Below are 72,089 nucleotides of genomic sequence, written 5' to 3' on the forward strand. Positions count from 1 at the left end.
ACAAAAATATTATCTAATAAAGGGGATAAAGGGGCCCCCATAGGTAAACCATTTATTTGTTCGAAATACTCCCTCTAAATTGAAAAAAATAAGAGAACTTATTGCACAATCTTATTAAATACATAATTACTGAAAGTTCCAAATCTGTTTTGCCACTAATCAAATCCAAATTTCTTAACAACCTTCTTTCTAGAAGAGTTTCAGCTGCTTCTACATCAATATTTGTGTACATTGATACAATGTCGAAGCTTGCAAGCAAAGAATTCGAAGAAATTTCTACTTTTTTCAGTTTTTTTTAACCAAATTCGAAGAATTCTTAATATACGAAATTTTTTGTAGACAAAAGTGGTTTACAGATTGACACTAACCATTTGCTCAAAACACTTATTGGTGACCTTGTACTTGACACAATTGGTCGTAATGGTAGGTTAGGCTTATGAATTTTGGGAAGTCCCATCTAATCAGAATTTTGAGATAGTCATCTTGTTCAGTGTAGTTGAAAGGTCTGGAAATTATGTCTTTGAAAATGACAACCCCCTCCTACAGGCCCCATTACAAGGGTTGTAATTTATGCCCCTAGGGCATATAAGGTTTTTATGGAAAGGGTGGTTCTATAAACTCTGGAAGGGGCTCATTGGATTAAAAATCAGATGTTCTAGTTCCCTTTTTAAGAATCAAAGTGATCGGAAACACCCGCTCCCCCCCCCCCCCCCTACGTTGTATTTTTGAAAAATGTGTTTTGAGATGGCCATCTGTTAAAAAATAGTCCAAAGATCCTATAACAAGGTCTTTGAGCTGGATAGAATCCCCAGAGTCGGGGGGTTAGGGTTGTAAGTTGTGCCCCAGGGGCATGTAAGGTTTTTATGGAAGGATTGTTCGTTTTAACTATAGAAGAGGCTCATTTGGTTTGAAATATTAAGTTCTAGTTCGTTTTTAAGAGTGAAACATTATGGAGAGTAATTAGCCCCCCTCCCTGACATCTTCTTTTCCCAAAATGCATTCGATTGAAATTGTGAGATAGCCATTTTGCTACCAATACTCCAAAAATCATGTAGCAACGTCTTTAGGGTGAAAATAATCCCTCAAAGGCCAGTAGCAAGGATTGTAAGTTATGCCCGGGGCATATAAGGTTCATATGGAATGGGTAGTCGTATTTACTTTGGACCGGATGGAGCTCGTTTTATTGGAAGTTGGAAGTTTTTGTGCCATTTTAAAGAGACAAAAGTGAATGATGGGCAATCAGCCTTTCCAACCCAAGCGTATCGTTCCCCAAAGTATGTCCAATCAAAATTCAAACATAGCTATTGTGTTCAGCCTTGTTGAAAGGTCCAGAAACGATGTCTTTGGAGCTATCAACCTCCACACAGTCCTTGGGACAAGGGTTGTAAGTCACGCAAACCATTCATTATTTACACATAGTACATGCTATTGAGAAAGGTATGCATGTTTGGACTTTACTTTCCAAGATAACCAACGGTATTCAAGTGACACTTTGAATGAATGTTGAGGGGAGTGTTGAACTAAATAAAGACACAATATGTGTCCGAATTTTAAAAAGGTTGCAACACTGGAATAACTGTATATTAATTTGGAAAATTCAGGAAGCAATAAGGGAGAGGATCGAAATGCTACCAATACTACAACTACCACCACTACTGCTACCACACTAGTCTATTTACAGTATTAAGGTGAAATTTAACTAAATCAAAAGACAGTATGTGCTTGCATATTCTCAAACTAGCTTATATCAAGAATTGATTTGGGTATTAAGTTGGAACTTTCAGAGAATACTTAGAGGGGAAGATCGTCTCACCAAAAGGCAATATGTGCACACTACTGCTATTACTACTGCTACATTTATCACTACTAATACTACTTTAAATTGCAACTGCTTGTAGGGCTAGGAACATTGAGATGAAAATTTCAAGAACTACATGAAGAGGTTATCAAAAAGACATATCAGCAATGTCATAGCAATGGATAGTTGTATTAAGTTGAAAGTTCCAGGACTTGATATGAGGGATATTCAACTGACCAAAAGGGAATAGGTTAATATTACTGCTGCTAGTAGTACTACCGCTATTCAGTACTATTACTAGTAATACCAATACCACAACTGTGACTACTATTAGAATTATGCCTAAGGGTATGAAGGTGAAATTTTCAAGAAATTTTGAGGGGGAAGAGGCTGAATCAGAACATGCCCTCTGTATGCAGATTCTCAAAAGGGTGCAATAGCAATATCTTAGGAACAGTTTTGATGTGTGAAGTTGAAACTAACAGAGCTTGCTGTGAGGGATGTTGAACTAACCAAAAGAAATTATTTGCTTTCTAATGGTACTGCTTCTACTCATACTGCTGCTATCGTTACTATTATTACTACTTCTTTTGCTACTACTGTCACTGAAGCATAGGCTACGACAATTAATTTTACTGCTGCTACTACTACTACTGCTATTAAAACTAAGGTTATTAAGATGAAAAATCTGGGATACATAGACACTGTATGGAACTAATTTGAAACACACTATGTCCACACAGGATGTCAAGCAGACGCATTAGAAATGCCTTAGAAACGGTTGATGGTATGAAGTAAGCTGAAACTTTCAGCATGCGTTGAAGGGAATGTTCAAGAAACCAAAGTTACTATGGGCATACTGCTACTAATACTGTTACAAGTATTGCTACTGCGCAAGCTAAGGGTATTAAGGTGAAGCTTTAGGGGGTGCATCTAGGTATATTTAGAGGGATTTTGAACTAAATCAAAACAAACAATGAGCATCTGGACTTTCAAAAAGGTAGCACAGCATTATCTGAAGTGCAACTTATATTATTAATTTAAACCTTTAAGGGTATGTTGTGGGGGACTTTAAACTGACCAGAGGGCGCTATATGTATACTTTTAAAACAATCACTACAGTTACTGTGACTAATGAGGCTAGGGGTATTAGATGAAATTTATAGCGAATGTTTAGGAGTTTCAATTAAACGAAAAAACTGTATGCATGTAAGTTTTCAAGGGAGCATATAAGCAATATCACAGCCATCACCACTCTATAATAGCTAGAAATATCATTGAAACTTTTAAAGGAGCTGACTCGACTCAAAATTAAAAGTTCTGGCGCCCTTTTTTATGAGTAAAAAGAGACTGGAGGGCCAGCAGCCCCTTTCTCAAACCCATTCATTTTCCAAACTTATCTCTTCAAAATTTTTAGACAGCCGTTTTGCTCAGCATAGTAGAACGATCCAGCAACTATGTCCTTAGAAATATTAGGCTTGTCAAGTCCTCCCAATTATAAAATTGACCATTATACTTTAAAACTAAATGTTGCTTTAAAATAAATCAAAAGGCATTTTGTTTATGGTTGCCAATAAGGCACCTCAACAATATATCTAGAATGACTGGGGGTATTAAGTTGAAACTTTTGGCAACACTACTATTTCTACTTCTGCTCTACCTCTGCTCAACTGTCTATCCAGGCTGTCAAAGAGCATAGGTAGAATCTTTTGAGATTTAAATTATAAGAAAACAAGCTTTTTCAACTGAAAGTAAGGAGTAACATTAAAACCTAATACAAACAGAAACTATTAAGTGTATGAGGGGGTTCATCCCCTAGTCAATACATTGCTCTTTACTCTAAAGTTTGAATTTTCTCCCTATTCCTTAAGAATGACCCCTGAATCACAAAGGCCGTTTAATTAGAATAGATAACTCTCTTGTAAGTACTAAAAAAACTTCAGCTTAAAGGGCGAGGTATTGACTAGGGAGGCGAACCCCCCCCCTATATACGTAATAATTCTGTTCGTTTTAAGTTTGAACTTTGCTCCTTACTTTCAGTTGAAAAAAATTTGTTTTTCTAAAATTTCTGATCGTTTTTTAAATAATGCTGGGAAATCCGCCCCCCACCCTTCATAGAAAGGTCCCTTCCCCCATAAATCATCCTCCTTGGAAAGATCCTCCCATGTGATCCCCTCCCCCCAAACCTCCACCGGAAAACAATCCCTCCTGAAAACGTACGTGTACTTCCCAATAACCAATACTATATGTAAACAGTGGGCATAGTGCAAAACTTGTAGCCCCTCTCCCAGAAAATGTGGGGGATTAAGTCATTCTCAAAGACACAGTTTTTTAGATTTTCAACTATTCTGAGTAAAATGGCTATCTCAAAATTTGAATCAGGAGACTTTGGAAAAAAATGATTGTTGGAGGCGCTCTAGCTGCCCTTAAATTTTTTGTTCACTTAAAAAGAGCACTGGAACTTTGAATTTCCCTTTATATGAGGCCTTCTGTGATATTCTAGGACCACTGGATCAATACGATCATTCCCAGAAAAAAAAATAAACAGGAATCTGTTATCTTTCTTCTGGCAAAAAAATTCCACATTTTTGCATATAAGAGCTTGAAACTTCTATAATAAGGTTTTCTGATACGCTGAATTTGATGGTGTTATTTTCATTAAGAATTTATTACTTTTAGGGGATATTTTCTCCTTTTTTTGAAAATAGGGCAACTTTTAGGCTCTTAACTTTTGATGGATACAACTAAACTTGATGAAATCTATATATTTGAAATTAGCATAAAAATACAATTCTTTCGATGTATCTATTGGTATCAAAATTCCGTTTTTTAGAGTTTCAGTTACTATTGAGCTCGGTCGCTCCTTACTTACAGTTCGTTACCACGATCTGTATGATGTTATTAAGTTTTATTTTTTAGCTCAACCTCAGAAGATATAAAATTAAATCAAAAGATGCTTTTTGTGTCAGGATTAAAAATTGTTAAAAAAGTTTCTCCAACATACAAATAGCAACCCAGACTATGGATTCTTATAGAAATTAAATTTAAAAAAATAAGTTTTTTAAACTGAAAGTAAGGAGTGATATTAAAACTTAAAACGAACAGAAATTATTCCGTATATGAAAGGGGCTGTCCCCTCCTCAACACCTCGCTCTTTACGCGAAAGCTTTTTTTTTTTTTAAAAAATAAATTTTTGAGAGATATTCAAAATTTAGAGTACATAGCGAGGCGTTGAGGAGGGGACAGCCCCTTTCATTAACGGAATAATTTCTGTTCTTTTTAAGTTTGAATGTCGCGCCTTACTTTCAGTTTAAAAAACTTGTTTTTTTATTTATTTTCTGATCGTTTTTTAGTTAATGCAGCTTTTATTTTCGCTCACCGTTATTGAATAAGTAAAAAAAATTCCCATAAAAATTTTACTTTTCTTTTGCTATATGGCTGTCTCTAAATTTGGTTCTGACGTAATTTACAAATTAACTTACATAACGAACTTCTATATTCGTATATTTTTCTTCTGGCAAAAAATACAAAGTTGCAGATTTTTGCAGATATGAGCTTGAAACCTATGTAATAGGGTTTTCTGATACACTGAATCTGACGGTGTGATTTTCATTAATATTCTTTCACTTGTAGGGGATGTTCCCCCCTCTTTAAAAAATCAGGTAAATTTTCTCAGGCTCGTAGCCTTTGATGAGTAATACTAAACTTAATAAAATTTATATTTAGAATCAGCATTATAAGCCCATTCTTTTGATACATTTATTGACATCAAAATCCCGTGTTTAAAAGTTTCGATTACTATTGAGCCGTATCGCTTGTTTTTTTTTATTGTTTTTTTTACTACGTATATCTTATTACGTATATGAGGGGGTTCTCCCCTTAGTCAATACCACGCTCTTCACGTTAAAAGTTAAAACAAATTTTAATTCACAAACCCCTGAATCACAAAGGCCATTTAATTAGAATAGATAGCTCTTTTGAAAGCACTAAAAAAACTGTAGCGTAAAGAGCGAGGTATTGACTTGGGGGAGAACCCCCTCATATACGTAATAACTTCAGTTCGTTTTAAGTTCTAATGCTGCTTCTTATTTTCAGTTGAAAAAACTTGCTTTTTTTAAATTTAATTTCTGATCGTTTTTTAAATAATGCTTGGAAATCCGGCGCCCCCTTCATAGAAATGTCCCTTATCCCAAAGAAACATCCTCCACGAAAAGATTCTCTCGAGTAACATCCTCCTCCATCCCCCCCCCCAGAAACAAATCCTTCCTGAAAATGTCTGTATACTTGCCAATAACCAATACAATATGTAAGCAATGGGCAAAGTTCATAACTTGCAGCCCTTCCCCTGGGAACTGTGGGGGATTAAGTCATCCTAAAAGACATATTTATTAGATTTTCAACTATGCTTAACGAAATGGCTATCTCAAAATTTTAATTGGGTGAATTTGAGAAAAAATGAGCGTGGGAGGGGGCCTAGTTGCCCTCCATTTTTTTGGTTACTTAACAGGGCACTAGAACTTTTAATTTCCGTTCCAATGAGCCCTCCTACGATATTCTAGGACCACTGGGTCAATACAATTACCCCTGGGGAAAATAAAAAAAAAAAAAAAAAAAAAAACAAAAAAAAAAAAAAAAAAAAAACGCATCCGTGATCTTTCTTCTGGCAAAAAATGCAAAATTCCAAATTTTTGTAGATAGGAGCTTGAAACCTCTACAGTAGGGTTCTCTGATACGCTGAATATGATGGTGTGATTTTCATTAAGGTTCTATTACTTTTAGTGGGTCTTTCCCCTTTTTTTCGAAAATCAGCCAAATTTTCTCAGGCGCGTAACTTTTTATGAGTAAGATTAAACTTGATGAAACTTATATATTTGAAATCAGAATTAAAATCTGATTCTTTTTATGTATCTATTGGTATCAAAATCGGTTATCATTGAGCCGGGTCGCTTATTACTTACAGTTCGTTGCCACGAACTGTTTGAAAAAAAAACTGAAAATATATAAAATATTATTTTTTCCATGAAAAACACCATCTCAATTAAAAACGAACATAAATTAATCAAAAAAACTTTTTCCACAAAAAAAATTTTTCAAAGACACGTAAAGAGCTCCATTAAGCCAAAAATGAGCAGAAATAAAGTCAAATAATCTTCCAAGTGTAAAACTACCCAAATTCACCGTCAATAAATAAATGAAATTAAAAAACAACAGAAATCAAACATTTCGTGGTAACGAACTGTAAGTAAGGAGCAGGCCGACTCAATAGTAACCGAAACTCTAAGATATTGAATTTTATACCAATAAGTATATCAAAAGAATTGGCATTTTATGCTGATTTCAAATATATAGATTTTATTAAGTTTAATTTTACCCATCATAAGTTACGAGCTCACGCTCGGAACTTTTGTACAAAAACCTGAATGAACACGGTAGCACAAAAACCTGAAATGAACACGGAGCCAAAATGAGATACACATGAAAAGGAATGCCCTCCCTCCTTTTTTTAGAACCTCAGGATTAAACGGTTGCAAAAATAATGCTACGAATTCTGTCTTTCCTGAATGCCTTTGACTTGCAGGCTAGGTCATATTTAAATCAGTATTCGAGTCAAACTTAAAATGAACAGAAATCCCTAAAAATGGGAGTTAAGTTACTACCAATCCGCTTCCCTCCTTAAACAGTGTAAAGGCTATTCCATAATTTGTGTTTTATTAGAAATTGCATTTCTTATACGATATGGCTTAATTTGTCACAGCATCAAACGAAAAATGAAAAGAAATAAAATCTCCGTAATAATCAAGATGATTGGAAAAACTAATAGAAATAAACTGTGGGCAAATGTACAATGATAATAATACCTGGAAATATCAGTAACTCAAAAATCTAATTTGGTAGTATTTTCTATATTTCAATATTTTATTGTATTGAATTAAAGACGCTTCTTGACTAGTAAGGTCCTTGCGTTGGACATATATGAAAATACTCAAAAGAATCTTCCTTTGAGATGTTCCAATAATTGCAAAAATTGTAATAATTCTATGTGAATGAAAACTCAATAAGAGACTAAACATATATTAGAGGAAGAGCTCAGCTTTCTTTCAGAGAGCATGGATGGTGTGGAAGGGAAAAATGTCATTTCTAAACTGACAATTTCAACTTAATAGCCTTGGCCGTTCTTGGGATCTTTCACTTACGTCCTTTGGACAAACTGAATGCAAAAGGTATAATTTGACCTAATTCAGCATCTTCCTCCACATTCATTGAAAGCTTCATTTTAGAACTCTTTGACAACCTGGATACATACAGTGCCTTTTGACTCAGTTCATCTTCCCCCTCCATATCCCCTGATAAATCCAAACCCTCGATCATTACGAAACTTATGTTTAAGCCATTACAAATTTAAGCTATTTACAGTCATTTCCTCAGTTTCCGTGGGGTTTTTGACACTGAAGATATATTTATTAGAGCTTTCGATTATTTTGAAAAAATGGCTATCTCAGAATTTTCAATTAGTGCCTTTTGAGTGCAGGGGGTTGGAAAATAAATGAATTTACTGTAGTTACTCTTGGATCGTTTTAGACTCGTAACAAATGCACTTTAGCTTTAAAGTTCCAATACGATTGAGTCCCCTCCAGAGGTTTCATGACAAACCAATTTATATGAAGGTATCATGATTACAAATAGTCTGCCAGGCCCCGGCACTCAGCACACGACAGGCTTATGTATATGGATTCTCATTGTCGCATGTCTTTTTAACGCAGACAATTTGAGCCTGTCTTTTATGTCATGATGTCAAAGCAGAAAACTTAGCACTAGAATTAAACGATGCGCTTCAGAATGCTGTTAAGATTATATATTTTATTAGGGAGCATGCCCTTAGCAGCTGTTTATTTTCCAATCTTCTGTAAGGATATGGTTTCCAACTACACAACTTTAATATTACATGAAAAAGTAAAATGGTTGTGAAGTTGTTGAAGTTTCAGAATATAGTTGTTAATAAAGGACGGAATTGAAATATTTTTCGACCAAACGAAAATGTTTCAAAATGACTTACGGCTATTCAAGTTGTGTTATTTGTCAGATATCTTTTCAAAATTAAACAATCTCAACTTGTCTATAAAAAAAAACACTAATATTTACTTCAAATGATAAAATTGAAAGGTTTATAGAAGAAAACATCAACATTTGGTACAGTATGGTAAAAAAACAGTAGTTCCAAATGTTTTCTATTGTTGACAATTTTATAACAGAGAAAATCATTCTAAAATGTTTATTGCAAAAATTATTGTAGATCACTTAGAAGCACTAGAAACACAAATCTTTGCATATTTTATATTAAATATTAATTTTTGAAAGGTAGCATGGATTCAAAAGCTATTTTGGATTGGCTCAAGTGAGATTGATCACCTGTCACATAAAGCTCAAGAGGAATCTGCTGAGCTTTCGGGTGCTTCAAACTTAAAACTAGTGTTTCCAAAACCACCCTTAACTGAATTCTGAATCAGAACATGTACTGCCCACACTCGTAATTTATTTAAGTTTATGAAAAACAAAAAAAATAGACCAATTTTGAAATTTCTCCAGAAAATTTTAGTTTTTCACTACGATTGTAGTAACTTGGACTAAACTTAAACAATTAAAAATAAATATTATTTTTCTCTTGGAATAATGTTGTCTTAGAAATGTCCAATAACGTTTAGAAGCTTTTTGAACACCCCAAAAAACTGGGCTGTTTACATTAGACTTTTATTTCTACATCCGTCTTTCACGAATGATTTCCTTATAGATGAAACCAGTCATACTACTTATTATGGTTACTGCTGTAGCCACAAGAGCTGATATGTTTCTAGACTCATCCATCAATAGTCCTTCTGACCGATCGTGGAACATTCTTGCACTTGTTCAAACTATTACAACCGATGTACTTGCAACATCACTTTGTTATTCAGTTGTTCCAACAGATGTTTTTGCTGTTATACAGGCTTTTACCCCAATCACCACCACAATTACGGTGTCAATTTCAACAATTGAAAATCCGGGAAATTGTAGGAAGAAGAGGTGGGCATTTGAAAATGCTATTGATGGCCGAATTTCTGGATTTAATGATATACTTGCTACTGCTGCTGATGCCAACCCAAGGTAATACTTTTATAGAGAGAGAGAAAGAGAAATAATTTGTTAACAAAAATAACACTTACATCATCTTTCAACAATCATCGGGGAAACCCATTGGGTTGTACATGATGGTTGTTTTCATCCTCATAATCTAATAATATAGACTCACATTTTACTTATAAATCATAAATCGCAAAAAAAAAAAAATCAGCAACAACTTCCCAGAAGGTATCGTTTCAACCCACTCTTGAACTAGCTAACATTATCTGCCAGCTTTATACCCTCCGGGAAAGAATTCCATAGCAATGGCCCTGCAAAAGGCGGAAATGAAGATCCTCGTTGAGTATTCTGATCCTCAGACACTATGCTTGAAGAAAATCTAGTTTTATAACAATGATAAAACGAGTTAGACTTAAAAATTTTGCAAAAGCACTCCGGCGAATAACGATTCAAACATTGATAAAACAAAACAGCTAGTTGATAATATTTTAACTTATAAACATTTAGAATTTTCATTTTAGTGAACCAACTCAAAGTACTATTTTCAAATCTCACATAATCTTCTAAGACACGAACAACTCTATTTTCTAATATTTTGAATCTTTTAAAACTTTATCTCAAAAGAGCTAGTCCACAGCAAAGAACCATAAGACAGATACAGATTGATAAGAGAATGATAAAGGATCATTAGAATTGGATAGAAGATTAACAAAATTATCACAGTTATATATGTATATATATATATATATATATATATATATATATATATATATATATATATATATATATATATATATATATATATATATATATATATATATATATATATATATATATATATATATATATATATATATATATATATATATATATATATATATATATATATATATTCTATTTAAGCGAGCAATAATTGTGTATGCCATCATTTATAGATTTTTTCTCGAAAATGTCTCTATCTTATTTTTTTTATTGGAAAATCAGCATATTGAGATTTTCTGGCCTAAAAAAACGACCTAAATAGGTCAAATGTTGGAGAAAATTCATTAAGAGCCTTAATATTGGAGAAAATCTTGTCAGTGATATCGTATTAATGAGCACATTTCAAGAAAATAAATAACAGCATTTCCGCCTCCCCCCACCCCAGAAGTGGACGTATCGTTTTTATATCTATGACGCATGCAACATAACAAAAGGAACACAGCTAAGTATAAAATACTAAGTGTAATAAGTCAATTTACGAAAGGTGTTTTAAGCAGTTTCATGATTCCTACAGAATAAATGTAAAATCTAGACCAGTGGTTCTCAAATTTATTTAGATACTGTACCCCTTTTTACCCACAAAATATTTTAGGTACCCCTTCTCACTTTCCGGTACTAAGTACACTATAGCTAAAATATAAATAAAATTGCCGGTCCTAGAGTTAAAGGGTTGTTTTATTTTTATTTTTTTGCTGGCCGGCCGCATACCCCCTAAGGTTTTTGCGCACCCCCAAGGGTTATGCACGCTTCAATTTGAGAACAAGTGATCAAGCCCGTCAAATGTGACAAGAACAATCCAAGCAGCTAAGGTAAAGAGTCTTGCAAAAATGTTTAAAGTAATGATAAACAAAAATGAAGAACAACGAGATATATAGTTAGAATAGTTGTGTCACCAACAATTACAATGAGTCCAAAGTGAAGAATGAAGAAACACCAGGGTCAAAGATAAGTGGCAGCAAGGATTAATACGAGTCAAAAACCAAAATGAAGAACAAAGACATATGTGGTTACAGGGACTGCAACACCGGGGAGTAGAACAAATGAAAAACGAAAGTGAAGAACAAAGACATGTTTCGTTAAAAGATATGTCACAACGAGAACAACAAAATGTGCGTTAGAAGATAAGAGGCAGCGAGAATTACAAGCGATAACAAGAATGCGAGTGTCAGAATATTTCAAAGATGAATGAGAAAAGATCAAGTAGACGGTCAGAAAAATGTAAATTCAAGCTTGATAATGAACAACACCGATAATTAACAATCAGTTTTACCTTTTATAGGACGTCAATTGAGTTCCACAAAAAACTGAGGTAAAGAGTTCCACAAACAAATTCGAAACTTGAATTCTGGTTTTGTTTGATCTTCATTCAAGGCAAGTGATGATCGAACCATCCATCATCGTAATATTTTCAGCTTCAATGTAACAGGACAAATTTATGGCAAAATCAATTTAGCGGCGCATGTAATACCGAAATACCAATGGCTCCTATGCCGGTACCCAGCATCGCTACGCGGCAGACTTGTATTTTGATTCTCATTGTAACTTGTCTTCTCGCCAGAGCCTCTTCTTGATGTCAATGCGTCACCATAGGTTTGATACAACCACCTTGAGAAAACATAAATTTTTCTTTAAATTTGTGACCTATTTAGAACGTTTGGGGCAAGAAATTTCAATATGCCAGTTATAACGTAAAATAGCTATTTAGGCGGTTTCGAGGCCAGGCCCCTGCGCAGCTGCACGGCAAGCTTGGTATATTCTGACTGTCATTGTCGCTTCTCTTCTAACCGCGGACAATGTGAGCCTATTCTTGATTTCGTGGGCCTGGCTTTGGCATAGTTACGTAGGAGGCTTGCACATATTTATTTTCACTGTCACTTGTCTTCTATCTGCAGACAATGTGAGCCTTGTTTTTATGTAATGGCGTTACCATAAATACAATATAACCACCCTGTACTTACTTACTTGTACTTGGATCAGGACACAAGCTATGTAGTTCTCCTTGGCGACAGGATCTGGGAAACTGTTGGGTTCCACAGGTTACAGTCTTGGGTTAAAGGGGCGATAATTTCAAACCATGGACCATGGTTCGTCGAATCAGAATCGACGAATCAGCTCGAAGCCAGATTTGACAGTGTTGATCCAGGTTTTGGCTCGTCATCTTTGTCGTTTTTTCCAATTGGGTGCTGGTTTGCAGCGTTGGCTTTGATTTGTGAAAATTTCGGTCGGTCTTCGGCAAACATGGCTGAACCAGGACAGGTGGTAGCATGGAATGATAGATGTGATGCCGTAATTCTAGTCACATCGTTGGCGAATGATCGTATATGGGATTCGGTTGCTGAGCCGGAATTCCAACATGCTCCTCAGGCATCTGTGTTCAAAAGTATTGAGGGCATTTGCCCTGGTGACTTTTAATGGCTAGGTCTCACAGCTGTAAAGTAAGACCTATTGGACTAGGTCATCGTAAATACGGATTTTTGTTTTCCGGTGGATTTCCTTCCTTTTCAATAGCGGCTTCTACAGCTGTGCAAGGACAGAAGAAGCTGATGCAATGTGGTACTGGATTTCTTCACTATATCCGCCGTTGAGTTCAATGTATGATCCGAGGTATTTGAAATTATTGACAACTTTAATCTGCCTTTGGCTAAGGGTTTTAGGGGTAGAGTTTATATCCAGGGCATTATAAAATCTTTAGTCTTGTCAATATTGATCTTGAGCTGTACTGGGGCAGCAGCTTCGGTGACTTTCAGAAGCATTTTCCGGGCTTCACCAACGAATTTGCCAAGAAGAGCAAAATCAAATAGCTCGGGAGAGAGTACACACCCTTGCCACACACCGAAGTCGATAATGCATAGCGGAGAAATTTTTCCATTGACCTTGATGCAGGCTCGTGTGTGTTGATAGTAAGCCCGAATGAGTCATATGATCTTAGGTGGGATCTCTTCCATGGCCATCCAAATTCCTTCCCGGATGACTGAATCGAAGGCATTAAGGAAGTCGACGAAGACAGGGTCGGTGAATTCTTGATGTTGGCTCTATGTTCAAGAATCTGTCTCAAGGTGAAGACTTGGTCAACACAGCCCATGCCAGCTCAGAAACCAGATTGGTGGGGGTGGGTTCTTTCGTTGATGACTTTGTGGAATCAGTTAAGCAGAATCATTGCAAAGATATTTGCCACAATGCTCATTAGTGAGATTCCTCTATAATTTTTGCATTCAGTGCAGTCGCCTTTCTTGAAGACTGACAGTATTACTGAGTCTTGCCATTCCTGAGGAAACCCTTGCTTGGACTAGACTGAGCAGACGAGCTTCTGTAATTTCTTAGCGAGAGTAGGAGCAGCTTTGTAGAATCCTGCCGGGATAGAATGTGTGACTGGCGCCTTAGGATTTATCAGCTACTTGATTGCCACTTTAATCTCTTGTGTTAAGGGGGTGAACATTGACGTTGGTGTATGGGGCTTGTTGACTCAGTGGTACTGGGTTAAGGTTAGGGTTACTTGGTTGGAGTATAGGTGCAATATTATTGGGAGGCGTTTGAGTGGAATAGATGTTGTGACTGGGGTTTAGCAGCTTCTGGAAGTGGTACTGCCATCTTGCAATTATGTCATCTTTCCTTGACAGAAGTTTTTCATCTTTGCCTCTCGCTCCAGTTGAGATCTTTTTACTTTTCCCATTTGCTTCTTTTAGTAGTTGGTAAAGCTTTCTGGTATCTGAATTAATAGCAGGCTTCTGAATATCTGCTGCCATGTGGTCCCAGCAGCGTTGTCTGTCACGGCGGGCGGATTTACGGCATTCTTTTCTCAGTGTTTTGAATGCTTAGGACTTGGTATTTCTGATCTGTTGTTTCTGTTTTAATAGCTTGATAGTGTCTTATGAGATCCACTTTCTCCACTACCGATTTAGCTTGTCAAAGACTTTTAGAGGTGTCTGTTACGGTGTCTCGGATCTTCCTCCAATTGTCTTCAATGTTTATGGTGGTTGATTCATTATCGTCGTCCACGGAGAGGATGTCGAAACGGTTAGATAATTCCAAGCGGAACTCTTCGGATACTTCCTTGGATGAGTATATCATGGTTTGGGACTGTTCTCAATGACTGGGTCAGAGCATCGTAAACTCGCCAACTGTACCTTCATCCTCGGCTTTGGTTGGTGCATAGGCTGAGATGACATTGATGTTGAACAGGTGACCATTGAGACGGGCCTTGGCCAAACGTGAGTTTGGCTGCCATTCAACTAGGGATTTTGCTGCCATATTACTGATTAGGAGACCAACCACTACATTACCAGAGTCATCGCTAGGTCCGGCGTTGAAAAGGTGGAATTCAGATTTTCCACAATGGGTGGAGACGAGCTCATCTTCCAAATTTCCATTTAGCCGGGTTTTGGATACACAGAATATCTATTCAATATCTTTCGCATTCACCTGCAATGATGGTCTGGGTCACAGGGCATTTCAATGAATATACTTTCCAGCACCCCAAACTGAGGGATTTTCAGTGTTTCAACAGGTGGTCGGCTAGTTCACTGTTCGTCGGTGTTGCCGGAGCCTTTGACATATCGCTTCCCGAGAATGCCTTAACCAAAGTTTTTTTTTAATTCTTTCTGCCATTTCCATCGATTCGTGGGAATATATTTAACCGACGGGTCCCAAATTTGACGGCGCTTTTTCTGCATGTTAGCCGGCGTCTGCCAAGCTTAGGTTGGCAGGGCCGTTCCCACCCTTCTGCCATGGTAAGGCCACGCTGCTGGATTTGTCCCTGAAGATCTTGGGACGGAAAAAATGCCTGTGGTGCACCCCAGATACTCACAACCCTCTCTAGGGACGTAGCAGCATTCCTTATCTACCTAACCTAGTCTAGAGAGGAGCTTAGAATGGGAGAATGATATAACTAATCAAACTTTTGGTTTTCTTTTTTAAGGTTTTTGAATTGCAGTAATCCCTCGTCAAAATATATGCAAATATTTTTGCAATTACCATTTTTTTGCTCATTAAGCAATTTAATATAAACTTCTCCATACATGAAAATATAGAAATAAATTTGCAATTACCAGTTTTTTGCTCTTTAAGCAAATTAATGTAAACTTTTCCATGCATGAAAATCTTCTATTTTCCCACATAAGTGCGACAAGTGTGAATGACGTTATTCATATAAATATTTTTTTTTCTCCAACCGAATTTTTCAGACTTCTTACCTATATAGATCGTTTTTTTATGCGAGAATATCCTAAGATACAAATTTTCTTGTCGTTTTCACATATCTTCTAACTGCCCGTATCTTTGCTCTTCATTTTCATTTTTGACATGTTTTTGGATTTTGATTACTTCATACAATTTAGCAAGCGCTCCGAACTTGAAATCCTGAGGTCAGGGTTCAAGTTCTGGTGTTGCTGGTTAATTGACTTTGAACAGGAGTCAATGATGTGACCCTGTAAGCTCAGCCAGAGTCAACCCAGCTCTAAATTAACACCTGGAGAAATGTCGGGGAAAATCACGGGAAGCTTCAGATTATTTGCCCCCAACCACGCATTGGACTTTTGGCTGAAGGCATTGAGTCAGGAAATCGGTGCCTGCGGAACGCAGACCTTTGTTCAGCATGCGAAAAAGCTTTTTTTTTTGTATACAATTTAGCAACGGTCTTTGCTATAGCTGCCCTTATTGGTGTTGTCACAATTAAATAAAAAAACCAAGTTTTTTTAACTGAAAGTATGGAACGACGTTAAAACTTAAAACGAACAGAAATTATTCCGTATATGAATGGGGCTGTCCCCTCCTCAACGCCTCGCTCTTTACGCTAAAGTTTTTTTGTTGTTTAAAAAAATAGAGTTGTGAGAAAGTCAAACTTTAGCGTAAAGAGCGAGGCGTTGAGGAGGGGACAGCCCCCTTCATATACGGAATAATTTCTGTTCGTTTTAAGTTTTAACGTCGTTCCTTACTTTCAGTTAAAAAAACCTTGTTTTTTTTATTTAATTTTTGAACGTTTTTGAATTAATGCAGGTTTTGATTTTGGCTCACCGTACATGAATAATTAAAACAAAATTTGCATATTATATTTGGTTTCTCGAAACTTGTTTAATTTTATTTACGAACGTTTTTATTAGTAATAAATATACGTAACTTAGAATTAACTTACGTAACGAACTTCTATATTCATAAATTTTTAACACGTATATTAGGGGGTTCGCCCCTTAGTCAATACCCTGCTCTTTAAACTATAATTCGAATTTTTTTTTTCAGTTCTTTAAAAATGATCTCTTAATCACAGTCAGTTTATCAGTTGAAAAACTTTTTTTTTTTTTTATTTAATTACTGATATTTTTGTTTAATAATGCTGGTACATCCGGGGCCCCCGTCCGAGCAATGTCCCTTCCCCCATGAAAACTTCCTTCATGGAAAGATCCTTCTATATAGCCCCCGTCCCTCTTCGTCCCCCACCAACCAGAAAAAATCCCCAATGAAAAAGTCTGTATACTTCCCAATAACCAATACTATATGTTAACATTGAGTAAAGTTCATAACTTTCAGCCCTCCCCCAGGGGACTTTGGTGGATCAAGTCATCCTAAAAGACATTTTTATCATATTTTAGACCATGCTGAACAAAATGGCTATCTCAAAATTTTGATCGGGTGACTATGGGAAAAAAATGAGCGTGGGAGGGGGCCTAGTTGCCCTCCATTTTTTTCGGTCACTTAAAAATGGAACTAGAACTTTTAATTTCTGTTCGACTGAGCCCTCCCACGATATTCTAGGTCCAATGGGTCGATACTATCACTTATGGGGAAAAAAAAACAAAACAAAAAAAACAAACAAACAAACAAATAAACACGCATCCATGATCTTTCTTCTGGCAAAAAATGGAAAGTTCCACATTTTTACAGATGAGTGGTCGAAAACTCAAAATAAGAGTTACTTAATGTGCCGAATGCGATGGCGCGATTTTCATTAGGGCTCTATAACTTGTAGGGTCTCTTTTCCCCTTTTTTCTAAAATCAGCCGAATTTCCTCCGGCGCGTAACTTTTGATGGGTATAATTAAACTTAATGACACTTATATTTGAAATCAGAATTAAAATCTGATTCTTTTGATGTATCTATTGGTATCAAAATCCCGTTTTTTACAGTTTCGGTTACCATTGAGCCGGGTCGCTCCTTACTTACAGTTCGTTACCACGAACTGTTTGATTGATGATCCAGGTTGTCAATTTCCACATCTTATCAAGTTTGATAGTTCAGGTGTTGGTTCCAAAGAATCATCGTTGAAAGCTTTGAATTTAAGAAAACGTGAGAAATTGAAAGCAATAGGAGTGAAACTAGCAAATAAAAATTGAACAGAATAATAGGATAGAAAATATGATAGAAAATAAGTTGACAAGTGAGTTTAGATAGAAACACTACAGCATGGTCAAACAGTTCGTGATAACGAACTGTAAGTAAGGAGAGACCCCGCTCAACAGTAACCGAAAGTATAAAATACGAAATTTAGACACCAATAGATACATCAAAAGAAACAGGTTTTAATGTTGATTTTAAATATACACGTTTAATCAAGTTTAGTCTTACCCATCAAAAGTTAAGCGCCTGAGAAAATTTGCCTGATTTTCGAAAAAAGGGGGAAACACCCCCTAAAATATATAGAACAACAATGAAAATCACACCATCAGATTTAGTGCATCAGAGAACCCTACTGCAGAGGTGTCACGTTCCTATCTGCAAAAATGTGGAATTTTATATTTTTTGTCAGAAGATCACGGATGCGTGTTTATTTGTTTGTTGTTTTTTTTCCACATGGGTGATCGTATCGACCTAGTGGTCTTAGAATTTCGTAGGAGAGCTCATTTGAATAAAAATTAAAAGTTCTAGTGCTCTTTTTAAGTGACCAAAAAATGGAGGGCAACTAGGACCCCTCCCATGCTCATTTTTTCCTCAAAGTCACCCGATCAAAATTTTGCCATTTTGTTCAGCATGGTCAAAAATATAATAAATATGTCTTTTAGGATGACTTAATCCCCCAAATTCTCCGGGGGGAGGGCTGAAAGTTATGAACTTTACCCATTGTTTACATATAGTCATAGTTATTGGGAAGTATACAAATATTTTCAGGGGGGCTTTTTCCTGGTAGCGGGGGGGGGGGGGGTTGGAGGTTATGTTGGAGAAACTTTCCAGAGAGAAAGTTTTCATGGGGAAAGGGACATTTCTATGGAGGGGAGCTGGATTTCCCAGTATTATTTAAAAAAAAAGATCAGAAATCAAATTTGAAAAAAAACAATTTTTTCAACTGAAAGTAATAAGCAACAACAAAACTTAAAACGGACAAAAATTATTACGTATATGATTGGGTTCACCCCCTAGTCAATACCTCGCTCTTTAAGCCAAATATTTTTTAGTACTTTCATAAGAGCTATTTATTCTAAGTAAGGCCTAGTCCAGGGGGTGGGGGTTTACCCGGTTTGAACCCCCCCCCCTCGAAATGTTTGTTTGACTCCTATAAACGTAAAAAATGGACAAAAACAAATTGTGTATGCGTTTTTTGAGGTTTTTTATGTAACCCCCGCCTCAAAAAAATTAGTACCCCCCCCCCCCCCGAACAAAAATCCTGGATGCGCTTCTGATTCTAAGTGACGGCCTTTGTGATTAAGGGGTCATGTTTAAAGAATTGGAACAAAATTTGAACTTTAGCGTAAAGAGCGAGGTGTTGACTAGGGGACGAGCCCTAATATACGTATTAAAATATATGAATATAGAAGTTCGTTACGTAAGTTAATTCGTAAGTTACTTATATTTATTACTAATAAAAACGTTCGTAAATAAAATTAAACAAGTTTCAAGAAAGCCATTTAACCAAATATAAGCAAAATTAGTATGCAAATTTTTTTTTTAATTATTCATGTACGGTGAGCTAAAATCAAAAACCTGTATTAATTCAAAAACATTCAAAAATTCATTAAAAAAAGTTTTTTTTAACTGAAAGTAAGGAGCAACATTAAAATTTAAAATGAACAGAAATTCTTCCGTATATGAAAGAGGCTGTCCCCTCCTCAACGCCTTGCTCTGTACGCTAGAACTATACTCTTTCTCACAATTCTATTTTTTTACACAATAAAAACTTTAGCATAAAGAGCAAGGCGTTGAGGAGGGGACAGCTCCTTTCGTATACAGAATAATTTCTGTTCGTTTTAAGTTTTAATGTTGCTACTTAGTTTCAGTTAAAAAAAAACTTGTTTTTTCTATTTAATTAATAAAAGGAAGCCTTTAGCCCTCTAATGAGGGAGAGCCCAGGTATCATTAATTTATGTGCAAAAACATCTATATAAAAAAAACCCATCCATAATAGCTCGTAAACATGTTAGAGTGGGAGTGGCATCCCTACTAGCCTTTTATGTGGTCATCTTTACCTTTTATCACGAATGTAATAGGAACAGTAGGAAAAACTGGCAAACCAACAAAAGAGAAAAAACGTATTAAATAAGGCCTATTATAGGGCAAAAAGGCATTAAAAACTCCATCATTTTCTGGACAAGTTCAAACTTAAAAATGGATCTCGCGTGGACAGGTTAGGCTAAAGCATGTCGCAGGAAGGATGGACAGGAATAGAAATTTGGTGAAAAACAACAAGTACCAATTCTCTTTTGCAGCAAAATAATAAATGTGCTAAGTAGTTTCTGCTTTATATAAAATGTCACAGGAAGTATTGACAATACTATACATAGCATTCGATAAAAAAAAAAAAAAAAAAAAAAAAAAAAAAAAAACAGGTGTCAGGTGGTATTTTTGATAGAATTATAAGTTTAGCAGGAAGTATGCACTCTATACATAATTTCACGGGAACTGCTAGTTATAAAGGGTGTCCCAAACAGCATGCCAGAATTGAATATTCTATAAATAGTGTAATTTTATTTGCAAACAGAAAACAAAATACAGCAGTCTCTTCAGGAGATGTTGCAATTATACATGACAGACTGTATCAAGCACATTGTCTCCCTTGCTTGCCCTACTAATTCTGTCCATGAAATATAGCCGAATTTAAAGGAATATAGCCATGAATAGTGAAAATTTAAAGGATTTTTGATAAAGGGTTGGGGGAAACACCCCCGAAAATAAAGCTATCTTAATGAAAATCGTTCCGTAAGATTCAGCGTACCAGAGAACCCTATTGAACATATTTCAAGCTCCCGCCTACAAAAATCTCTGTCTTCTGTAAGAAAATAAACAAAATTCCACATTTTTGCAGATGCGACTTTGAAACCTCTAAAGTTGTGTTCCTGGAATTTACTGAATATGATGGTGCAATTTTCATTAAGGTTCTGTGACTTTTTGGGGTGTTTCCCCCTTTACCTAAAACGAGGGAAATAAAGAGGAGGGTATTGACTAGGGGGCGAACCCCCTAATATACGTGTTAAAATTTTATGAATATAGAAGTTCGTTACGTAAGTTAATTCTAAGTTACGTATATTTATTACTAATAAAAACGTTCGTAAATAAAATTAAACAAGTTTCGAGAAAGCCGATTTAACCAAATACTGAATATGCAAAATTTGTTTTAATTATTCATGTACGGTGAGCCAAAATCAAACACCTGCATTAATTCAAAAACGTTCAAAAATTAAATAAAAAAACAAGTTTTTTTAAACTGAAAGTAAGGAGCGACATTAAAACTTAAAATGAACAGAAATTATTCCGTATATGAAAGGGGCTGTCCCCTCCTCAACGCCTTGCTCTTTACACTAAAATTTGACTTTCTCACAACTCTTTTTTTTCTAAACAATAAAAAACTTTATCGTAAAGAGCGAGGCGTTGAGGAGGGGACAGCCCCTTTCGTATACGGAATAATTTTTGTTCGTTTTAAGTTTTAACGTGGGTAGTCTGTTTTTTTTTAATTTAATTTTTGAACGTTTTTGAATTAATGCAGGTTTTGATTGTGGCTCACCGTATATGAATAATTAAAATGAAATTTGCATATTAATTTTACTTTTTTGTTTAAATGGCTTTCTTAAAAGTTGTTTAATTTTATTTACAAACTTTTTTATTAGTAATAAATATACGTAACTTACTAATTAACTTACATAAAGAACTTCTACATTCGTAAGTTTTTATTACGTATGTTAGGGGATTCGCCCCCCTAGTCAATACCTCGCTCTTTACGCTAAAGTTCAAATTTTGCTCCCATTCTTTAAGAGTGATCCCTTAATCACCAAGGCCGTTAATTAGAATAAATAGCTCTTATGAAATGACTAAAAATTCGTTAGTGTAAAGAGCGAGGTATTGACAAGGGGGGGGAACCGAACAATACACGTAATTATTTCTGTTTATTCTAAGTTTTGATGTTGCTCCTTACTTTCAGTTGAAAAACTAGTTTTTTTTATTTAATTTCTTATCTTTTGTTTAAGTAATGCTGGGAAATTTAGTGCCCCCTTTAAAGCAATGTCCCTTACCCCATGAAAACTTCCTCCATGGATATATCCTCCCATGTAACCTCTGACCCCCCCCCCCCCCCCACTATCAGAAAAAATCCCCTCTGAAAACGTCTGTATACTTCTCAATAACCAATACTATATGTAAACATTGGGCAAAGTTCATAACTTTCAGCCCTTCTCCCAGGGACTGTGGGGGATTAAATCATCCTCAAAGACATGGCTACTATATTTTCGATCCTGTTGAACAAAATAGCTATCTCAAAATTTTGATTGGGTGACTTTGGAGGAAAATGAGCATGGGAGGAGGCCTAGTTGCCCTCCATTTTCTTATCACTTAAAAATAGCACTATAGCTTTTAATTTTCGTTTAAATGACCCATTTTGCGATATTCTAGGACCACTGGGTCGATACAATCACCCCTGGGGAAAAGAAAAAAAAACACACATCCGTGATCTTTCTTCTGGCAAAAATACAGAATTCCACATTTTTACAGATAGGAGCTTGAAACCCCTACAATAGGGTTCTCTGATACGATGAATCTTACGGTGTGATTTTCATTTAAGGGGTTTTCCGCCGTCCAATTGTTAGCTAACAAAAATTTGTTTGGACGGCGGAAACAGAATTGTTAGCTAACAATTCGCGGAAACATGATATTGGTCGGGAAATTCAAACGAAAATTCTGCTCAAGATAGTGTTGCAGTGAGTTTTTATCAACTTGATAATACCCAACTGACGCCAAAGCTTTGAAATTCAAATAATAGAAAGTTGCAAAGTATTCTTAGCTTATAGAAAATAAAATTTAACTATTAATACCAGCAAGCGAAACAAAGGCACAAAGCATTTATTAATTGGCAAACTATATTGAGTTTAGGCGAAAACTAAAACACCAGTACATAAGCTTTCATAAAGTAACTGTTTAAAGTTTTTAAATAAATTATTCCATGTATGAAGGAAGTGTAACGACCTAATTAAAAATGGTAATTTGATTGCATAAACGAAACTGTCAGATTTTGATCACATCAAATTGCTATGACTTTTAAGTTGTCCACATTTCTTTTTACAACTTAATTTACATCTTTTTGACACAGTAAAACTGAGGAATCAATTTAATTAAATAAAGATTTATCTTCACTGAAGGTGCAAATCAAAGGAAATTCCAATTTAGGAGAAAAGTATCCATTGTCAATAAAATGGGGGGGGGGCATACTATAATGTTGGGAGGGATTGTTCTCATATAGGGAGAAAATCAGACCAGTTCATCAAATGGCCAAAAATTTATTTTCACTGAAGGTGCAAATCAAAGGAATTTTTAATTTAGGAGAGAAGCATCCATTACCAATGAAATGGGGGGGGGGCAAGTAACATTTAAAAAAAAATAGGCTGGTGACATTTTCTTTGTTATTTCTATTTTTCAGTGGAAGAATGGATTTTTTTAAAATAGATTACCAGAAAAGATGTCTCAAAATCTAGACGGGGGGGGGAGAAGAAAATCTTAGATGAGTCATTGTCCTGTGTCCTAATTGATTCCATTGCCAGTAAGTCTTAAAAATGTCCAGAAGGAGGCGGTGAAAATTATAGATGGGTGTCCCCTCCCTCTATTGACACCACTGCCTGTAAGTCTTAATAATTAAATTGATAAGCAAAGAGATTAAATAGAGATAGCCAAACAGTGCGTGGTAACAAACTGTAAGTGATGAACGACCCGGCTCAATAGTAACCGAAACTCTAAAAAATGGAATTTTGATACCAATAAATACATCAAAAGAATTAGATTTTAGTCAAAAGTTGCGAGCCTCAGAAAATTTGCCTTATTTTCGAAGAAAGGAGGAAACACCCCCTAAAAGTCAAAGAATCTTAATGAAAGTCAAATGATCAGGTTCAGCGTATCAGAGAACCATATTGTAGAAGTTTCAAGCTCCTATGTGCAAAAATGTGGAATTTTGCTTTTTTTTGCCAGAAGAAAGATCACGGGTGCATGTTTATTTGTTTTTTCCAGGGATGAGCGTATTGACCCAGTAGTTCTAGAATATTGCGAAAGGGCTCATTCGAAAGGAAATTACAAGATCTAGTACTCTTTTTAGAGTACTAGGTTCTATGACTTTTAGAGGGTGTTTCCCTCCTTTTTCGAAAACAAGGCAAATTTTCTCAGGCACGTTACTTTAAATGGGTAAGACTAAACTTGATGAAACTTAATCCCAGTAATGGGTTAAATTGTATGGTGATACAGAATACCATGGCGGGAGGATCTTCTATAGGAGGACAAATGTGGCAGGGTGTAAGATTAAGATATTTGGACAACGGCCTCTGCGAAGGGCTGCCTCGACCCTTTTGGGGTACATGCAAGACTGGGGACCTTGCGGTCAATTCTAATCCCACTTGAGGAGTGGCGCCCCTTGAAAAAATTATACCATAATAAATGAAAGAGCATTCGCACGGGTTTCTGATCAATGGATAATTCTTCTCGGCTTTTTACGTTTTGAAGGACGTCTTCGGGCTGAAAAACCTCTTCCTAGCTAATTTATATACTTTGGGCTGCCTTCCCGTAGTAGCATAATATTTTTAGGCCTGAGTATGTAATGAGTCGGAGGTAATAGGCTTGAGATTGTCTGTGCAGGATTTCGACTCTTGTTGATAGAAGAGAATCGCCAAGTGCTGAAAACCATGTTTTGACCAAGATGGGTCCAAGATTGTACAAAACCTCCATTCATGGAGGTCCAAGGGACTTCTTGCTGTCCGGTTCGAAGCCGGCTTAAGCACTTCGGTGTAGACTTGAGAAGATATGTGATCCCCGTCCTGCACAGGTATCCGGGATCATTGTTTTTTTCTGAGGCCAAAAAACTGTACACGAAAACCAACTACATGACGAGAAAAAAGCATAAACGGTCATGGCCTATCACTTTTGACTAATGGGTATCAATTTAAAAACACAACCATCAGATCAAACACTACGGAAAAAGACAAACGAATCCAATTATTTCTTTATTATTCAATATAATTATATAACTCAATATAATCAATATCACAAATATTTGACTAAGAAATTACAATAAAAAAAAGAAAAATTATTTTAAAGTTTGCTTAAAAATACTCTGACTCTTGCTGGTAGGAGAGCTTTCTTCACTGGTTCCATCTTGGCAACATACCTGCAAAGATAGTTCATAAGGCTACTACAATCAGGAAGGGTTCTTCGTAACAATAAGTAATTATTCAGTGGGAGAATAATGTCAGTATGTATAGCATTCAGGTTAGGTCAAGCTGTGATTAACAATATCTCCAGCGACGGCAGTAGCGAAGACAGGATGTTATTTTCAGAGGAAGACCTTGAATATAAAAGAGGGATGACTCCTTAGTTATATCAAGTAAAAGTGATTTAAAATTATTGTAGGCTAGTTTAGTTTTAGCAAGATGGAGGTAGAACAGGTTGCAAAATTAGTCCAGCAGAGTTTAAGGAGGCCCGGAAATACAGATATAATAGACTCAAAAAGATAGCTCAGTTTCCCTGAAGTTTTATGCAGGAGTCAAGAAGGAGTGGGGTGAGGGTTTTTATTTTAAGCTGGGACTTACGAATGATTTATCCAAATTTTGGGGAGTTAAGGTCTTGCTTACAAGCAAAGGATTGCATGCTCGAAACAAAAGTTACAACTTGCAAAATTTGAAGGAATCTAAAACTGATCAATAATATGTGAAAAAAAGCTTGCTTCTTTGCGAAAACGGTCAAACTTCGAAGTGAAAGCCCATCTTGTGGCTATTAGTAGATTCAGAATTTAAAAAAAATACATAATTCGACCAAATTTGCTTTTTAGAGGCATGAGCAGCATTTGAGTAGGCTGGAAAACTTGCCTGAAGAAAAAATTGTACGTCCATAGATGAAAGTTATTCTATTCAATTAAATTTATGTAACAAACCTCTCCATGACGGTGATTAAGCATTTTTGATTGCCCTACTTGATGCCAAAACCCCAGTATGGCATGTACCAGGTAAGTAGGGCCTCCAGCATTGTGTTGCATTCGCAGATCTCGACCAGGTCAACATATACGACGATCCTGCGTCAGAAGCCCTGCTGACCTGAAAGAATAAAAACTGTTTGGACCGTCTCCCAAGCTTTAAACAGAGATGGCAACAGGGGTAAAACGTTCTTTACGCTAAAAACCTTATGAACGAAAAACCTAAAGGGCAATAAAACCTGTTTTACCATTATAAAACATAAAATCGCGAAGAAAGGAAGAAAACGAGGACAATTATCAGCCAGTGAAAAAATTGAAAAATCATGCAAATATTTCGGTCAAGACCTCCGCTTGACCGTCCTTGGTGCAGAATAAAACTGATAAAAATATAGAAAAACAAAACCTTAAAATAAAAACACAAAACTAAAATTGGACGACCCTTTCTCAGTAACGGTGAAAGGGTAACTGAATAAAAAACACAAGTCTAAATTGTATTTTACAATTTTATTTTACGTAAAGCACTCTTAAAGACCAATCGCTTTCCAGTTAGATTATTATCAGAGATTTTATTTGATTGCACAATACGATTTTGTGGATGTATGTAAAAACAATCAGAATTAATAATTTCATCATAAATGGGCCTTAGAAAAGTTTCTCCAGTGTCTCTATTGAGAGCTACCTTTTGGTGAATGTGCTTGTTTATTTCAACTACCTCCCTGAAAAGTTGCGTGAGACCTTTAACGGGGGTAACAATGGAGGTTTCGTCAAACAAAATGAAATCGTATGGACTCTCATACACATGTTGAGCCAAGGTGGAATCAAAAACCTCAGGCCTTTGGCTTAGCCTCATGGCCTTGTCCATTGAGGACCTATGTTCAATAACCTCTCCCCCAATTGCTGTTGGGTTCTACCAACATAAAAACAGCCACAAGAACAAGGAATCCTTTAAACACCACTACCCAGAATGGGGCTGGTTTGACTAATTGTATAGCAGGAGCGACTCGTCTCAATAGTAACCGAAACTTTAAAAAACTGAAGTTTGATACCAATAGATACATCAAAAGAATTCGATTTTATGCTGATTTTTAATATATAAGTTTCATCAAGCTTAATTTTATCATTAATAGAAGCTTTGTTTCGACTTTAAATTCATAAATATATTTAAAAATTGTCATGTTAAAAATAGAGCAATGATGTCATAATCGTAGGTTGTAGCCATATATTAGACAAATATTTGCATAATTTTTTATTTTTTCACTAGCCTTTAATTGTCCTCGTTTTCTTCTTTTCTTCGCTATTTTATGTTGTATCATGATTAGCCAGTGTAGTCTCAAAAATTATTTTGTTTTACCATTGTTTCTAAAAAATAAAACAGGAATTTTAAAGTAGATAAGTACACGAGAATGAAAATATCTATTGTTGGTTTCGCGCTGACAAGTGTTTCGCAATTATTGTGAGGTTAAGAAGAACACCACGAACTAATGAGGAGGAAAATTAAAGGTGAAGAATCCAACCACACCTAATCAATCCAATTAAACAAACGTACTGACTAACGCTCTATATTCATCAATAGGATAATTAAAGTAAATCAGGAACCATAAATATTTCTACGGCATCAATGGGCCCTTATGTAATTAAAAAAAAAAACAAGTTTTTTTAATTGCAAGTAAGGAGCAACATTAAAACTTAAAATGAGCAGAAATTATAACGTATATGAAAGGGAATGTCCCCTTCTCGATACCTCACCTTTCACGCTAAAGTATTTTAGTGCTTTTAAAACATCTTCTTATTATTCTAATTAAACGACTTTTTTGTTCTCCTTGCTCTTTACGCTTAAGTTTGACTGTCTCACAACTTTATTTTTTAAAACGATAAAAACTTTAGCGTAAAAAGCGAGGCGTTGAGGAGGGGACAGCCCCTTTCATATACGGAATAATTTCTGTTCGTTTTAAGTTTTAATGTCACTCCTTACTTTCAGTAAAAATAAAACTCGTTTTTTTTAGCTAACCCCTCATAAAATAATTCAATGATACCCCAAAACGTTCCATTTTCCTTCATATTCAGGAAATACAACGAATTTACTATTTTGCCAAAATTTACCCTAAGATCAGCCACGTCGGACTTGCCCTTAGTAGCTAAATGCAAGATGATGGATTTTTCTGCTTAAGTCGCAAGTTCAATTTAATCATCCCAAAATATAATACAAACTTCCTGCAAATCAAACATGCAACAAAAGCATTGACAACAAATAAAATATAAAGCATTCTTACTAATGATTTTTAGTCAAGTAATATTCTAAATAAAATAAAACAAAAAAAAATGTACCAATGCTATTTACAAGTTAAGGCTATTTCACTTAAGAATTTACTTGTCCTTTGAAAAGAGCTCCTCATAACACATGGCCGAAATAATCCTCTTCTGTTGCTGATATTCCAATTTTATGGACTTTACTGACAAAAAATCCATTTTGATTTAACACTCCCAGATAAGGCCACAAACGATCTTGAACTATGCAAATATCAAACGAAAATGGGATATTTGTAAAATAGAGTTATGCTGTCTTTGTGATGCATGCTCAGCTTAGCGATATGTACATCTATTACACCTGGTAGTAGACAGCAGTTAGAGCAAGATGTAGATGGCTCAGTAACTTTTAAAATTGAACAAGAAAGCATTGCTTCCCGAAACATCCAAAAGATTAAGGCGTTCTGAAATTCAAAGTAATTAGCACATATAACCAGAAAAAAGAAAAAAAATTCCTGCTATGGAAGTATTCGCTTTGCAAATGTATCCATCTCCTCCCATAAAAAGTCCGAGATGAGTTTAACAGGCAAAAAAGAGAAAGAATATTTCGGCTTTCTAAATTCGAAACACCTTATCTTGAACTTGAAATTACGGCTACGGTGTGCTGATACATCATCCAATGACAATCTCTCTCAAACTCTCTGAAGAAAAACTGCAGAATTTGTAATGAAAGACTATCAAAGACTAACCTCTGTAAATAAGCATCAGGGAAAAGTACAGATACATTGTCTTGAGGCAGGACAGCTAGCCTCTAATTTTAACAATCATACCCACCTTCCAAGCAAAGCTTCTAAACGACAGATAACACCTTACACGAATGAGATAAGATGATGCAGGATCAAGATTAAAATCAGGTACTTCTTTAATGTTCCAGCAAACAAGAATGGAGCTCTCTTCAGCATAACAGTAAAGATACGCCCGCTCTTGATCATAGCTTAGCGATTTCCTTGACAGAATGAGAAAGAACTGTCCCAGCGTCCTAACCACATCCACTATTTCAGCAGCTTCCACAGCTGAGTCTGTCACATCGCTAATCAAATAAAGTCTTTTCTTATAGACAACCCCCTTGAAAATTAGCTCCTGGACTAAGCATGTGTCTTTCCCCAGCTTATGTGGAAACAGTGTCAAGTAGCAAGTGTTTGTCAGCTTTCCATTTTTGGAAACTGTACAGGTGATTTCCTGACACATTCTATTTGAAAGAGATAGGTAATTCTGGTAATTCTGGTAACTCTTGGTCATTGTCTTGGTCAGATTTCTAGTTTAGGATGTACTTTATGCAGCATGTTTAAAATATCTATGTCTTGATTCAAACTGAAGAGTCGAATAGTGAATTAGGTGGCCCAGTGTTCGCACATACAAAGGAAAGTGACGCATTGTATGGTCCTTGAACCTATTTTCATCATCCTCAAATATTTTTGCTTTCAATTCAAGGTACATTCTTATTGTAAAATCTAACTTTGCAATAAGCATGTCTGTAAACCTCCGACTTGACAAAAACAATACAATTTTCCTCATCAGCAACATTAGAGACCATCATTCGTTTTCAGCCTTTCTTGAAACTAAATGGCCAAGTATTAGAGGAAACTGGTGAAGAAATACCAAATTTTTGATTGCATTACCTTCAAGGCACTTGAAATCATTTGAGAAAGGAGGAGGTTTGTCCTTAGCATCTATACCCTTGTAGTCAAAGTTGGCAACACTAGCACTAAGTTCTGATTCTTTGAAAACACCATCAATAATCAAGCGCTGCAAACATTTTCCAGCATCCCACTTCATAAGACCTTCACACAAGTCAAGGGCTATGCATGGTGGTAATGTAAGATCTGTCACATGAAAGTTGGGCAAGGCGTTGAAATCAGAATTGAACTTCACGCCATTTACAGACTGCTTCCTAACATTTGGGTCTTGCAGCTTGTTGAAAGATTCCTCATAGGATGCTTTAGTTCTGAGAGGAAACTGAATTTTCCAATAGTCTTTAGCTGCAGTTTTTCCAGAGAACATGCAGACTCTGCAGGGATTCTGCACACTTCGGTTAAAGCATTTCATGAACCCCTTCAGTAAAATTCGAGCCCAAGTTGTCTCCGCATATACAGAAAACTATGATTTTGAACCTTGTCCCATCAATCACAATGCCTTCAGTACAAAGAAACACTAATTCATTCACAACCTTCTTGAAGACTTTTTCAGTACCAACGATCTTGAAGTTCGATGCCAGCACTAGCATAACTAACTGCAATAGATCTAGCCTTGCTCGAAGCCAAGGTGGGAAGTTGAGAACTCTCATATAAAAAGCTAGAGTGTTGTACTTTCCTGATGTAGACTTTTTAAGTGGGTTTTTATTTGTACCTCGTCTTGGTAGAGCTGAAGAAATATCACATTTTTCTTCATGTCTGGATCAGAAGCATATAAAGAAGCAAAACGGTTACCATCATAGAAGTCTCTATATACACCTTCTGCTGAAGGATGAAACCAATCCATCAGAAATGCAAGAATCTTTCTTTGAAAAGATTATCCAAGGTGGCTGCAACTGAAACTACTTGAACAAATCTTCTGTTTCCATGCTTATCAAGTCCGATAAAGACTTGCCGCAGTACCATAGTACCTCAACTTGTAAAATACTGGTCTCTCATGTACTGAGATCTCAGTGATCCAGTGGCAGGGTCTGTAACAAGCAGCAAAGTATCCTGCATATAATGACAGTCAATTTCATCATATATTTTCTTAAACAAATCTGGCTGAAAAACAGAAGAGATGCATTTAGCAACACTTTCTTTAAGTTCTCCTGCTAAAATTTCATGAGACTCAGTGAAGAGAAGCCTAAAGTTCTCAAGAATAAAACTAATAGTTGAGGCAGCTACATGTTTCTCTGACTCTAATCGAAGGAGATGCAAAGCAAGCCCATCTGCAAGCGTTTGCCTTCTAGGCTCCATATCACGGATACCCGAGTCCCCTGAGGATGTTTGTCTCAATCCTGATGTTTTATTTGTATCTGCTAAACCAGCTTCCATTATTTCATCTTGGTTCAAGTCTAGCATTTCTCAGTCTAGAGGCTCAGAATATTCATTTTCTTCAACACAATATTTATCATGGTCAGGGGGAGTGTTCAGATTGTTTAAAGCCACATTATTTTCTTCAACACAATCTTTACAATGGTCAGGGGGAGTGCTCAGGTAGTTTAAAGCCTTATTATTTTTTAGTTCTCTGCAAATGTGAGACCGCAGGGAGCTCTGCACTTGAAACTTCTTACTACAACCTCTAAAAGGACATGATACTTCACCTGAATCCTTTATATGGGAGTAGAGGTGGCTAAACAGGAGGTCTCTCCTCACAAAATATGATTGACAGCAACTTATACTGCAGGGAAAACTGATTGCAGCCTCACTAGGCCCTAGTGTAATAGCAGCCTTTTCAGTTTCTGAGTGGGAATCTAGATGAGTAGCAAGTTTGTTGTGCCAACTGAATGCCTGATAGCTGTTGGGTATGGGGCATATGGCACGACGAGAGGCGAACAGACTGGTATGCTGTTTAACATGAACTGTATATTCTCGCAGGCAGTGAAGTTCCAATGGACAAACTAGGATTTGCCATGAAGTTCTGCAATTTGATGCCATCAAGATCAGATCTGCAATGAAGTTTGACAATATACAAAACTGGAAAAGATGGCTTTAGAAAATCCTTGGTGCGCACTCCCCCTGCTCAATAGCGAATCACGTCCTTAATTTGTAGCTTAATATCCCTCTCACGCTCTTTTGAGCAGAAACTTAAGCATGAATGAACAAGTAATAAGGCAAATAGAATAAATGCTTGTATTTTTGCAGTAGATCATGGTGTGATAATTTGTGTTCATCATGAGTATGACAAAATATTGTAATGCACATCCAAAATATTGATAACCATACAGAGTATGTTCTATGAATAAAGTGGTTCTGAAAGGGTAAAATGCTACTTTAGCTACTTTTGGCTATTTTGGAAAGGGGTTAAGCTAGAAAAAAGAAACTTTCAGGGATAGGTCTACAGGCTAAAGTATGTCCCGGGAAAGTATTTTGAAGTACCTACCTCCACTCTTTTTGCCTCTAGAGGCTCCTGAAATTTGCCTACATGACAGGTCTCTATACCTATTGAAATTTTGACAAAACAACTTTTAACCTTAATTTTCAGTTTCTTTGTCTCTGGCTTTAGTTTTTAAAATGCAATTCCTGTTATTTGAGTAGAACTTTAAGCCATATCAATGGTTTTTTTTTAAATTTAGGAAATATAGGCTATTTGCATATATTTAAAACCTTATAAATTGGGATTCAGAAAAGTTGTGAAGCTGAAAAGAATTTTGTTGTACTTTATTTAAGCAGAAGATCTATTTTACAAGGTTTCAGTTTTATAACACACATATTTTTAAAGGTCGTCAAAGGTTAGGACCCTCTAGAGGGAGGAGTGGAGGTAAATACTTCAAAACACCTTACCGGGGCATACTTTAGCCTGTAAACGCATCCCTGAAACTTTCATCTCCTAACCTAACCTCTTTCCAAGATGGCCAAAAGTAGCTAAACTAGAATTTTACCATTCTACCTGCAAAGTTCATAAGGCTTATATAAAACTAAAAAAAAAAAAACATCAAAAGAACTTACCTTTCAGAAATAAGTTTACAACCACAAGTGAAAGGTCTTCGTTTGTGTAGCTTTTAATCCCCATAGATCAAAAACCCGGACGACCCCCTTTTACGATATTTTTGCATCGGTCATTCCCCGCGGTATGACCCATTTTTGCAAGAGTTGATAAGCGCAAGAGTTGATTGTCATTAGCTCCTCCCAGAACACTGAACGAGTTTGAATATATATTCGAGGAATGTAAAAATACGGCAGAAGTACCTATACACTATAGAAGTGTATTTTCACGCTAACCCAACAACTAGAAAGTACGCTGATCAAACATGAAATAATGCTGTCAACGTGAAAGTACATTTGTTTTTACCGTGTTGGACTTCGCCCCAATTTTGTATTAAAATTTCCACTATTTATAAGCTGAAAAAAATTCACAATCTGTTTGTGCTTCAGTTTTGATATCTAGTTAAAATAATCCACAAAAAATTAAACCTTTGTTATCATTTGCCAAAATTACTCCCGTATTAGACCGTTTTCGCTAGGGGAGATAGTTGCTGGACTAGCAATGTGTTAGGGACAATTAACAATAATTGTCTAGCTGGGACTAGACAATTATTGGTTTTCGTCGGTAGCTTGCTCTACCTTTACTGCGTGTTCCTGGTGAACAAGATTTGAGCCCCCCCCCCCCCAGTGGTGTCAGGGTACCAATGCGCAAGTGGTACTTCATAGCACACTTGGGCATGCTTTCATAGCACATTGCAGGTGTTTCATAGCACATTTGTGCGTGATTTTATAGCATATTTTGCGTACTTTCATAGCACATTGTGCATGTTTCATAGCAGATTTGGGCATTCTTTCATAGCACAAAGTCGGTGCTCCATAGCACATTTGTACTTGCTTCAATAGCACACTAAACGTGCTTCATATTACATTGCGGGTGCTTCATAGCACATTCGGGCATACTTTCATAGCACATTGCAGCTGCTTCATAGCACATTTGTACGCTGCTTCAATAGCACATTGCGGGTGCTTCATAGCACATTTAGGCGTGCTTTTATAGCACATTGCGGGTGCTTTATAGCACATTGCGCGTGTTTCATAGCATATTTGGGTGTGCTTTCATAGCACATTGTGGGTGCTTCATAGCATATCTGTGCATGCTTTCATAGCACACTACTGTGCTTCATTGCACTTTGGAAACGCCTGTTCCTCACCAACAACAACGTTTGCAGCTATATGAGCCTGAAAGAGCAGGATAAGGGCAAAGTGCTCACTAGGTCAAAGACACGGGCAGAACAGTGCCTAGCTAAGGAAAAGATGGAGGAAATTGACGAGGAACCTCTGATGGCCATGTTTCACGCCTTCATAAAGGTGAGCATGGAAATAATGGTGGAACTAGAGCGACAAAGGGAGACAAGCCGACAGCAGATGCAAAAGCAGCTGGAATCCTTGACTTATCAGTGTACTCCTCTTTTTCAAGCTGTACAGACGAATCAGTCCGCCATTCAGAATGCGCCAGTTACAGCGTAGAATACTACGATCCAGATTGTCAAGTTTACTGATGGTATTGATATCGATGCATACCTCACAACCTTCGAGCCAACTGTCACCCAAAGTAACTGGAGTCGTACTACATTGACAGTTAGACCCAAGTCCTTGCTGACAGGTAAAGCCAAAAAATCTGCTGCGATCGTTCCGACAACCGACAGCTCAGACTACGGCCTTGTAAAAGAAGCTATTCTGAGAAGATTTCGAGTGACTTCTGAAACCTATCGCCAGCTATTTCGTACGACCCATAAAGAAGCAGACCAGTCATTTACTGAATAGGGTAAGAGGCTAGAGCAGCTGCTGACCGAATGGTTGGACGTCGCCCACTACAGATTGATCACGACCGCAGATGAGCAGAGAACGCAAATTGCCGATACCCTTAGAAAACTCGTGCTAGAGCAATACATCAGTTCCATCAAAATGAACCGCTACGTATCTGGTTGAGAAAACTCAAGGGCTCAATTCTCGTTGCTGTCTACAAGGTGGCTGAAAACTTCTTTCCACTCTGCAATGATAACTGAAGTGGAGGATTAAAAGGAACCTCACATCCGTCCTCAAGGAATGGAATGGCTACGAAGCAAGCACAGCAAGTTAAACCTGCGAGCAAGCCTGTGAATGCCGAACCTGGCACAACAGGATTCAGCAGTCAAGACGCTCCACGCCAGCAAACTAACAGAAGGGCACAAAGTTGTTTCAACTGTGGAAAAATTGGTCACAAATCTGTTGATTGTAGGGAACTGAGGAGGCGAGAAAACTTGTTGGCTTGCAGTCTAATTCTGGAAGAAAGAATCAATGCAAGATCTTGTGTCAGTGGTATGATAGATGCGCAAGCTAGAAGAGCTCCTTATTGACAGTGGAACATTCATCACTATCGTCCATAAAAGGTACGTTGGACGTGTGGGTGAACAAGCATCGTCCAGCACGGAGATATGGTGTGTTCACGGCGGTTTTGAGCAATGCCTTCTGCATAAGGGGTATGTAGAGATAGGATGTGGCAATTATACCTTCCAAAGCAATGTAAAAGTTGCAGTTTCTGATGATTTACCCGTAGACGCTATCATCGTAAGATCGTTGCCAGGATCCCTATAACTTTTTAACCGAAGTTCAGAAATAGACAGGCCTGCTGTCTCCGTTCTTTTGTCGACTAGAACAAAAGGTTACGCTGGATTAGAAGCTGAGACCCAAGCACAGCAATAAATCTTCCAGAAAATGTGGTTTCCCCGATTATGGTAGAGTTGGAGAATAAGACGGGCAATATGAGGCAAAGAAAGACTCGACGATACCGACAAAAGGAAAAAGCAGACTGGAGACGAAAAAACTTTCAAGAAACACTTTCAGAAGTTGATCCAGAACAGCTGACTTCCAAAGAATTGGCTGACCTTAAACAAGATTCTACACTGACAAAGTGTTTCCCTCTGTCCAGCTTAGGCCCGGGTTTCGAGCTCATCAATGGTCTGCTCTAGAGGAAGATTGGGACCAGGTTAGATAATAAAGAGATTACACAGCTGATAGATCCCAAGCTTTGTAGGTTGTTTGTGAAGTGAGTCACCCATGATTCCCTAATGAGTTGCCACATTGGAGTTGCACGCAGTCTGGATCGGATCATCCATAGGTTCTTCCGGCCTGAAGTAGGTTAAGATGTCAAACGGTTTGTACGTAACTGTGATCCCTGTCCATCTAGTTGCACGGATGAAGCCAATAGAACTGGTCCGCATGTTACGACTGCTTGTCATTGAAGAGCCTTTTAGGAGGATTGCAGCAGATATTGTGGGACCATTGGTACCATCTCAGAACGGGCATCGATTCCTCTTGGTGATATTGGAATATTGCACTTGTTATCCCGAGGTAATACCCTTGAGATCGATGAATTCCGGGAAAATTACAGAAGTATTTGAGCAGTACTTCTGTCGGGTTGATGTTCAGGGGGAGAATATGACAGACCAGGGTTTGATTTTTGTCGCTAAAAGCTTACTTGAGGTGTACAAATATGACAGAATACAAATTATGCGGACTTAACCCTTTTATTTGGAAACACATAGCCTTGTTGAAAACTTAAACGGGACACTTTTTCGGGTTCTGAAGAAGTTTGTCGTGTATAATCAAGAGACTGGGATCGCTTTATTCCCTACGTCTTGTTCACTTATCGAGAATCTCCTCAAGTCTTGACCAAGTCTAGTCCTTTTGAGCCTCTTTATGGTCGAAGGCTAAGAAGCCAATGGGACGTCACCAAGAAACAACTGGAAGACGCTGAAAACTCTACCGTTAGACCTGTATATGAGCTCTTGTCCGTTCGACAACGACTGCGTCAGATCCTAGAAGAGGCCAATAAAAATCTCCTGGAAGCGTCCGAAAGGTAGAAAAACCAAGACAACAAGAAGGCCAAGCCACACGACCCTTATGTGGACGACGAGGTCTTCGTCCTTCTGCCGACTGGAACTCATAAATTGGAAACGAGATGGCAAAGACCCTTCAGGATATCGCAGAAAGTTGGGACTGTGAGCTACGAAGTCCTGTTCCCGGAAGGAAGAAAGAAGAAGAACATTCTAATCCTGAATCTTCTTCGGAAGTTTGAATGTAGGCCAACGAATTTCCTTCTCTTTGCTCACGAAGCTCCGAGTATAACTACCGTTTACCTTACCGATAATTCTGGTAACCAGGATGACATCCAGATTGTGATAGATTCGCTAAGTCACATTACGGAAAAGAGATAGAAAGGATTTTTGGAATACTAATGGGATTTAGAAAGTACTTCTCCTAAATTCCCGGAAGAAAAACAGTGGTCAGACACCACATTGATTCAGTTAATGCCCATCCTCTGCGTCAGAAGCCCTACAAGTTACCACAGAGCTGACAACAAGCCATTGAATAAGAAGTCATACGGATTTTCGGATCATACAGCTGCCTTAAAAATCCCTGGTGGTCTCTGGTAAACGTCGTTGCAAAACTAGATGGAAGTATTCGTTTGTTTTTGGACTTCCAAGGTTTAAATCGAGTATCTAAGTTTTATTCCTATCCCCTCCTCCATATAGATGAATTGCTGGAGGAAGTAGGCAACAAAAAGCTCCTTAGTGTTTTAGATCTTACCAAAGGCTACTAGCAAGTAGAACTTACGCCAGAGAGCATGGAAAATACGGCCTTCCAAAAGAAGTCTGGATTCTAAGAGTTCAGAGTCCTTGCGTTTGGTGTTCACATGCCACCAGCAGCCATCCAGGGTGCCATGGATAAGCTTTTGACTGGATGCCGTTGCTTTGCATGGGCAAACCGTGACGACCTTATAATATCCTCTGATAGCTGGGAAGATCACTAGCAAAAGTTTAGTATTTGGACCACAAAGTGGGAAATGGCAAAAGAACACCACTTGAAAGCAAGGTTGTGGCTGTGAAGAACTTTCCCGAGCCCACCACCAAAAATAAAGTGAGGTCATTCCTTGGCCTCACTACTTATTACCAGAAGTTTGTCCGCAATTTTTCTTCAGTTGCGTATCCACCGAAGGAACTTCTTCAGAAACAAAATACAAAACACTTTATATTGTCTCAGGTGCAGAGTATAGCCTTCGAGACCATAAAGACTGCATTCACCATCACCCTTGTCTGAGTAATGCAGACTTTTCCAAAGAGTGTGTGCTTCAAACGGATGCTTCAAACATGGGGATTGGAGCAGTCCTGACTCAACGCAACAGAGAGGAGCACCCTATCGCATATAAAAGTAGGAAGCTTCTGTCAGCGGAACAGCACTGTTTGACAGTGGAGCGTGAGGCTTTGGTGTTAAACTGGGGTTAGAAAGTTTTTTGTACTACCTCGAAGGTCGGAAGTTCACCGCCGAAACTGATATATAACCCGCTTCTCTGGTTGAACGCGGCTCGGAGCAACAGCGCTCGCTTAACACGCTGGTCCCTGGCATTCCAAGAGTACCACTTTGATATTTATAGTCGGAGTGGACTAGAAATTGGAAACGCTGATGCGTTGTCCATTCTGTTTTAAGTAGAAAAGTAATGTTTGTTTTGTATCTTTATAGATGAGTACCAATTCCTTGCCTCTATCTCTGAAGAAGGTCCTCAAAGGAAAAGGAAAGACCAATCTGCTCCAAGACTTCAAGGAAAGTCAGCAGAAGGACATTGAATTCGCCCATTTTTTCAACTTACAATTTACTAACTAGGTAGATGAAAAGGGAGCCCATTTTGAGCTTCACGACAGTCTTTTAAATCGGCGTACGAAAAGGAAGGATGGTTCAACTTATATCTAACTGATGGCACCAGAGGACTACTTTACTTGGCTATTCCTGCAATTTTATTCTTCAGATCAAACTTCCCCAAAGTTGGTTCATCGAGGCCGTAACGAAACAGTGAAGATTTTACTAACTTTTTTCTTCTAGCCCAACATCTACCATCGAATCGAGAGTGAGCTGGATTCGTGTTCGTGTGGAAGCGAAGCGTTTGCAGGATATGTGGTGAAACGAAATGCTACCGAAATGTGAAACGAGTGTTACCTTACCTGTGTGTCTAAGGGGGGAGGAATGTTATGATTTTATCTAAACTCACTTTTCAACTTATTAGATAATCTGTAAGTTTAATGAATAACCTTGAACTCCGAACCCAGATGTAAGCCTGGGTTGTGTATTTCACTCCATTGAATGAAATAGTCAGTTAGTTACCGGCGTCAAAGATGAATAAGTGTGAATTTTATATGTTGTATCATAGAGTTAATAAAAAGTTTTGTTTCTCTATATGGATTACGCCACATACCACTTAACCAGCTTGAAAGTATCAACTTAACACTCTAAGCTGGTCCTGAGATACACCTGAGACGCCCCTTTGACAATCTGCACGGACATAGTGTGTTTTAATTTTGTTTCAAATTCATTTAGCATGTCTTGAAAGTTTCAACTATATACCCTAAGCAATTCCTACAAACATTTCTGACACTCCCTGTTGACAACCTTCATACACATACTATAGTTTAAATTAGTTCAACATTCATTGAATTTTTCATCTTTAGTATCTTTAACGTTCGTAGAGAGTCAGAGTCAAACATGCTCTCATTTCCAAAGAAGACATCTTAAGTGTAAAAATAGGGGAACGTGCATAACTTAAAGTCCTTTTTCCAATGGTTATGTGGATTTTGTCATACGCCGAGGAATAGGTAAGGTTTCTATTAGCTATGCTGGACAAAATTACTACCACTAAATTTTGATGCGATGTCCTTGGGGAAGGCCACCAAACTTAGGCACCAATCGAAAGAAAAGATTTTTACAACAACTCCTTCTGTAAGAAATGGACAAACGAACAGAAAAAATAATGCATAAATCCAACTTCTCTCTTTACTTAGGCAGAGCAATCGCACTGCCTATGAAAATTACAAACACTATCCATTGTAAAGCAGCATTTGAAAAGGAATATAAAGACGAATAGAGATCAATTTTTCATACTTTAACTAAAACACTTGTCGGCATATCTGATTATATTCCTTTCAAAAATAATCCTACGCTTTCTTTATGTATCTTTTACCTTCTTATTTCTTATTCTTAGTCAATCCTTTCTAATCTCTTTATCTTAGTTTCATCGTTCTTACTCTAATTACGTTCTTTCATTATATTTTGATTCTGTTTTATCCTATTCATATTCTTTCAATTCTAGAGCAGTCACTTTGCATAAAGATGAAAAGGTTGGTCATGAGCCACAAGGGCGAATTTCCTTCAGGAGATTTAACATTCTGAAGAGTCTTTTGTCTACTGCCACTGTCATTAAAATAAGAACTGTTTCAACAGTAAAAATAACTGTGTTTGCCACTTGCACCCCTCAGTATGGTACCATCCGTCAATGCTAGCAGTACATAAACTTATGTGTTTCCGGTTGATTATTTACTCAATAAATCTCTTGTGAAAATCTGAGTTTATACATATTTAGTTTTTTAGTAGATGATTTACTGCCACTGTCATTAAAAAGAAACTGTTTCAAAAGTAAAAATAACTGTGTTTGGCACTTCAACCCCTCAGTATAGTCCCATCCAGCAGTGCTAGCAGCACAAAAATGTATGTATTTCTGGCTGATTATTTACTCAATAAATATGATGTGAAAATCAGAGTTTACACAGATTTTATTCTTTAGTAGTTGATTTACTGCCACTGTCATTAAAACAAAAAGTGTTTCAACAGTAAAAACAACTGTGTTTGCCATTTGCACCCCTCAGTATGGTTTTGTCCATCAGTACTAGCAGCACATAAATTTATGGCTTTCAGCTTGATTGGTTACTCAATAAATCTGTTGTGAAAATCTGAGATATGTAGATTTAATTCTTTATTAGTCGATTTACTGGCACTGCTGTTAAAGCAAAAAGGGTTTCAACAGTAAAAATAACTGTGTCTGCCATTTGCACTCCTCAGTATGCACTATCCATCAGTGCTAGAAGCACATAAATTGATGTAGTTTACGTTGATTATTTTCTCTATTCTATAAATGTGTTGTGAAGCTTTGAGTTTATACAGATTTACTTCTTTAGTAGTTGATTTGCTACAGTAAGTTGTTGCGCTTTTCAAGGGCAATTTTTCGTTATGACGATAAAATAGTCGAACATCAAAACGTCGAACAAAATTTCTAGTTTTCATAAAGCTATGCAGACATTTTAAATTCTTCAATTCCATCGGATTTTATTAAAACAAATAAAAATAAATAAACATAAATAAACTTCTCTAAGCAAAAAGCGCACGTTGAGTCCCTTAAAAAAATAACGATTCCACCTAATGACGCTTTACGACTCTTGCTTTACTCTTCAACACAACCACATCCCTCATTTCTTAATATCAGTATCTAAGGGATTCCCCTCTTCCTCCCCGAAAGTACAGCTACCCTAACCTTACAAAATAATAATGAATACATATAAAACAAAAAATAAACCGATATAATAATGATAATATTTAAAAAAAACTTCAATTATTAGTTAACTCTACTTTTTGAAATTCAATAAGATTTTTTAAAAAGTTATTTCTAGAAGACCCAAGGGAGCTCCTACATCTCAGCTTTTGAGGAAGCACGTTCCACACATTCGCGCACGCTGCATCCGGTGTAAAAACCGGGCTTACTGTAGGTGTTCATTTCACCAAAAGGTTTGAGGCAGATCTCGTGTTCCTAGGATGTTTTTCTGATACCAACTGTAATAGACTGTCGAATGCTGATGGAAGTAATCTGAAAAAAAAATTTCAAAACGATAATTGAGCATTATAAATGATAAAGTAATTCATGGGAAGAAAATCGCCTTTTCAGGTGGGATGTAAATGTTGACTGCCAAATTTACGCACAATACTGCAGATGAAGCTTGATAAGTCAATTTTGAAGTAGACAAAGGGTTTTTTAAGGGAATCTGTGTTTCAGTTCCCCTGATAATCCCAAGATTACGGGTGAGCTTCAGCTCCACGGCGTGGATGTGATGTACGAAGGATAAGTTTTCGTCAAAAAGTATATCTGGGTACCTGGCATAGCCAGTTTTTGGTCGTCTGATTGTTTCTCGAGAAATCATTATTCCCGATACTTCTGGACGAAGACTTCTAATCCTTGAGAAGAAGAAAACGCAATATTTGTCAACATTTATTACAAATCTATTGGAATCCATCTAAATGTAAATTTCTGCTAAGATGACCTCAAGTTTACTCTGGAGTGCTGACATATCGGTGTCGCGGGAGCCCATTGTAAGTGTCATCCGCAAATTCCACAAGTTCATCCGATTTATTATCGTTGCTCAAAATTTCTAGGTCGCAATATAATTTGCAGCACCGTGAAGTCCTGGAGTTAGGGTTCAGAACGCGATTAGGTCATTTACATGAACCAGGAATAACAGTGGGCCTAAAATTGAGCCTTGCGGGACACCAAAGTTGACAACAGTGTCATTCAGTGGTTCTTCTCTTATATAAACACGTCAGCTACTAAGGTTTGACCGGAACCATCGTATAGCATCTCCTCTCACTCCAATGTGCACTAGTTTACCTAATAGAATCCCATGATCCATACTGTCAAACGCTATTTTTATGTCAAGCAAAATAGCAGCTGGCACAAGTCCCAGGTCAAGTGCTTTATTATTTAATAGGCTTAGTGATGCCAGAGCATCTTCCGTCGAATGTTTGGGTCTGAATCCAAATTTCCGTTGGTTAAGAAATCCCTTAGCTTCCAGAAAAGAGTCAAGTTGGTACTTCATAGGTGTTTCAAACACTTTGGAAGAGTCCCAAAGAATAGAGATGGGTTGAAAGTTGGACGGGTCGTCCGGAGGGCCACTTTTGTGGAGGAGAGCTATTCTTGCCTTCTTGAGGAGTGATGGAAATACGCCCGTCTCTAAGGAGAGGTTTACCAAATGTGTTAAGGGCTATAGTAGGGACGGCAATAATGCTTTCAAGACTTTAGTATGGATGCGGTCGAAACCAGATGCAGATACTTCCCTCAAACCTTTGAAAATCATCGAAACGTCCGTCAAAGTTACAGGAATGGGTTCCATCGACTTGACACACGCTGGGCCCAAAAAGTCCTTGTAGGACATTCTGGGGGTTAGCACTGTGTTAGCCGTATTTTCTCCAATTTTGGCGAAAAAGGTACAAAGAGCTTTTGCAATTTGTGCTAGTCCATTTAAGGTTTCCACATCAACCGTAATTCTGGGTGGTTTCAGGCCGTTTGTTATTCGGTCGTAACACTGAATTAACTGTTTCCTCCACTTTCCTTCCATATTTTCCACTTTCGGCTAGCTTTTGATTAAAGTAATCCCTTTTAGCTTTTCTGAGAGCTGACCTTGGGCATTTCTTATAAATTCCATAGGTTCGAAGGCTAGCTACACTTGGTAGATTACGATGTTCCACCCAAAGATTATTCTTTTATTGATACACCTCAGTAAACCTTCTGTAGTCCACGGGCAAATTGGTGCGTTTTTTCTTCCACGTTTCTTTATCGTGCTAGTCCAATTTGTGCTAGTCCATTCAAGGTTTCCCCATCAACCGTAATTCTGGATGGTAGTTCAGGTCGTTGGTTATTCGGTCGTAACACTGAATTAACTGTTTGCCCCACTTTCCTTCCATCCTTCCCACTTTCGGCTAGCCTTTGATTAAAGTAATCCCTTTTAACTTTTCTGAGAGCTGACCTTGGGCATTTCTTATAAATTCCATAGGTTCGAAGGCTAGCTACACTTGGTAGATTACGATATTCCACCCAAAGATTATTCTTTTATTGATTAAATAAAAAAAACAAGTTTTTTAAACTGAAAGTAAGGAGCGACATTAAAACTTAAAACGAACAGAAATTATTCCGTATATGAAAGGGGCTGTCCCCTCCTCAACGCCTCGCACTTTACGCTAAAGTTTTTTATTGTTTTAAAAAATAAAGTTGTGAGACAGAGTCAAACTTTAGCGTAAAGAGCGAGGCGTTGAGGAGGGGACAGCCCCTTTCATATACGGAATAATTTCTGTTCGTTTTAAGTTTTAATGTCGCTCCTTACTTTCAGTTTAAAAAACTTGTTTTTTTTATTTAATTTCTGATCGTTTTTTAGTTAATGCAGCTTTTATTTGCATAAAAATTTTACTTTTCTTTTGCTAAATGGATGTCTTTACAAATTAACTTACGTAACTAACTTCTATATTCGTATATTTTTCTTCTGGCAAAAAATACAAAGTTGCAGATTTTTGCAGATATGAGCTTGAAACCTATGTAATAGGGTTTTCTGATACGCTGAATCTGACGGTGTGATTTTCATTAAAATTCTTTCACTTGTAGGGGATGTTTCCCCCTCTTTAAAAAATCGAGTAAATTTTCTCAGGCTCGTAGCCTTTGATGAGTAATACTAAACTTAATAAAATTTATATATTTCGGATCAGCATTATAAACACATTCTTTTGATACATTTATTGACATCAAAATTTCGTTTTTAAAAGTTTCGATTACTATTGAGCCGTATCGCTTGTTTTTTTATTGTTTTTTTGATTACGTATATGTTATTACTTATATGAAGGGGTTCTCCCCTTAGTCAATACCACGCTGTTTACGTTAAAAGTTAAAAATTTTGATTCACAAACCCCTGAATCACAAAGGCCGTTTAATTAGAATAGATAGCTCTATTGAAGGCACTAAAAAAAAACTGTAGTTTAAAGAGTGAGTTATTGAATTGGGGGAGAACCCCCTCACATACGTTATAATTTCTCTTTGTTTTAAGTTCTAATATTCCTTCTTACATTTCAGTTGAAAAAACTTGTTTTTTTTTATTTAACTTCTGATCGTTTCTTAAATAATGCTTGGAAATCCGGCGCCCCCTACAGATAAAGGGCCCTTAACCAAACGAAAAAGCCTCCACGGAACGTGTCGCCAAAGTAATCCTACGCAAGAGCCCCCCGCCCCACGCGACCAAATCATTCATGAAAATGGTTGATTACGTTCCAATCTCCAATAAATAATACTTGGACATCCTGTACCCCCTTCAGACCGATATCCCTTCCCCCATGAACACTTCCTTCATGGAAAGATCCTTACATATATCCCCCGATGCTTTCCTTCCCCTACCTACCATAAAAAATCTCCTATTAAAATGACTGTATAATTACCTATAACCAATGCTGTATGTTAACATTGAGTAAAGCTCATAACTATCAGCCCTCCCCCTGGGAATTTTGGTAGATCTAGTCATCTTAAAAGATATTTTTATCATATTTTCGACCATGCTGAACAAAATGTCTGTCTCAAAATTTTGATCAGGTGACTTTGGGAAAAAAATTATCGTGGGAGGGGGCCTAGTTGCCCTCCATTTTTTTGGGTCACTTTAAAAGGGCACTATAACTTTTAATTTCCGTTCAAATGAGCCCACCCACTATTTTCTTGGCCCACTGGGTCTATACGATTACCCCTGGGGAAAAAAAAAAAAAAAAAACAAAAAAAAAAACAAATAAAAACGCAACCGTTATCTTTATTATGGCAAAAAATGTAAAATTCCACATTTTTGTAAATAGGAGCTTTAAACCTCTAAAGTAGGGTTATCTAATACGCTGAATATGATGGTGTGATTTTCATTAAGGTTCTATAACTTTTAGGGGTCTTTCCCCCTTTTTTCGAAAATCAGCCAAATTTTCTCAGGCGCGTAATTTTTGATGGGTAGCACTAAACTTGATGAAAGTTATATATTTGAAATCAGCATTTAAATCTGATTCTTTTGATGTATCTATTGGTATCAAAAACTCGTTTTCTATAGTTTCGGTTACCATTGAGCAGGGTCGCTACTTACTTACAGTTCGTTACCACGAACTGTTTGATACACCTCAGTAAACCTTCTGTAGTCCACGGGCAAATTGGTGCGTTTTTTCTTCTACGTTTCTTTATTTTTTCTTTAAAACAACATGCCTCATATGGTGTTGTAAATGTGCTGTAAAAAATTTCAAATCCTTCATTCAGATCTCCCTTCTCCATAACGCTATCCCAGGTCGTTTATTTCCAATTTCTCGTTAAGTAGCCGTAAGTTTTGTTTGCTCGGATCTACAACCGGAATATCATCTCTAGTTTTTGAAAATGACCTTGTTGCCTTTGATGTTTCGAAAACGGTACATAAGGGGAAGTGGTCCCATATGTCACTGATGATTACTAGAGCCGAGAGTGGAGGTTTAGTAGAGAAAATATCGTCGTTTAGTGAGTAAGTACTCTCAGTTACTCTCGTTGGGATAGTTGTCGACGGGTAAAGATTAGATCCAGACATAAGAGTGAGAAATTCATTAGCGGTATTAGTTAGGGGATAGGCTAGATTGATGTTGAAATCACCCATGATGACCACATCATGATTCTGTTTTACAAGCATTTGGGGTGTTTCCAATAAATATTTCATAAACGAGGAAACAGAACCTGACAGTAATCAGTAAATTTCTCCAGCGATTAACTTTTGTTGGGAATGATGTGACATATCACGAAAAAATGACTCAAAAATTTCTTCTATATTTCAAGTCAGTTGGCAATTAATACAGACTGAGTATTCGCTCTTTGTGTAGATAGCCAATCCTCCTCGTGCTGACTCTTCTCTATGTACGAAATTAGATTTATACCCATGGATATTTACCAGGATGTCAGTCTGCCTCGACAGGAATGTTTCACACAGTCCAAAAACGTCAGGTTGTATTTGTCGACACATGGTCATTACGTCTGTCAGTGACGAACATAATCCTTGGCGGTTGAGCTGAACTATACTGAGCTGATATTCGGGGCATCTCTGGGGCATACTCATTAAATGAATATATTTACTTTGAGGAAAATCATTTTCACTAAAGAAAGAACAATCATTTTTATTACTAATTACTCTATCAAAAATTGCTTCCAAATTTAAAACGACTTTTCTAACTGTTCTACCTTTTTTGATTTACTGGCAAGGTAGTGGGTCTCGGGGACGAAAAAAGGAACTGAAAACTTACCAAAAGCTCTCTGGGGAATGTAGTCGCATCTTGCAGTAAAGCGAAGAGCTGTGTGAAATGCACACACCCGAATGAACTTCATCGAAACTGCAACAAAAAACTGATGTAAGCAACCATGGACTACCACAAGAAACCCAGAAGAATCGAAAATGAAACATTTCTGAAAAACAATTCACTCATTTCGGTAAGTGGCAAAAAAAAACAACTAATTCGCCAATGACAATCTTGTCCGTTTCTGCTGCTGTAGCCCCAGTGACAAATAAATGATAATAAAAAAAACCCTTCACTATTTTTATAATATTTTTCCTTCGTCTCTTCGACTTCAGCAGGCGGAATTATCAACAACAATAAAGAAATTCAAGAAAAACAAATCACACTAATAACGTTTCAAGCATCAAAGTCGGTATCATCAGGTTCAGCGGGTACTGCCAACTTTTGCTGGTCAAAGCAGTCGTCTTGAAATTTAGTCCATTGTGAATTTCGCAACTTTTTGACCTCTAACCATAGTTATAGTCCTCGCTGGACAACACGAGTTTCTGCAACCTTTTCTTCTGCCGATTTAGAGCTTTTCAGCTTGTACCCGAGCACTATTTAATTCTTTTCTTTGCTTACCGAGCTCAGCTGGCAAGTGTGTCGACACACTGAAACCATTTTTCTGCTTTCCACATTCTTTCATAATAGCTGAGCGTTCATTGTCTGAGAGGCTAATAAAGATAGGCAAGATAGCTTTAGGCAAGATAGCTTTCTGCTTATTTGAATTACTTTGAAGGCTCAGCCCAGTTCCAGATTGGGAGGGAGCCGTCTTTTTAGAAATACGGTACAATGTAGCCATACTCAGCTAATCAGCATCTGCAATTCAAAGCTTAGACTGAAAAAAAATGGCACTACAGTTTCTCAAAGATTTCTGCTCCTTGCGGAGCTTCAACACCGTGAAGCTCCGTAAAGCTGATTTTACATATCGAGAATGTGAACTGACTGAACATAATTGATGAACACAATGATCACGCGGTAACAAACTGTGAGCAGGGGGTAATCCGTGTTAACTCTAGTCATAACTCTAAAAATAAACAGTTGTGCTTACACTACGAGCATAAAAATTAATGGTCTGATATGATTATTCCTGATCTGTAGTGCTCATAGGCGTAGGCAGCATATTGTCTAGGGGAGGGCAGTCGATAGTATGATGGAGGGGGAGATGAATTTATGTCAGCATGGGCGTACTAAGCTTCTTGCCTAGGGGGGAGCAGCCACTTCTTTGATGAAGGGCGGGGGGGGGGGGCTGAAGTTATATTGGCAGTTCACAAAACCTTACATTGCCAGCAAGTTTTATCATGCTTATGAAATCCTTAGTAATAAGTAGTCACCAAAAATTATAAATCATCAATATGCTTCAGCATTAATCTTCTTGGATTACAGCTAAATCTTTCCGAGACATTATGGATGATTGCTTCTTGTCTGAATTGAATAATTTTGTTTGAATAAATTTCTGTTTATTTCCAGTTTTTTCAACCATCTACCTTTTATCAACTGCTTTTCCAACCATCTGCTTTTTCAGCCATATCTAATGTAAATTTGAAGGTCTAGGGGGAGGGGGCATCTGCTCCCCCGCTTCCTCCTCCCTACGCCCATGCTCATATAGTTTAAAGCTACAAACCAAAAATTAAAAGCCTGAAATTGTCTTTCCAATTTTAGAAAAAGAGGGAGAAAGCAAGCCCTAAAAGTAGACTCATTTATATGAAATTACTCAGTGAAATCTAGCTTATCAAGGAGCCCTGCCACAGGGCTTCAAGTTCCTGTTCAAGCCACCATAAACTGATGTTTTCTGTTATTTTGTGTTGCTACACAATAATTTTGACCCAAAAAGGATATGATTTTTGTCTTATTTCAATGATTTAATGCGTTTTTTTTATGATGCTTTGTGATTGTACATAAATAATTAAGATATATATTCCAAAATACTGTCAGTCACAAGCCCAGATAGACCAAACTAACATCTCAGGGTGAAAAAAACAAGCAACTAAAGCTAGCTGAATAGAAAATTGATTTAGAATCAAAGACAATAAATGGCTTCAAAAAAATCATATAAAAGTGACTAAACAACATATTAAGGCAAAAATAGCACCAAATAAATAGCTATTTGGTGCTGAATATTAGGTTGCAACAAGATTGATCAAAAATTAGAGAAAATTTAACATGTCAAAAATATTATAATCAATAAAAGTAGTAAAATTAATAAAAAATTTGGAAAGGTAAATAAAAACCCCAAAGGAGAGAAAAAGGATATAACTGGTAAAGATAATAAGAAGTAAGGAACTATTGAAATGTCTTATTACCGTTTTAGTCATGTGTGGAATAAAAGAAGCAAATGGCACGATGAGTGTTAGTTTTTTTTTTTAAAAATGGATGGTATATGTCTTTTGGGGAAAATATTTTTTATGTGAGGGTCTAAAATTGCACATTTTGGAAAACAAAGGAGTAACATAAAACTCCTACACTTAAGCGTTTCTAGACCAAAATGACTAATCAGGATTTGAGGTTCTCTCCTCCTGTGTTCCAGCAAACTGGGACAAAAAATAAAGGGTTGATGGTTGAAAAAAAATGCAAGATAAAAAATAGCAAAAATGACCTTATGTGATAGCTACAGTGAAAGTTTTCGATGGATTTGTTAGATACGGTATTATTTCAGGCTACTCTAATGCTAAAAAAGAAATAACATAAGCAAATGAAACTTATTCATCTTAAATTCTTTGTTTAAAGTTTGGTACAAACGCAAAATATTGAGAATTTCAAATAATATTAGATAAATTATTCATTGAAAGATCTTGTAGATCTTTCTTTAAAAGATCAAGATCTTTCAATTATTCATTACACTAGTCAATTAGCTTAGGCTACTTTATTATTTCTAAGATAAAATACTTTTTTTTAAAATTTGAAAAAATAATTTTTTTTCAAATTAGTTCTATTCACACAAGTTCAGTTTTGACCTTTTTTATCTTTCCTAGGTTTAAAATAATTGGAAAACCACCAGAAGGGATGACAGAACTATTTCAAACAAATTTTTTATTTAGGGTTTGGCACGTGTGCAAATATTGAGAATATCAAATTTTACTTAGTAATGCCTTTTTGAAATATTTTTCACCCTGGCAAAAATTTAAATTTTCAAGTTAATGTAGTTATTAGTTGAGAAGGAATAAATTAAAGGAACCAATTACGGTAGATATTGAGCCGTTCATATTATTGACCACAAATAAAGTGAACATGCCACTAGATGCTATTTTTACGCTCTTTCAGCATATAATAATCACTTTTCTCACAAATTCAGTCTTAAGCCTTTTTTGAACCCTTGAAAATGATAATTCCTTTCTATGGTTTTTGGTATAAAAAAGGGTTAAAGCATTGGTTTCAATTCAAACCTACTATCATAGGCAGTGCAATTACGCTGCCTAAGTAAAGAACAATGTTGGCAAAATGCATTATTCATTCTTTTTTTTGGGAGGGGGGGGGGAATAGACAAGTGAACTTCGTATCGAAGGATTTGTCGTAAAAACTTTAAAAAAAGGCTCATTTGATTGGAAATTGGAGTGGCTACTGCCCTTTTTAATAGTCGAAAGTGATTAGAAGGCAACTAACATCCCTTCCACGCCCACTAGTTCCCCAAACACATCCAATCAAAATTTTGAGATGGCCTTTTTGTTCAGCGTAGTCAATTTCTAGATAGAAATTATGTTTTTGAGGAGGACACTCCCCCATAGCCCTCAAGGCAAGGGTTGTAAGTTATGCCCTGGGGGCGCATATAAGATTTTGATAGAAAGTGTTGTCGTAAAAACTTGAAAAGTGGCTTATTCGATTGGAAATTCAAAGGGCTAGTGCCTTTTTAATAGTTGAAAGTGATTGGTGGGCGACTAACCCCCCTCTAATGGCCACCTCATCCCCAAACACATCCAATACAAATTTTGAGATAGCCATTTTGTTCAACGTAGTTGAAGATTCTGAAAATTACGTCTTTGAGCATGACAACCCCTCCCCCCACAGCCCTCAGGGCAAGGGTTATAAGTTATGCCCTGGGGGCATATAAGGTTTGCATAGAAAGGGTTGTCGTAGAAAATTCAAATGGGGCTCATTTGATTGGAAATTGAAATGGTTAGTGCCTTTTATAATAGTCGAAAATGATTGGAAGGCAACTAACGACCCTTCCACGCCCACCATTTATCCAAACACATTCAATCAAAATATTTAGATAGCCATTTTGTTCAACGTTGTTGAAAGTTCTGGAAATTTGGTCTTTGACCCAAACACTTCCAACCACATCCACATCCAAAACACATCCAAACACATACAATCAAAATTTTGAGATATTCGTTTTGTTCAACGTAGTTAAAAGTTCTGAAAATTAGGCCTTTTAGGATGATAATCCCCTCAGAGCCCTTAGGGCAATGGAAGTAAGTTACACCCTGGGGCATATAAGGTTTTTACAGAAATTGTTGTCGTAAAAATTTCAGAAAGGGCTCATTTGAATGGAAATTGAAAGGGCTAGTGCCTTTTTTAATAGTCGAAAGCAAATGGAGAGCAACTAATCCCCTCTCAAGCCCACCATTCCCCCAAACACATTCAATTAAAATTTTGAGATAGCCATTTTGTTCAAAGTAGTTGAAAGTTCTGGAAATTACGATTTTGAGGATGACAAGCCCCCTGAATCCCCTCAGGGCAAGGGTAGTAATTTATGCCCTAGGGGTATATAAAATTTTTATAGAAAGTGTTGTCGTAGAAACTTCAAACGTTCAAATTTTTGGAATTCAAAGGGCTAGTGCCTTTTTTAATAGTCGAGAGTGATTGGTGGGCAACTAACCTTCTCTAATGGCCACCTTTTCCCCAAACCCATCTAATCAAAATTTTGAGATAGCCATTTTGTGCAACGTAGTTGAAAATTCTGAAAATTAGTTCCTTGGGAATGAAAACCCTCCCCCCCCCCCCACAGCCCTCAGGGCAAGGGTTATAAGTTATGCCCTGGGGGCATATAAGGTTTTAATAGAAAGTGTTGTCGTAGAAACTTCAAAAGGGGCTCATTCGATTGGAAATTGAAATGGCTAGTGCCTTTTATAATAGTCGAAAATGATTGGAAGGCAACTAACGACCCTTCCACGCCCACCATTTACCCAAACATATCCAATCAAAATATTGAGATAGCCATTTTGTTCAACGTTGTTAAAAGTTCTGGAAATTTGGTCTTTGAGGCTACAGCCCCCTCAGAGCCCTCAGAGCAAGGGTTACAAGTTATACCCTGAGGGCACATAAGGTTGTTATTGAAAGCTCTGTCGTAGATACTTGAGAAAGGGCGCATTCGATTGGAAATTCGATAAGATTTTTAAAGAATCATTGTCCTAGAAACTTCAAAAAGGGCTCATTCCATTGGAAATTGAAATGGCTAGTGGCCTTTTTAAAAGTCGAAAGTAATTGGAGGGCAACTAACTCCCCTCTCATACTCACAATTTTCCCAAACACATACAATGAAAATTTTGATATAGCCATTATTTTCAACGTAGTTGAAAGTTCTGGAAATTATATTTTGAGGTTGACAACCCCCACAGCCCTCAGGGCAAGGTTTGTAGGTTGGGGGCATATGAGGTTCTAATGGAAAGTGTTGTCGTAAGACTTAAGAAAAAGCTTAGTCGACTGAAAATTGAAAGGGCTAGTGCCCTTTTTAATAAATGAAAGTAATTGGAGGGCAACTAACCCCCCTCTCAGGCCCAGCATTTCCCCGAGCATATCCAATCAAAATTTTGAGATATTCATTTTGGTCAACGTAGTCAAACGTTCTAGAAGTTAGGTCTTTTAGGATGACAATCCCCTCAGTTTCCTCGGGGCAAGGGTTGTAAGTTGTACCCTGGGGCATATAAGGTTTCTTATAGAAAGTGTTGTCGTAAAAACTTCAAAAAAGGCTCATTTGATTGGAAATTGAAAGGGATAGTGCCCTTTTTAATAGTCGAAGGCGAATGGAGAGCAACTAACCCCCCTCTTACGCCCACTACTCCCCCAAACACATTCAATTAAAATTTTTAGATAGCCATTTTGTTCAGCGTTGTCCATCTCTAGATAGAAATTAAGTTTTTGAGGAAGACACTCCCCCACAGCCCTCAGGGTAAGGGTTGTAATTTATGCCCTGCGGGAATGTAAGATTTTTATAGAAAGTGGTGTCGTAGAAACTTCAAAAGAGGCTCATTCGATCGGAAATTCAAAGGCCTAGTACCTTTTTTAATAGTCGAAAGTGATTGTTGGGCAACTAACCCTCCTTTCATGGCCACCTTTTCCCCAAACACATCATATCAAAATTTTGAGATATCCATTTTGTTCAACGTAGTTGAAGGTTCTGAAAATTAGATCTTTGAGGATGACAAATCCTCCCTCCCTCCCCCACATCCCTCAGGGCAAGGGTTATAAGTTATGCCCTGGGGAAATATAAGGTTTTCATAGAAAGCGTTGTCGTAGAAACTTCAAATGGGGCTCAGTTGATTGGAAATTGAAATGGCTAGTTCCCTTTTTAAGTCGAAAATGATTAGATTGCAACTAACACCCCTTCCACGCCCACCATTTATCCCAACACATTCAATCAAAATATTGAGATAGCCATTTTCTTCAACGTTGTTGAAAGTTCTTGAAATTTGGTCTTTGAGGATGATAACCCCCTCAGAGCCCTCAGAGCAAGGGTTGTAAGTTATTCCCTGGGGGCATATAAGGTTGTTATTGAAAGCTTTGTCGTAGAAACTTGTAAAAGGGCCCATTCGATTGGAAATTCGATAAGGTTTTTATTGAAATCGTCGTCCTAGAAACTTCAAAATGGGCTCATTCCATTGGAAATTTAAATGGCTAGTGGCCTTTTTAATAGTCGAAAGTAATTGGAGGTCAACTGGAGGTCAACACATACAATCAATATTTTGAGATAGCCATTTTTTCAACGTAATTGAAAGTTCTGAGATATCCAAAAGATATTGGAGGAAAACTAGCTCCCCTCCCACGCCCACCATATTTTCAAAAACATCCAATAAAAATTTTGAGGTAGCCATTTTTTTAACGTAGTTGAAAAGTCCTAAAATTATGTCTTTGAGGATGACACTCCCCCCACAGCCCTCAGGGAAAGGGTTGTAATTTATGCCCTGCGGGCATATAAGATTTTTATAGAAGGTGGTGTCGTAGAAACTTCAAAAGAGGCTCATTGGATCGGAAATTCTAAGGGCTAGTGCCTTTTTTAATAGTCGAAAGTAATTGGAGGGCAACTAACTCCCCTCTTACACTCACCATTTTCCAAACACATACAATCAAAATTTTGATATAGCCATTATTCTCAACGTAGTTGAAAGTTCTGGAAATTATATTTTGAGGATGACAACCTCCACAGTCCTCAGGGCAGGGTTTGTAGGTTGGGGGCATATGAGGTTCTTATGGAAAGCGTTGTCATAAGACTTAAGAAAAAGCTTATTCGACTGAAAAGTCAAAGGGCTAGTGCCCTTTTTAATAAATGAAAGTAATTGGAGGGCAACTAACCCCCCTCTCACGCCCACCATTTCCCCAAACATATCCAATCAAAATTTTGAGATATTCATGTTGTTCAACGTAGTCAAACGTTCTAGAAGTTAGGTCTTTTAGGATGACAATCCCCTCAGTTTCCTCAGGGTAAGGGTTTTAAGTTATACCCTGGGGGCATATAAGGTTTTTTATAGAAAGTGTTGTCGTAAAAACTTCAAAAAAGGCTCATTTGATTGGAAATTGAAAGGGATAGTGCCCTTTTTAATAGTTGAAGGCGAATGGAGAGCAACTAACCCCCCTCTTACGCCCACCACTCCCCCAAACACATTCAATTAAAATTTTGAGATAGCCATTTTTTTCGGCGTAGTCCATTTCTAGATAGAAATTAAGTTTGGAGGAGGACACTCCCCCACTGCCCTCAGGGCAACGGTTGTAAGTTATGCCCTACGGGCATATAAGATTTTTATAGAAAGTGGCGTCGTAAAAACTTCAAAAGAGGCTCATTCGATTGGAAATTCAAAGGGCTAGTGCCTTTTTTAATAGTCAAAAGTGATTGGTGGGCAACTAACCCTCCTTTCATGGCCACCTTTTCCCCAAACACATCCAATCAAAATTTTGAGATATCCATTTTGTTCAACGTAGTTGAAGGTTCTGAAAATTAGATCTTTGAGGATGACAAATCCTCCCCCCCCGCATCCCCCACAGCCCTTAGAGCAAGGGTTATAAGTTATGCCCTGGGGGCATATAAGCTTTTCATAGAAAGCGTTGTCGTAGAAACTTTAAAGGGGGCTCAGTTGATTGGAAATTGAAACGGCTAGTTCCCTTTTTAAGTCGAAAATGATTGGATTGCAACTAACACCCCTTTCACGCCCACCATCTATCCCAACATATTCAATCAAAATATTGAGATAGCCATTTTGTTCAATGTTGTTGAAAAATCTTGAAATTTGGTCTTTGAGGATGATAACCTCCTCAGAGCCCCTGGGGCAAGGGTTATAAGTTATGCCCTGGGGGCATATAAGGTTGTAATTGAAAGCTTTGTCGTAGAAACTTGAAAAAGGGCACATTCGATTGGAAATTCGATAAGGTTTTTATAGAAATCGTTGTCCTAGAAACTTCGAAAAGGGCTAATTTCATTGGAAATTGAAATGGCTAGTGGCCTTTTTAATGGTCGAAAGTAATCAGAGGTCAACTAACTCCGCTCTCATTCCTATCATTTTCCCAAATACATACAATCAACATTTTGATATAGCCATTATTTGCAACATAGTTGAAAGTTCTATAAGTTATGTGTTTGAGGATGAAAACCCCCACAGCCCTCAGGGCGAGGGTGTTAAGTTGGGCGCATATGGGGTTCTTATAGAAAGTGTTGTCATAAAACTTAAAAAACAGCTCATTCGACTGAAAATTGATAGGGCTAGTGCCCATTTTAATAGTTGAAAGTAATTGGAGGGCAACTAACCCCCCTCTCATGCCCGCCGTTTCCCCAAACACATCCAATAAAAATTTTGAGATATTCATTTTGTTCAACGTTGTTAAAAGTTCTGGAAGTTAGGTTTTTTAGGATGACAATCCCCTCAGGGCCTTCAGGGCAAGGGTTGTAAGTTTTACCCTGGGAGCATATAAGGTTTTTGTAGAAAGTGTTGTCGTAAAAACTTCAAAAAAGGCTCATTTGATTGGAAATTGAAAGGGCTAGTGTGCTTTTTAATGGTCGAAAGAGAATGGAGAGAAACTAACCTCCTCTCACGCCCACCATTCCCCCAAACACATTCAATTAAAATTTTCAGATAGCTATTTTGTTCAATGTAGTTGAAAGTTCTGGAAATTATGATTTTGAGGACGATAAACCCCTCAAATTCCTCAGGGCAAGCGTTGTAAATTTTTCCCTTGGAGCATATAAGGTCTTTATATTAAGCTTTTTCGTAGAGACTTCAAAAAGGGTTTATTCGATTGGAAACTGAAAGGGCTAGTGCCCTTTTTAATAGTCAAAAGTGATTTAAGGATTACTAAGCCCCCTCTCAAGCTCAACATTTCCCCAAGCACATCCAATCTAAATTTGAGATAGCCATTTTGTTCAACGTAGATGAAAGTTCTGGAAAATAGAGTAGAATGGCCATAATATCTCCCACGCGACACCCCTGCTGCCACCTATAACTTTTTTACATAGTTTAATGAGGACAGGGTCAATGAACTCTTTCTCAATGACCTCTTTCTCCAGGTGTGTTTTTGGCACGCTCTCAGCGAATGTTATGATCCAGTAATAGATCCAAGTCATTAATGTCAGTGCCTTGGAAACAACTCTTTTGGTCGAACTCCAAAGGATATTAATAACCACACGCCATGGAAACAGTTCTCCAAGAAACATCTTAGCGATGAATTGTTTTAGCGTGGGAATCAGGTTTCTTCTTAATTTAAAATGCGTTCGTGCAGAGATGCCAAAAGCAAAAGTAACACGCTGAAATTACGTTTAGGGATTATTTGAGCGAAACCGTTTTAGAGAGGTTATGGAATTATTTAGGCGAAACAGTTAGAGACATTTTAAAAGAAGATTTTAGAAATGGTTTTAGAAGAGAATTTGAGGGTGAAACTCTGTGGTCGTTATAATACACAAGTTTCATTTGAACAGTGTTCCGATCCCCCTACCCCAACCCCAAAGGGTTCCAATCCCCCCACACCAACCCCGAAGGAAGCCACCGGTCCTCAAAGGTCCACTGGACTCCCAAAGGGCCCCACGGCCCTCAAGGTTCCCCCAGCCCCCCCGGGGCCCAAAGGGCCCCTCCCCCTTTGGCCCCCAAAAGGGCCCCTCCCCTCCCTCTTCCTTCCTATCCTCCCCCCTTCTCGCCGCCCCCCTCCCTCTTCCTCCCCTCCCCCTCCTCCCCTCCTCCTCCTCCCCCTCCTCCTCCTCCCTCCTCCTCCCCTCCCCCTCCCCATTTTTTTAATATTTTTTGTGCATTGAGACACAGAAGGGCACCCTCCCCCAAGGGTTCCCCAAACACCCTCCCCGGGCCCCCCAAAGAGTCCACTCTCCATTTTTTTAATACTTTTTTATGGCTTTATTATATCTTTTCTGAACAAGTTCCATTCATAATGTCATTCCTAAACCCATTTTTCAATCTCAAAGAGTCCCCTCCCCAATTCGTAAATACTTTCTTGAATTTTATAACATGGTATTTTTTTAACTTTTTTATGGATCTTAAAATGACATGAAATATGCTTACGGCTCTAGCAATCGTACTCTGTGCTTGTTCATGAACATGAGGTGGCTTTTCCACTGGTACTCTATGGCAGGTTATCGACACTACCTAGTTTATTGCATGCATTAAATCAGTATTTTTTACGCAGTGGAAGCATAAACACACAATTCATATCTGTAAACAAGTGAAAATGAATTATTGGACGAAAGTATGTGCACATGAAAAAATTATCGTCGTGTTGAATGCAGACAAGGAGAAATACCTGAACTATGAAACGAGTGCAAGCGGTAACACTATTGGTCCTGTATGCAAGCGTCGTCATGACAGTGAGAAGTTAGATTTCTTTGGATTTCCCAAGAATTTCAATCGTGTAAATGGTGGATATGCAAGAGTAACATTACCAGAGAAATTAGTGTTCAAAGAGAATGCAAACTTAAAAATAAGTGTCGATGATCGGGGACAACTCTTTGCTAGAGTTTCTGGTAACACATTACCTGTTGATAAATCCTATCGTCATCTTTCCGGTATTAGCATTTTAAAGAGAACAAGAAGGAGAAGACAAGCATACTCCAGCAATAATGTCATTAATCATATCTTGTCAATATGCCAAAACTGTCATCTATGTAAAAATAATGTGACAGTAGACAGTGAAATCATAGGCAGAATAAAAAGGACATTAGCAGACAATATCATCACTGAATATAAAGATGAATTGACGTAAAGTGAAGCACAAGTGCACTAATAATGTGTAATAATGTATTTAACGTATTTTTATATTAATAATCTACATGTCATTATTTCATTAAAAATATTTTATGCACTATTTTGTTAAGTGTTCATTACTTTTAGGGTATGCTAGAACGTCAAACGTTCATAATATATATTAAAAAAGTCAGAGATGAAAGAAAAATAATTTTTAGATATAAAGATACTACTATCAGGCTCAATTTTTAATAGAATATAGAAAAGTTAACTGTATATTATTTATTTTAAAATTTAATATTAAATAAGTAAATTTAATAGTATAATGAAAACAGAGAAAATAAAATTCTAACAAGTAATTTTGGTTTTCACCGATTAGTAAAAAATTTTAGTTAGAAGTCAATATTTTTCTGTATATTATAGGTCCTTATATGTTATGTGTGTTATTATTTTCTAGGGGGATAAAAGTTCAACTATATTTATCTATTTTCTTCAGTTCAATTAAAACCACTCCCCAAGATTCAATTTTATGATAATGTTAAGAATATTTTCCCGGAAGACGAAAACGTCGATTCTGAATTTTCTCAATGAAAATGAAATAAGTTATTGATCATTTCTATTTTCCCAAAATAAATATAAAAGTTTTCCACTTCAGTTCAGATTTTTCTCAAGAAGATTAAAAAATTTAAAATACTGTTCCAAATTTTTCATAGAATTTAAAAAAGTTCAAGTTCTCTTTTGAATTCTATCAATGAAAATGAAATAAGTTACTGATCAATTCTAATTTCACCAGAGAAAATAAAAAGCTTCCACGTCAGTTTTAAGTACACCAAGACATAAAAAATTTTAAGTTCACTTCTAAATTTTTCCGTAGAAGATAGGAAAAGTTATCCTAAGATTGTGATTATTTTCCATGAAGATAAAAAGTTTCACTTTAATTCTAAATTATCTTCAATTCAGTTCCGACCTTTCTCAAAGATTCAAACTTAAAGTTCTGTTCTAAATATTTTTCCGGGAGAAGAAAAGTTCTCCTTCGATTCTGAATTTTCTCATTGAAAATGAAATAAGTTATTGATCATTTCTATTTTCACAAAATAAATATAAAAATTTTCAATTTCAGTTCAGATCTTTCTCAAACAGATGAAAAAATTTAAAATACTATTCCAAATTTTTCATAGAAGTTAAAAAAGTTCAAGTTCTCTTCAGAATTTTATCAATGAAAATGAAATAAGTTACTGATCGATTCTAATTTCACTAGATAAAATAAAAAGCGTCCAAATCAGTTTTAAGATCACCAATACATAAAAAATTTTAAGTTCAATTCTAAATTTGTCATTAGAAGATAGGAAAAGCCATCTTCATCTTTCAATTATTTTCCTTGCAGATGAAAAGATTTACTTAAATTCTAAATTTATTAAATGCTGAAATGATATAAAATATACATACGGCTCTACCAATCATAATCTGTGCTTGTTCATGGACTCGACGTGGCTGTCCCACTGATACTCTATGGCTGGTTATCGACACTACCTAGTTTTCTGTTTGTATTTAATCAGTATTTTTACGCAGAGGAAGGATAAACACATATTTCAAATCTGTTAAAAAGTGAGGATGAATTACTCGACAAACGTATGTGTACATAATAACATTATTGTCGTATTGAATGCTGACAAGGAGAAATACCTGAACTATGAAACGAGTGCAAGCGGTAACACTATTGGAAATGTATGCATGCGTTGTCATGACAGCGAGAAGTTAGATTTCTTTGGACTACCGAAATCATTCAAAACTGCTCAAGGTGGTTATGCGAGAGTGAGAGCACCAGAGATGATAGTGCTAAAGGAGAAAGCCAACCTAAAAATAATTGTCGATGATCGGGGACAACTCTTTTCATAGAGTTCTGGAATCACGATACCTATTGATAGATCATATTCCCATCGTTCTGGTATTACTATTCAAATGAATGCGAAGAAGAAAAGAAGGGCCTACTGCTGCACTAGTGAAATAAATCATATCATGTCTACCTACCAGAACTGCCATCTATGTAAAAATAATGTGAGAATAGACAGTGAAATCACAGACAGAATAAAAAGGACATTAGCAGACAATATCACCAATGAATATAAAGATGAATTGATGGAAAGTGAATGGCGAGTGTACTAATAATGTGTAATAATTTATTTAACATATTTCTATATTAATATTCTACATCTCATTATTTCATTAAAAATATTTTATACATTATTTTGTTAAGTGTACATTATTTTAGGGCATGGTAGAAAGTCAAACTTTGGGCTTTTCTGAGTTGGGCACTTCTAAATTTTTCCGTAGAAGATAGGAAAGGTTATACTATGAGTATGATTATTTTCCATGAAGATAAAAAGTTTGGCTTTAATTCTAAATTTTCTTAAATTCAATTCCGACCTTTCTCAAAGAGATGAAAAAAATTAAAGTTCTGTTCCAAATATTTTCCCAGAAGAAGAAAAGCTCAACTTTGATTCTGAATTTTCTCAATGAAAATGAAATAAGTTATTGATCATTTCTGTTTTACCAAAATAATATAAAAATTTCCACTTCAGTTCAGATATTTTTCTCAAAGAGATGAAAAAATTTAAAGTTCTGTTCCAAATTTTTCATAGAAGATAGGAAAAGTTATACTTTGATTGTGAATATTCGAGTTCTATTCTGAATTTTACCAAAGAGCACAATTCGATTCTAATTTCCCCAATAAAAATTTAAAGTTCAATTCTGAATTTTTCGGTGGAAGATAGAAAAAGTAATACCATACGTGTGAACATTTTTCCGGAAGATAAAAAGTTCTTGTTCAATTTAAAATTTTCTCGACGAAGAGAAGAAAAATTCAAGTTCGCTTCTGAATTTTAACAAAGAACAAGATTCAATTCTAATTCCAAAAGAGAAAATAAAACTCTTACAATTCAGTTTCTTATTTCACAAAGACATAAAGAAATTTAAAGTTCAATTCTAAATTTTTCGGTGGAAGATAGAAAAAGTAATACCATACTTGTGAATATTTTCCCGGAAGATAAAAACTCCTAGTTCAATTTAACACGTTCTCAACGAAACGAAGAATAGTTCATGTTACATTCTTCGCATTAAAATTGAACTCGAAACAATTCTAAATTCTTAATATGATACAAAAATCTACAAATAAAGAACACTGAATCAAATAGTAATAAGTAACTAAGATGTTAATAACTAATTTGACTATTTACTTTATAAGATTTAATACAATCATTTCAACTCAATTCCCGGAAGATAAAATTTCTAGTTAAATTATAAATTTTCTCAATGAAGTCAAGGAAAGTTCAAGTTTTCTTCTGAATTTTACCAAAGAACAAAATTCAATTCTAATTTCTCCAGAGAAAATAGAAACAGTAAAATATATGTCTTCAATTAACAAAGACGAATAGAAACTTATAGTACCTTTCTAATTTTCCAAAGGATGATAAAAAAAGTTATACTATACTTTTTATTATTTTCATAGACGATAAAAATTGATAGTTGTATTTTAAATTTTATAAACTACGTGAAGAAAAGTTCATGTTTTCTACTGAATTTTACTAAAGAACACAATTCAATTCTAATTTCTACAGAGAAAATAAAAATCTTCCACTTCAGTTCTTTATTTCACAAAAGACATAAAGAAATTTAAAGTTCAATTCTAAATTTTTCGGTGGAAGATAGAAAAAGTAATACCATACTTGTGAATATTTTCATGGAAGATAAAAAGTTCTAGTTCAATTTAAAATTTTCTCAACTATGTCAAGGAAAGTTCAAGTTCTCTTCTGAACTTTACCAAAGAACACACTTCAATTCTAATTTCTCCAGAGAAAACAAAAATCTTCCTCCTCAGTTCTGTATTTCAGAAAGACATAAAGAAATTTAAAGTTCAATTCTAATTTTTCGGTGGGAGATAGAAAAATTAATACCATACTTGTGATTATTTTCACGGAAGATAAAAAGTTCTAGTTCAATTTAAAATTTTCTCAACTAAGTGAAGAAAAGTTCAAGTTCTCTTCTGAACTTTACCAAAGAACACACTTCATTTCTAATTTCACAGAGAAAATAAAAATCTTACACTTCAGTTTTAAGTTCCCCAAAGAAATAATTAAATTTCAAGTTCTATTCGAAATTTTTAGATGGAAGATAGAAAAAGTAAAACTACCACTTCGATTGTTTTCAATGATAATCAAAAGCTTCACTTTATTTATAATTTTTCTTAAATTCAGTTCCAATTTTTCTAAAAGAGATGAAAAATTTAAAGTTCTGTTCCAAATGTTTCAGAGAAGATAGAAAAAGCTAGACATTGATTTTGAATATTCAACATGAAGATATGAAACTCCACTTTAGTTCTGAGTTTTCTCGAAGAAGTGCAAATTGTTCAAGTTCTCTTCTGAATTTTCTTAAAGAAGAGAAAAAAGTTAACTCACTTCTGAACTTTACCAATTAAAATGGAAAAACCTTCCACTTCCGTTCTTAATTTATCAAAGACATAAAGAATTTAAAGTTCAGTTCTAAATTTTTCTATAGAAGATGGGAAAAGTTATACTATGATTGTGAATATTTTCCAGTGAAGATAAAAAGTTTCACTTTAATTCTAATTTTCTTAAGTTCACTACCGATTTTTTTTTGCAAAGAGATGAAAAATTTAAAGTTCTGTTCCAAATTTTTCATAGAAGATAGAAAAAGTTATACATTTATTTGAATATTCGACATGAAGATAAGGAGCATCACTTTAATTCTGAGTTTACTCGAAGAAGTGCAAAATGTTCAAGTTCTCTTCTGAATTTTCTTAAAGAAATGAAAACAATTAGCTCAATTCTGAATTTTATCAATTAAAATGAAAAAAGCTTCCACTTCAGTTCTTAATTCCTCAAAGACATAAAAAATTCAAAGTTCTCTTATAATTTTTCCAAGAAAATAAAAAGGCTCCACTTCAGTTCTTATTTTTTTCTCAAAGAGATGAAAAATTTAGAGTCCTTTTTTTCTCAAAGAGATGAAAAATTTAAAGTCCTTTTCTAATTTTAAATTAAATTTTAGCTCCTTTGTCTTATGGATTTACCCATCAAATTTTTAAATTAGAAAATGAGTGACTCGTTCTATTATTAAAGACAATCGTTCAAACTCGTTCATCTAACCTTCAAAACAATAGGTTTTGTTAAGTAAAAATAAATATTAATAGATAAATAGAAACATTTCTACATGTTTAAGTTAGGTTAGGCTAGGTTAAATTATCATGAGTGCTCATGATAAGTTCAGCTAAGCTTTTCCGGCGTGTATGTTTAGGTTAGGTTAGAATTTATTAAGTGAGGTTAGATTAGGTTAGGGTAGGTTAACCTACGTACGCTTAGCTTAGGTTAGCGTATGTTAGGTGAGATAGTGGCGAAAAGTTAGCTGTAGGATTAGGTTAGGTTAGGTTAGATTAAGTTAGGTTACGGTAGGTAAGATTAGGCCAGGTTAGCCTTCTTACGAACGCGTCCGTCGGCGAACCAAGCCTAACCTAACTTAACCTAACCTAACCTAAGCTAACTGAACCTACCCTAAGCATACTCCTCACTTTTCGCATCTCTCTCACCTAACCTAAGCTAACCTAAGCTAAGCGTACGTAGGTTAACCTAACCTAACCTAATCTAACCTAACTTAATCTAGTCTAACCTAACCTAACCATACTCGCCGGAAAAGCTTAGCTGAACTTATCATGAGCACTCATGATAAGTTAATCTAACCTAACCTAACTTAAACATGTAGAAATGTTTCTATTTATTTATTAATATTTATTTATACCTAACCTAACCTATTGTTTTGAAGGTTAGATGAACGAGTTTGAACGATTGTCTTTAATAATAGAACGAGTCACTCATTTTCTAATTTAAAAATTTGATGGGTAAATCCGTAAAACAAAGGAGCTAAAATTTAATTTAAAATTAGAAAAGGACTTTAAATTTTTCATCTCTTTGAGAAAAAAAGAACTCTAAATTTTTCATCTCTTTGAGAAAAAAAATCAGAACTGAAGTGGAGCCTTTTTATTTTCTATGAAAAATTAGAAGATAACTTTGAATTTGGTATGTCTTTGAGGAATTAAGAACTGAAGTGGAAGCTTTTTTAATTTCATTGTTAAAATTCAGAATTGAGCTAAATTTTTTCACTTCTTTAAGAAAATTCAGAAGAGAACTTGAACATTTTGTACTTCTTCGAGAAAACACAGAATTAAAGTGATGCTCCATATCTTCATGTCGAATATTCAAATCAATGTATAACTTTTTCTATCTTCTATGAAAAATTTGCAACAGAACTTTAAATTTTTCATCTCTTTGCAAAAAACATCGGTAGTGAACTTAAGAAAATTAGAATTAAAGTGAAACTTTTTATCTTCACTGGAAAATATTCACAATCATAGTATAACTTTTCCCATCTTCTACAGAAAAATTTAGAACTGAACTTTAAATTCTTTATGTCTTTGAGAAATTAAGAACTGAAGTGGAAGGTTTTTTCATTTTCATTGGTAAAATTCAGAATTGAGTTAACTTTTTTCTCTTCTTTAAGAAAATTCAGAAGAGAACTTGAACAATTTGCACTTCTTCGAGAAAACTCAGAATTAAAGTGGAGTTCCTTATCTTCATGTTGAATATTCACAATCAATGTATAACTTTTTCTATCTTCTATAAGAAATTTGGAACAGAACTTTAAATTTTTCATTTCTTTGAGAAAAATCAGAATTGAATTTAAGAAAAGCTGGAATTAATGTGAGCCTTATGACCCTTATTGAGAACAATTGATTTCATAGCTTTACCTATTCTGCTTTAAATCTATAAATTCAGAAATGAAGTTTAAATTTCTTTATTTCGGTGGTGAACTTAAAAATGGAGTGTAAGATTTTTATTTTCTCTGTAGAAATTAGAAATGTGTTGTGTTCTTTGGTAAAATTCAGTAAAGAACATGAACTTTTCTTCACTTAGTTGAGAAAATTTTAAATTGAACTAGAACTTTTTATATTCCGGGAAAAAATATTCACAAGTATGGTATTACTTTTTCTATCTTCCACCGAAAAATTTAGAATTGAACTTTAAATTTCTTTATGTCTTTTGTGAAATAAAGAACTGAAGTGGAAGATTTTTATTTTCTCTGGAGAAATTAGAATTGAATTATGTTCTTTAGTAAAATTCAGAAGAGAACTTGAACTTTTTTCTTCACTTCATTGAGAAAATTTTAAATTGAACTAGAACTTTTTATCTTCCGTGAAAATAATCACAAGTATGGTATTAATTTTTCTATCTCCCACCGAAAAATTAGAAATTAAATTTAAATTTATTTATGTCTTTGTGAAATAGAGAACTGAGGTGGAAGATTTTTGTTTTCTCTGGAGAAATTAGAATTGAAGTGTGTTCTTTGGTAAAGTTCAGAAGAGAACTTGAACTTTCCTTGAAATAGTTGAGAAAATTTTAAATTGAACTAGAACTTTTTATATTCCGTGAAAATATTCACAAGTATGGTATTACTTTTTCTATCTCCCACCGAAAAATTTAGAATTTAACTTTAAATTTCTCTATGTCTTTTGCTAAATAAAGAACGGAAATGGAAGACTTTTAATTTCCCCGCAGAAATTAGAATTGAATGGTGTTCTTTGGTAAAATTTAGTAGAAAACTTGAACTTTTCTTCACTTCATTGAGAAAATTTTAAATTGAACTAGAACTTTTTATCTTCCGTGAAAATAATCACAAGTATGGTATTAATTTTTCTATCTCCCACCGAAAAATTTAGAATTGAACTATAAATTTCTTTATGTCTTTGTGAAATAAAGAACTGACTTTTTATATTTTTATTTTCTCTGGTGAAAAGATTATTTAAGTGAGTAATTTAGTAAAAATAAGAAGAGAACTTGAAATATAAATGACTTCATTGTGGAAACTGACCTTTGTAATAGACCAGATTATCTTCATGGTAATTCAAATCAGGGCTTTGCTTGATGTTTCTATATTAATTAAACAAAGTTAGAATTGTACTTTAAATTTCTTTATGTCTTTTGTGAAAAAAATAACTGATGTGGAAGATTTTTATTTTCTCTGCAGAATTTAGAATTAAATTGTGTTCTTTGGTAAAATTCAGTAGAGAACTTGAACTTTTCTTCACTTCATTTAGAGAATTTTAAATTGAATTAGAACTTTTTATCTTCCGTGAAAAATCATCACAAGTATGGCATTAATTTTTCTATCACCCACCGAAAAATTAGAATTGAACTTTAAATTTCTTTATGTCTTTGTGAAATAAAGACCTGAAGAGGAAGATTTGTTTTTTCTCTTGAAAAATTATACTTGAAGATATTTATTTTGAAAATTTAATAATAGAACTTGATATTTCCTTGAAATCGTTGCCAAAATTTTAAATTTAACTAGAACTTTTTATATTACGTGAAAATATTCACAAGTATGGTATTACTTTTTCTATCTCCCATCAAAAAATTTAGAAATTAACTTTAAATTTCTCTAGGTATTTTGTGAAATAAAGAACTGAAATAGAAAACTTTCATTTTCTCTGTAGAAGTTAGAATTGAATGGTCTTCCTTAGTAAAATTCAGAAGAGAAATTGAACTTTTCTTTACATCATTGAGAAAATCTTAAATTGAACTAGAAATTTTGATCTTCCGTGAAAATAATCACAAGTATGGTATTAATTTTTCTATCTCCCACCGAAAAATTTAGAATTGTACTTTAAATTTCTTTATGTCTTTGTGAAATAAAGAACTGAAGTGGAAGATTTTTGTTTTCTCTGGTGAAATTAGAATTGAATTTTGTTCTTTAGTAAAATTCAGAAGAGAACTTGAACTTTCCTTGACTTCATTGAGGAAATTTTAAATTGAACTAGAACTTTTTATCTTCCGTGAAAATATTCACAGGTATGGAATTACTTTTTCTATCGACCACCGAAAAATTAGAATTGAACTTTAAATTTCTTTATGACTTGGTAAAATAAAGAACTGACGTGGAAAATTTTTATTTCATCTGTATAAATTGGTAATGAAGTTAGTTCTTTTTTACTGTTCAGAAGAGAGATTGAACTTTAATTAACTTCTTTGAGAACATTGTAAATTGAAAGAGGGATATGCATCTTCCATGAAAATATTCAAACTAATGGCCTTAATTTTTCCATCGTTCACCGAAAAACTTAGTATTGAACTTTAAATTGCTTTATTTATTTGGGACATAAGGACCTGAAGTGGTAGAGTTTTATTTTATTTGGAGGAATTAGAATTGAAGTTTGTTCTTTCGTAAAATTCAGAAGAGAACTTGAACTCTTCTTCACTTCGTTGAGAAAATTTTAAATTGAACTAGAACTTTTTATCTTCCGGGAAAATATTCACATGTATGGTATTACTTTTTCTATCTTCCACCGAAAAATTTAGAATTGAACTTTAAATTTTTTATTGTGGAAATTAGAATTGAATTGTGTTCTTTGGTAAAATTCAGAATAGAACTCGAATATTCACGATCAAAGTATAACTTTTCCTATCTTCTATGAAAAATTTGGAACAGAACTTTAAATTTCTTCATCTCTTTGAGAAAAAAATCTGAACTGAAGTGGAAATTTTTATATTATTTTGGGAAAACAGAAATGATCAATAACTTATTTCATTTTCATTGAGAAAATTCAGAATCGAAGTTGAACTTTTCTTCTTCTGGGAAAATATTTGGAACAGAACTTTAATTTTTTTCATCTCTTTGAGAAAGGTCGGAATTGAATTAAAGAAAATTTAGAATTAAAGTCAAACTTTTTATCTTCATGGAAAATAATCACAATCATAGTATAACTTTTCCTATCTTCTACGGAAAAATTTAGAAGTGCCCAACTCAGAAAAGCCCGAAATTTGACGTTCTAGCATGCCCTAAAATAATGAACACTTAACAAAATAATGCATAAAATATTTTTAATGGAATAATGAGATGTAGAATATTAATATAGAAATATGTTAAATACATTATTACACATTATTAGTACACTTGCGCTTCACTTTCCGTCAATTCATCTTTATATTCATTGGTGATATTGTCTGCTAATGTCCTTTTTATTCTGCCTGTGATTTCACTGTCTTTTCTCACATTATTTATACATAGATGGCAGTTCTGGCAGGTAGACATGATATGATTTATTTCACTAGTGCAGCAGTATGCCCTTCTTTTCTTCTTTGCTTTTATTTGAATAGTAATACCAGAACGATGGGAATATGATCTATCAATTGGTATCGTGATTCCAGAACTCTATGTAAAGAGTTGTCCCCGATCATCGACAATTATTTTTAGGTTGGCTTTCTCCTTTAGCACTATCATCTCTGGTGCTCTCACCCTCGCATATCCACCTTGAGCAATTTTGAATGATTTCGATAGTCCAAAGAAATCTAACTTCTCGCTGTCATGACAACGCATGCATACATTTCCAATAGTGTTACCGCTTGCACTCGTTTCATAGTTCAGGTATTTCTCCTTGTCAGCATTCAATACGACAATGATGTTATTATGTACACAGTCGTTTGTCGAATAATTCATCCTCACTTTTTTACAGGTTTGAACTATGTGTTTATCCTTCCTCTGCGTAAAAATACTGATTAAATACAAACAGTAAATTAGGTAGTGTCGATAACCTGCCATATAGTACCAGTTGGAAATCCGCGTCGAGTCCATGAACAAGCACAGAGTATGATTGGTAGAGCCATATGTATATTTTATATCATTTCAGAATTTAAGAAAATTAGAATTTAAGTGAAACTTTTCATCTTTATGGAAAATAATTACAATCTTAGGATAACTTTTCCTATCTTCTACGGAAAAATTTAGAAGTGAACTTAAAATTTTTTATGTCTTGGTGAACTTAAAACTGACTTTGAAGCTTTTTATTTTCTCTGGTTAAATTATAATAGATCATTAAATTATTTAATTTTCATTGATACAATTAAGAAGAGAACTTGAACTTTTTTAAATTATATGAAAAATTTTTAACAGTATTTTAAATTTTTTAATATGTTTTAGAACGATCTGAAATTACTCGGAAAATTTTTATATTTATTTTTGGAAAATATAAATTATCAATAACTCATTTCATTTTCATTGATAAAATTCAGACTCGAAGGAGAACTTTTCTTATCACGGAAAAATATTTAGAACAGAACATTAAGTTTGAATCTTTGAGAAAGGTCGGAACTGAATTGAAGATAATTTAGAATTAAAGTGAAACTTTTTATCTTCATGGAAAATAATCACAATCTTAGGATAACTTTTCCTATCTTCTACGGAAAAATTTAGAAGTGAACTTAAAATTTTTTATGTCTTGGTGTACTTAAAACTGACGTGGAAGCTTTTTATTTTCTCTGGTGAAATTAGAAATGATCAATAACTCATTTCATTTTCATTGATAAAATTCAAAAGAGAACTTGAACTTTTTTAACTTCTATGAAAAATTTGGAACAGTATTTTAAATTTTTTCATCTGTTTGAGAAAAATCTGAACTGATGCGGAAAATTTTTATATTTATTTTGGGAAAATAGAAATGATCAATAACTCATTTCATTTTCATTGATAAAATTCAGAATTGACGTTTTCGTCTTTCGGGAAAATATTTGGAACAAAACTTTAAATTTGACGCTTTGAGAATGGTCGGAATTGAATTGAAGATAATTTAGAATTAAAGTGGAACTTTTTAACTCCATGGAAAATAATCATAATCATAGCATAACTTTTCCTATCTTCTACAGAAAAATTTAGAAGTGAACTTTAAATTTTTTACGTCTTTGTGAACATAATACTGACGTTTAATCTTTTGTTAAATTAGAATTTATCATTAAATTATTAAATTTTAATTTGTAAAATACAGAATATAACGTGAATTATTCTATATACTATTAAAAATTTAGCCTTCTAGTATTATCTTTATATCTAAAAATCATTTTTATTACATATCTGATCTTTTTAATAGATATTATTAGCGTTTGACGTTCTAGCATACCCTAAAAATAATGAACACTTAACAAAATAATGCATAAAATATTTTTAATGAAATAATGACATGTAGAATATTAATATAAAAATACGTTAAATACATTATTACACATTATTAGTGCACTTGTGCTTCACTTTCCATCAATTCATCTTTATATTCATTGATGATATTGTCTGCTAATGTCCTTTTTATTCTGCCTGTGATTTCACTGTCTACTGTCACATTATTTTTACATAGATGGCAGTTTTGGCATATTGAAAAGATATGATTAATGACATTATTGCTGGAGTATGCTTGTCTTCTCCTTCTTGTTCTCTTTAAAATGCTAATACCGGAAAGATGATGATAGGATTTATCAACAGGTAATGTGTTACCAGAAACCCTAGCAAGGAGTTGTTCCCGATCATCGACAATTATTTTTAAGTTTGCATTCTCTTTGAGCACTAATTTCTCTGGTAATGTTACTCTTGCATATCCACCATTTACACGATTGAAATTCTTGGGAAATCCAAAGAAATCTAACTTCTCACTGTCATGACGACGCTTGCATACATTTCCAATAGTGTTACCGCTTGCACTCGTTTCATAGTTCAGGTATTTCTCCTTGTCTGCATTCAACACGACGATAATTTATTCATGTGCACATACTTTCATCGAACAATTCATTTTCACTTGTTTACAGATATGAATTGTGTGTTTTTATCCTTCCACTGCGTAAAAAATACTGATTTAATGCATGCAATAAACTAGATAGTGTCGATGAACTGCCATAGAGTACCAGTGGAAAAGCCACCTCATGTTCATGAACAAGCACAGAGTACGATTGCTAGAGCCGTAATCATATTTCATGTCATTTTAAGATACATAAAAAAGTTAAAAAAATACCATGTTAAAAAATTCAAGAAAGTATTTACGAATTGGAGAGGGGACTCTTTGAGGTTCTAAAATGGGTTTAGGAATGACATAATGAATGGACCTTGTTCAGAAAAGATATAATAAATCCATAAAAAAGTATTAAAAAAATGGAGTGGGGACTCTTTGGGGGGCCCGGGGAGGGTGTTTGGGGGACCCTTGGGGGAGGGTGCCCTTCTGTGTCTCAATGCACAAAAAATATTAAAAAAATGGGGAGGGGGAGGGGAGGAGGAGGGAGGAGGAGGAGGGGGAGGAGGAGGGGAGGGGAGGAGGGGGAGGGGAGGAGGAGGGAGGGGGCGGTGAGGAGGGGGGAGGATAGGAAGGAAGAGGGAGGGGAGGGGCCCTTTGGGGGGCCAAAGGGGGGAGGGGCCCTTTGGGGGGCCAAAGGGGGAGGGGCCCTTTGGGCCCCGGGGGGGGGGTCTGGGGGAACCTTGAGGGCCGTGGGGCCCTTTGGGAGCCCAGTGGACCTTTGAGGACCGGTGGCTTCCTTCGGGGTTGGTGTGGGGGGATTGGAACCCTTTGAGGTTGGGGTAGGGGGATCGGAACACTGTTCAAATGAAATTTGTGTATTATAACGACCACAGAGTTTCACCCTCAAATTCTCTTCTAAAACCATTTCTAAAATCTTCTTTTAAAATGTCTCTAACTGTTTCGCCGAAATAATTCCATAACCTCTCTAAAACGGTTTCGCTCAAATAATCCCTAAACGTAATTTCAGCGTGTTCCTTTTGTTTTTGGCATCTCTGCGCTAACGCATTTCAAATTAATAAGAAACCTGATTCCCACGCTAAAACAATTCATCGCTAAGATGTTTCTTGGAGAACTGTTTCCATGGCGTTTGGTTATTAATATCCTTTGGAGTTCGACCGAAAGAGTTGCTTCCGAGGCA

At 35.8% G+C, this 72,089-nt stretch overlaps 1 protein-coding gene across 1 annotated transcript; it reads left to right on the forward strand.

Moving 5' to 3' along the window:
* Window positions 1-9,584: 9,584 nt before the first annotated feature.
* Window positions 9,585-40,479, forward strand: LOC148951780 (uncharacterized). Its single transcript, XM_089088714.1, has 2 exons — window positions 9,585-9,937; window positions 40,104-40,479. Exons 1-2 carry the CDS (start codon window positions 9,585-9,587, stop codon window positions 40,291-40,293), a joined length of 543 nt encoding a protein of 180 aa, XP_088944840.1. The 3' UTR covers window positions 40,294-40,479.
* Window positions 40,480-72,089: the final 31,610 nt, after the last annotated feature.

Source organism: Artemia sp. Qi Xiang Cuo, chromosome 5 (genome assembly GCF_049724085.1).
Source record: "Artemia sp. Qi Xiang Cuo chromosome 5, ASM4972408v1, whole genome shotgun sequence".
In the NCBI taxonomy this organism is placed as follows: domain Eukaryota; kingdom Metazoa; phylum Arthropoda; class Branchiopoda; order Anostraca; family Artemiidae; genus Artemia; species Artemia sp. Qi Xiang Cuo.

Bases quoted from the DNA above. Each gene is read 5' to 3' on its own strand.
- LOC148951780 (XM_089088714.1), top strand. From the start codon at position 9,585: ATGAAACCAGTCATACTACTTATTATGGTTACTGCTGTAGCCACAAGA. The intron at 9,938-40,103 runs GTAATACTTTTA...TTTCAATTCTAG, and splicing joins GCTGCTGATGCCAACCCAAG to AGCAGTCACTTTGCATAAAG.